We start from the raw sequence: 72,089 nt of genomic DNA, 5'->3' as shown, positions 1-72,089 counted from the left end.
GACTACCTCGCCATGGTGGGGATTGCACTACCACGTCATGGTCAGGCCAAAAGTCAACAATCAAATTAATTCACATGGGAAGCTTTATAGAATAATACCTAAAAATTCGGATGTTACAACTCTCTCTCTCTTTAGTCAGATTTTTTCCTCGAAATCTGCCGCTGCAAACAACTCAAGGTAATTCTCTTTTATTTTCTCCTCAGGTTCCCAAGTTCATTCAAAACTCTTGCGGTGTTGCCATTGTACCTTCATGAAACCCACCATATTGTTGCGTAAGGCATTCGTCTTCCTGTCGAGGATAACAACCGATCTCTCTGCATATTCAGACACCTATCGATCTGAATGTTGTCCAAGGGCACCACTGTGGAATCATTAGCTAAAAACATCTACAGATGGAAAACATGAAATGTATTATGGATCTGACTAAGCTCCTTAGGAAGATCCAACCGATAAGCAACCCTGCCCACCCGGATTACAACCCTCAAAGGATCGATGAATATGGGGACCAATTTACCCCACTTTCAAAATCGAATGACACCTTTCCAAGGTGACACTTTCAGAAGCACATAATTTCCAACTTAAAGCTCAAGATCAGAACAATGTCGATCAACATAACTTTACTGTCTGCTCGGCGCGGTTTGCAACCTACTATGTACCTGCTGAATCAACTCTATAGTCTTGAGCACCGCCTTAGTGCTCCCCATAACTCGCTGACTAACCTCACCCTAAAAAAATATGGGTCTGACACTTTCTCCCATACAACATCCTAAAGGGAGGTCGGTTAATACTGGCGTGATAACTATTGTTGTAGGAGAACTCATCCAAAGGAAGATATGTATCCCAACTCCCACCAAAATCCAACATGCAAGCTTTAAGCATGTCCTCAAGAGTCTGAATGATCTGCTCGCTTTGACCTTCTGCCTAATGGTGATAAGCTGTACTAAAATGCAACTGAGTATCTAATTCCTCATGAAATTTCTTCCAAAACCTAGAAGTGAAATGAATGTATCGATCAGAGACTACAAAAATGGGCACCCCATGATGCACAACTACCTCCCTAATGTAAATATCAACCAACTTCTTGGCGTAAATACTCTCCTGAATAGGGATGAAATGAGCACCCTTTGCTCCAATTTCCACATGGAAATGTCCAATGGTTGCAGCTTGCCATGAGGTCTTTGATGTTCAACCTTGACTTTTCGACAAGTCAAGCACCTCTCAACATACAAGATTTGTCCTGCTTCATGCAGGGCCACTAATAATCCAATATTAGGTCTATATACATCTTTGTCACGCCAGGATGAATCAATAACTTTGATTTATTAGCCTCCTCCATAAAAGTATGTCGAGTTCCACCCATATAAGGAACCCAATTCTTATTATGTAAGTTAATAGTCCTCGAATGTCATAATAAAACGAGGAACCCATATAACTTTGATTTAGAATGGGTATTTGAAGCTTCCCGACTATTATTTTGCAAAGAGGATTTGAAGACCAGTGTTACTTTGAGGGGGACTTGGTCTTGATCGCTTGGAGCTTGTTTGGAAATTAAATCCGGGACATCCAATCCTAACTTTGAGGGTGAGAATGTTAGGGTGTAAATGTCTCCTTGGATGTGACGTACCATTTTTGATTGTGTAATTGGCTTAACCTTTCCTATAAATAGGAAGTAAGTGGCTCCCGTGTGATGTAAGAATCCATTTGATGTGAGATTTGGTTTAGAGAGAGAAACCATTACAAGACCCACTTTGTAAACTATTTATATTCTAATGGAGCAGAACCATATTTATTTACATTGTGTATTCTTCCATTATGTTTGATTCACATTGATCATTACTATTTCCGCGTTGTCATCATAACTAGTGTAACGACCTAATTTTTCAAAAGAAAATTTTCATTTTTGATTAACCAAACACATCTCCATAAATCATGAAATCCAAATATAATTGTTTTCAAAACTCATATTAATTACAACTTTTATTTCAAAACATCAGAGTGTCCCAATAAACGCCTGAGAGAGTGCACACCGCCCCATCAAGACTTGCCCTTACCATTGGGCTCAGATGTACCTAAAACAAATCCACAAACTGTAAGCTAATGCTTAGTGAGTCCCCCAGAGCATACCCCATACACAATCCATATAACGCATATCATATTAGCTATAAAAGCTACATATACTACATAAGCCGTGCATATAGACATATAAGGATGCTGTGGAAACCTTCCAAGGTCTTACACCAAGCGCCACGGGAAACCCCCACGTGGTCTTTACTAGCCACCACTGGAACCCCCACGTGGTCTTGGCTAATTACCGCGGGAACACCCGTACGGACTACACATGTCATGAAAATATCATACAAGCTAAATAAGTAAACATACTAAGAATCCAAGGAAACCCTCCAAGGAATTATACTAGATGCCATGGGAACCTCCTCATGGTCTTAATATACTGCCACAGTAACCTCCCGGGGTCTTTCATACAAATGTCCTAGCGATATATCACATAACCAACTATCAATCTGTATAGCATTAAATGGGTCGGCCTTGGTGCCTTAGACCCATTGGTATGGTGAGAAGACTCACCTCTATCTGAAGAATCCGAAAGCTACTCTCCTAACTATCCGTAACCACCCGTACTGAACAATAATATCATTACTTAATGTTAGGATCAAACCCCGTCTAAGTGGAGAACCCCAAATCCCTAAGTCCTTTCATAATGGCCCAAAAAGTCTTCCTTAGTTAATGAGACCAAAGTCCACATCCAAAATCATTAATCGGCCCCATGGCCCAATAAAGCCTAATCATAAAATACATGGCCCAAAACAGATAAATTGGCCTACTAACCCCAAAATGTGACCAGGCCTAATGACTAACTAAGGCCCAAAATCTCAAAGGCCGAAAACAAGTCCAAGTCCATCTGTTGTGCGTACGCCTGGCGTACCACTCTGGTATGCGCAACGTACTGAGTCCCTGGGCAGTACGCGCGGCGTACACTAACTTATGCCCAACGTACAAACAGATTAAGGACTTTCTTCCATGAAGTGCTTAATACTCGATGTTCTAACGCCCAAAACTAGATCTGAGCTCATTAAGACATCCTAGGGCATAAAGTTGGCAACGTTATACCCTTGCATGCTCTATGGGACTTAAAACTTCATTCTTCACATTAGGACTTCATTTAAGGCTCCAAACTCTTGCATGGAGTCTAGATACTTACCAAGATAGCACCTTTATGCATCTAGCATGCTCACAAGGTTCAGATCTAACCATTTCAGCCTCTGGAGTTGCTCAACTCTCAAGAGAAGGTCCAAAACCAACAAAAGGGACCATAAAGAAAACCCTAACTAGATCTAAAGAAAAATAAGGCAAGATCAAAGCTTTATACCTCCAGAAGCTCCTCAAGGTGAACTAGATACAGATTCTTGAAGCCTAACTGTCACAACTAGCCTTTTTGGCTAGGAAATTCCGTCCTCAAGTGAGCAAGGACTATTGTGAGACTTGTTCTAACACATCTAAGTGTACAATATGACTTTCTAATGAGCCATGTAGTGTTAGAATGCGAAATCTCTCCAAGTATGTGAAATCTCTCCCAAATCGCTCTAAGTATGCGAAATCTCTCCAAGTATGTGGAATCTCTCCCAAATCTAATCTCTCTAAGTATGCGAAATCTCTCAAAGTATGTGGAATCTCTCCCAAATCTCTCCAAGTATGTGAAATCTCTCCCAAATCTCTCCAAGTATGTGAAATCTCTCCAAAATCTCTCTAAGTATGCAAAATCTCTCCATATATAGTGAATCTCACCCAAATCTCTCCAAGTATGTGAAATCTCTCCCAAATCTCTCTAAGTATGTGAAATCTCTCCCAAATCTCTCTAAGTACCTTCCTTAGTCGAAAACAACTCAAGACCGGAAGAGGAAACCCCAAAAGGAGCTTCTTGGTCCGGAACCCTCTTTGTCCTAAACCTTCTTAGTCCGGGATGCCTCCTAAGGAGCCAAGAGAAGACACATCTTCGGAACTTTCCCCCTTGCTTTGGACCTCGCAACTTCGGAAATTTTGAGGATGGCTTCGGAAGCGAGAAGCTTCGGAATAGGCCTCCTATCTGGACGATTTTGCATGAGCCCGGAAGATCTCGCTTCGCCCCACTTCGGAAACCCCTGGCCAGACCGGACTTCGCCTTCAGACTTCGCATCTGACTCCGGAATTGTAGGGAGAGCTTCGGAAATTGATTATTGACTCCGGAAGTTGAGAATGGCCTTCGGAACTCCTAAAATGGCTCCGTAACTCACTTCTTGACTTCGGATTTTAGACCATTTCGCACCATTTTATCATTTTACAGCATTTTGACGCCGAGAATCACACCAAACTCGTATTTTTCTTATCCTAAACCCCTTAAACCCCTATTTTATGATAAATTAATTATTTTAAGCATATTTACATAAAAATAAATGTTTGGGATTTAGGAAGATCTTATCCTAAATCAAGATAAGGACAAAGAGGTTGACTTTGTGATTTGATGAAATTCTCATTTCCCATGCAAATCACAGTATCCCATGCGTTACCCACCAAATAACAAAGCTTGGACCATCAGATCCCCATGCACCAAAGATCCCTCCCTTTTTCTTACTCTTAAGCACGACAGTAGAATGAAATTTGGGCTATCCATTTCCTCTCACTCCTCTCATCTTCTCTCAAATACTCATCCCAAGAGAAAAGTTAAGGATCTTGCTGGAAGCAAAATTCTCAAATCTTCCCTGGATTTTCTAAAGTAAGTCCTCCACTCATCTAAGATTTTATATAATCTGAAAGATAAATCCATATTATTTTACTCATAATAATATGTGATAATCAACCTTAGGATAATATTCTTCCTAGAGGAGTTCCTCATCTCAGCCAAGAGTTTAAGCTTGAGATCTTCACTCCATAACTCCAAACAGCTCCTCAGCCAACTCCAGGTGAGCTTCATAACCCACCTTTCTTCAACGTTTTAATGTTTTTAGGGGAGAGTACAAGTCAAATCTTGTCTAAATACTTGAATAATTGCATGTATACGTATGTTTGTATGTGTGTGTGAAATATTATTAAATTATTATTTTAGTAATATACATGAACGTAAGATTTCACAACTTCATGAAGAACCGAGGATACTTTGTGTACAAAAGAGCCTCCCAACTATTGGGTGTGTCCTACTTAATCCCTTTATCTATGCTTTCATGTCTAGAGATAAAAGTTATAAAAAGGGACCTTGACAAGTGGACACCATTTCTAGTAATTTTCGAAAATGGAAACTTTGTGACTATTTGCAAACTATCAGGAAGTATTTTATAAATATTCGATATAAAAGTTTGCATCAAGAAAATATACAAATAGCGCCTTTATGACAGAAATATTTGCATGTCCTAAACTGTTGTCATAAAACCTCCAAGAACATAAGTAATGTTCTATATGTTATAAAACAGAAAATGCGTGTCATAATCGACAGTTATAAATTTATACAAATTATAACTTGACACTTTGTCTCTTGACTAAAATGACTTATTTTTCAATAAACGAAAAGGAACGAACACGAGCACCCAGTTAACGAGCACAATCAACGATATGGAACGAGAACGATATTTCTATTCAATGAGTACAAATGTCATTATTTATCTAACAAATAATGGATCTCTAACGATTGCTCAAAAGGTTGTTAATATTCTAGTCAGACAAATATCAAAAGTACCTAAATATAAAAATATTAGTGTACGTCTAAAGTCCTGTAAAGAGTTATAGCCAGAGTCTCCTGGAGGGAGAGCGGGAATTTGTGTATAGATCTATACGGGGTTGACACCCTGCACCTTCGTTGTTCGCTACATCTAGACAAGCCAGTCTAGGGTGACAAATGTCTTTTCCAAACCGAGGGCGTCTGAGAAATGCCAAAACAGGATCCCGTCATATTAGTATGGTTATAACGACTCACTAGAATATGCTATATTAACTAGAAATTTATGCAAGGAAAAACTCATAAATAAATCTTGGCACGTTGTGTTGACTGTCCTACACATGATAGGTGATGGTCCGCATTTGTTGTGTTGACTGTCCTTTTTCATTGCGTAGAATGTCCACAATTTCCATGTTGATTTTTTCTCCTAACAAGTATAGAGTCGTAATACTTCTATTTTACAAATTAAAAAGCATAGGACTCTATGGAAAACGTTTGTAAACGATAAACTAACCCACACATATACATAGTTGGAACTAGAACCTACGAATATTTTATAGCAGAAAATATAGGATATTATGGAGAAAACGATTTTCTACAATTTCGACAACGATAAACTAGAACGCATACTCAATTTTACTCGATAAGAGGAACAAGGTTTTCAACCATATTCTCTTTTTGAAAATAAGGGATTTTTCTTGAAAAGGTTGACTATTACTATTCAAAAGAACTATTCTCGTACATAGCTCGCTTTTACAAATCACATTACTTTTCAAAATCACACCTTATAAGGATGAACAAAAGTAATGACATGCACCCATATATCCATGATTTTCAAGGCAAGACTTCAAATGATTTCATAGAAAATATCGGTTTTCTGAAAGTACAATGAGAACGATTCTAAACAAGTGTAAACGATTTTAAACAAAAATGTTTATGAACTCACCAACTTTTTAGTTGACGCTTTTCAAAACGACTTGTATTCTCAGGGATCTAGTAAGTAGGTAATAAGGGACGCTGATCCAAGACCATTTAGCGGTAGTTTGGATTCTTTTCTATTTATGTATCTTTTGTGTAACTCGAAGAACGAATACAATATGTAAACCATGTAAGTTTGTTATCTAAATGTATGATGTTTGGAACTTTGGATTGCACTGTTTCATTTATATTCAATTGTTATGATACTGCACAATGAAATCACCCGCCTCCGGACGTTTTTGCCGTCTGGTCCGGGGGTGTGACAAATTGGTATCAGAGCATTGTTTATAGTGAAGTGGTATACCTAGCCATACGAGATATACAACTATAAATACAATGGGAATAAAACAAACTCTGCCTAGAAGTATACTTTAAGAAGATAAGTATTTTATAAAAGTATACAAAATTACTAACCCAGTATCATAACGAGAAGAAACCAAAACTAACTAAAGGTTGAACACTACAGTCAAACCTGGGCAGTTATGTAATCATATTTGGGATAAATATAGCCTGGTCAGCTATATTTATTCGATATATGACCAACATGTGCTTGGGAGTGATGGTGGTGTTGCAACAAACCTAACATCTACCCTAGGCTTTAGGGGGTTGGGGGGGGGGGGGGGGTAGAGAGAGACAGTTTAGAGAGAAAGGTGAAAGGGTCTAGGGTAACTCCCCCAACTCGTCGAGTCAGGGGCTTCCGCCTCGTGCTAAGGAGTTACCCTAGGCTTTGGGGAGGGGGTAGAGAGAGAGAGAGAGAGAGAGAGAGAGAGAGAGAGAGAGAGAGAGTTTAGAGAGAGAAAGTAGAAGTGGGAGGTGTGAGAAATGAGCTTCACCCGACACTTCTATTTCTAGGCTGGGAAACAGCCTAACTCGTTGAGTAGGAGGACCTACTCGTCGAGTCCATGCCACATGTCACCATCTGGTGGCTAGCCTTGGGGAGGAAGCAACGGCCAGGATTTTACCACGTCACCCGATTTCGCACAACTCATTCCCAACTTAGAAAAATCATAACTCTCACATAAGAGCTCCATTTTTTATGTTCTTTATATCCACGCGTAGGTAAAGACAAGATCTACAACTTTCCTTTTGACTCCGTCGACTAATTCTCGACCAATTTTAAATTTAACAGTAAGAGAAAATTATATTGTTAAATGACCACGTAAAAGTCATAACTTCTACATACAGACTCCGTTTTCGTCTGTTTTTTTTTTTATCATTGTGATCCTATTAGAGATCTTTGATTCTCATTTAGGTCGCTTTGGCCAAAAACCACTCGATCTAAAATTCGAATTTCGGGTTGTGCACTACTATGCCAAATCTTAGAAAAACCATAACTTCCTCATACGAAGTCAGATTTGAACATTCTTTTTACGCACGCTCTTGGGTTAATGTATACTACAACTTTTGTTTAGATCACTAAGGGAAAAAATTCCTCTATTGTGAATTTGCTATTTACGTTGCTATTTACGTCGCGCAGTGTCGTGCCGGTTTTGCCGTAAAACTTCGACGGACCATAACTTCTTCCGTATAACTCGGATTTCGGCGTTCTTTATATGTACGGAACCCTTATGACATATACTATGACTTGGATAAGATTTTTTTATTGTAAATAATCTTCTATTAAAAAGTCATTTTTTACGCTTATTGTCTCTAAATTGACTAGCCCGAATCTGCGTGCGTTACACTGTCCCTCCGCGATCATTCTGTTGGGTTTTGCGCATTCTAACACTCCTATGGTGTACATGCAACCCTATAAACCTTGGATCTATGTTTTCTCTATTATACATGCAACTAAGAACTTTCCAAGGCTTTAATCCTAACTAGCATATTATGATGTTCTTAATCTACAAAGTACTAGTTAGAGGACATACCTTTTGATGTAGCTTGATGTCTTCAAGCTTCAAGAGCTTAGCCCCAATAGTGTGGAAGCCTCAAGTGGAATCACAAATCACCAAGACACCTTAGAAGACTTTAGAGAATATGAATACTTGGTTCTCTCTTAGTAAAATCGGCTAGCCCTCTTAGTGTATCCACACTAGCGCCAATTTCACCAACCAAAGACATCTTTATATAGTATGGAGGATTAGGGTTAAACCCTAATACCCATGACCTTTCATTTCCTAGGATCCATGGGTTAAACACTCCATGGACTATCCATGAAAGCTTAGCCCAACCTAAATGAACTTGGCCCATTCCATATATATAAGAGTCCATATTTAATTAGTTCCTTTTGATCACTTAATTAATTATAAATTAATTCTTGATCAATACTAATTAAATAATATGATTCCATATTAATATAGTAGAACTTATAATATATTAATATTAATCATAAAAATACTATTCTCAAAAGATTATCCATATAAATTGTGTCGGTGAAGTGCAACCCAAATGGACCATGCCGGGTCGGGTCAAGTACATACCAAATATAGTTATGGACTTAGACATTAATCCAACAGTCTCCCACTTGGATAAGTCTATAACTATTATTGCGTATGACTTCAAACCTAACTGGAAATCGTAGCTCTTAAAGCTGCTGTCGAACTCTGATCTTGTCAACGAACTTGTCCATTAGATAAGGGATCATATATTCCTCCATTCTAGATATCATATGGACTGAGACATGGATTATAATCATTCTCTCTGTCCATTTGTTGTTTCCCGATTTGCGATTTATGACGACTGACTAATTGAACGAATCAAATCAGTCCTGGCCCGGCCGAGCACTTCCATTTGTCATCATCAAATCATCGAGGGGCCCACAGATATCGCTTTTATCCCGAAAGTAAAAGGAACGGATAAACTTCGACTCATATGGCTTGTTCTACTACTTGTTGAATCATACACAAAGGCACGTTTTATAGCACCGAGTTACCAAATGCGTTTTCGTGCAATCAATGTACTATCAACTCATAGTAACAACTCATATCTCTAGGTTTGAAGAATATAAGATATTATCGTCTCACGATCACTCGTGATAAAATCCATGAAGTGATTCCAATGAGCGCGGGTTGAATCCAATACTCAGAACTTATGAGCACTCATGAGTGTTGTAGCCCTTTGTCCAACACCTTAGACCTCTACAAGCCAACCCATGACAGTCTTAATTCATATCTACTTCCAACATATGACCGACTGTGGATGTTTGAATAACTTAGTCATTCAGGAAGAATAACCCAGTTTATTCAGGAAGTCAAAACATGCAAAATAAAACACAATAATAATTGAATCCAATATGGTATCAACCCTTTGAACATAAATAAAACACCTTTTATTTATCACCATATGATTACACATTATTCATTGTATACTGTTTCAGCTATCAACTTTATTCTTGAATTTAAAACAATAGTTGTCCCATGCTCCAAGCATGTACACTATGCTTTCTTAAACACTAGTCATGCCACACACCAAGTATGCATACTATGTTTGTCTATGATCTTTACTTTGTGAACTAGATCAATTGAACATAACTTCAATGATTCTCTTTTCACACTCCCAAATCCTTACTGCAAATGCAAGAATTCCAAATTCATGCCATTTACAGAAATCTGTTAGATTCTAAACTTATATGCATTGATCCTCTTGTAACGATTATGCACAAAGTCACAAAGACTTGGCAACAATCATTACAGAGTATTCTAAAGGAGATCAACTCCTTGGAAATATCCTTCTTGCATTAAGTTTCCTTAATCTTACACAGATTGAAAATTCTAACTTTGAAACATTTCCAGATTCCATTTTGACTATCACTTCTGAACAAGAGTTGCCTCCTTACAGATTATGTCAATATGGTCCTTCCAGAATTATCACTATACTTCCAATTGTCCTTGAGTAACCAATCTTTGGTAAACCTTAGATTGTCCTCGACAATTGTTTAATCCTTTTAGTCATATCCAGTTCTAAACCTTTTCCCTTCTTAATGCCCCAGGCATTTGGAAAATTTTAGAACGGATGAATATAGCACATGTAATCGATCCTATATCCGAAGCATATGGGACACGATTCATGATGTCTTACATAAAGACTAAACCAGTCTTTTGCTATAATATTTCCATTTCAATTTGCCAAGTTCTCATAATTCAGATTATGAAAAGGGATGCCGTAATCATAATCGAATTTTAGAATGCAAATAATGGACCCATATACAGAATTTCCTTATGTTGAGCCATTCCAACATGAAATTCATATATATCCTTGACTAAATGATTAAAACCTCACGATCTAAGCTTATAGATTTGAGATGAAGCATAATTTCCTCTCCCTTAATTATAGCAAAACAACTTTTTCCCAATTGAAACTTTTGTTTTCTATAATTAACATTGCTAACTTGCAATACTTATCATAATTATCATGCTCCCACTAACATGATGATTATTAGCATAACACTTATGCTCCCACTAGCTTTGACATGTACTCAGAAATCAGCTGGACAGTCTGAAATTTAGATTCATACACCCTTTCCGTAGATAGCTCACCTGTGTGTCTAAGCAATTTCAAGAACCATGAAAAGGGATACCGTAATCATGGTCTCAATTGCTTAGGCATTTGCCATTTCTCACAAGTCCATGTTAGTGTGCCGGTTAACCACACGCGCTCCACTAACGACTTTTGAAAATGCAAATAACACAATTGATATCTTCGTAAAATCTACTTAGTGAAAGCGTTTCCTCACCATCATTTTCATGAATCGGAGAGAAACCTTATGACACTTAGATTTATATGGTGTATGAGTTCCTACCCATATGAATTTGTCAAACCATAATCACAAGACAAAGATAATGACAAATCCAAAACCATATGGATTGAACTCAATCTTAACTTCTTGCCACCTGGCAGCTCAAGGGCCTGCCATTGCTTCCAAGTTGTTATGCAACAAACTGAGAACTCTAAGAACTCATATGCAAAGCCAACTTTAACTGGAATGGGCACAGATATGTCAACACGATAGGTTATAAACCTCAAGTCGTGTGCTAGTGAAGAACTTCAGGTTTTATTCTTGATTATTTCTTGAGACTTTCAAGACCTTTAAGACTCCCACTGTCCTCTTGACATATAAGACTCCCTTGTCAAACATCCAAGAGATAGTGCGGATTCTAATCAAGAAAAACACTTTACCCAATTGGCCTAAGTTGGTCTTTGTTTTATCCAAAACATCACAACTTACCAATTTCAAATGTACAAGAGTAGAAAACTTTTACTCTTACATTTGACAAGTGTTTTAAACCTTCTTTAAGACATGTCACTCAAATGACAATCTTGGAGTATGACTCTAAGACTTGTATTGGACCGAAGTATGACTCATCTTCTTGATTTAACCATTTCAACAATTCAAGTTCCTCTTCTTAGTCATAAGAATGCACTAAGATTTCCTTAGAGAACTAATTTTGATATGGTTTCTTAATCATTAAGATGATCACAAAACTGATACTAAAGTACTCTCCCATCTTTTCAGATATGAGAAACTTTTATCCTTCTGCCTAATTTGATTCTTCTTATTCGCCCTGCCATACATTGGAACCTTTTCCAATGTCTCAGAGTTACACTTAAGCTTGTAAGTATAATCATATTTACTGAGCTTTAGTAAACTATGACGAATAGTCTTATCAATCTTTTGTGGTGGACTTAATCAGTGCACAAGAATGTGTACTCGATCCCTTAGTCCTTTACTTGAGTCACACATCCATGTGGCCGAGTAATTAGTCTTAATTTTCCAAAACTTGAAAGTTCTCATTCATCATGCTATACAACTTGCATGATTCCAAGTTCCGGTCCAATTGAAACTTGGGTGATGAAAATCTTTCCTTATTTGGTAAATCTAGACATTACCACAAATGAAAGAATCAATTTCATATTTCCACTCTTGCTCTTAATGGAATCATATAAGCAACAATTTTTCCTCAAAAGCCATTGTAAGGATATTTTAAAATAAATAAAATCAAAAAAATTTTCTTTTATTTTAAAACTTTGCGGAAAAACTTATCCTTACAATCCATATGAAAACTTGTTGTTATCTATTCCTAAGCAATATCTCATAACTCCTAAGAAGTTGCTCAAGAATCCGATCTTTAAACTATGCGATAGAAATCCATCTACGCCATCAGATTCAGCATATTCTTTCTTTAAGTTTCTTCACTTTTCTTTGATTCTTAAAACATCACCATGTGACCCAGTCACATCATGTATCAGGAATCTCAGAATAGAAACTTAACAGAGTTAGATAGTGGTCTTTACTTGAAGTAGAGTCAAACTTATTGACTTTAACATCCTTAGGTAAATTTGGCAGCTTCGCAACCAATGCCCCTTCCCTTGGCAATATAAACGTATGGACCCTTTGATAATGGTACACGAGACTATCACAGACTTAGCTTTTCTCTTTACCATTTGGTCAACCGAGTTGACTATGGCCGATACCTTTCCATTGGGAAGAGAATGCTTTACTGGATATCCAATGTCATCATTGTCAATGTCCATAAAGTTTTAGGAAGTTGATCTTAGCAAATAGATAAGATCATTAAGGGTCTTTTCATAGTCTGTTTCATAGGTGTCCCAAAGGAACTCACTATGTGACTTAGAAAGTGATTGAACCACCAACTTTCTCAAGACGTTGACACCCAACTCTCCCGGCTTGTCAATATGTGACTACATCTCCAAGATGTGTTCACACCTAGACCTTGCCTTGCCAATAGGGCTTGAGTGACCTTAAACTTTTCAAGAACTTGTGGGTTGGGGAGAATAATTGGAGGAGGTGAAAGAAGTATGATTTCCAAAGGACATCATCTTCATTTAGGAAACCTTGTTCCACTAGATTTGGGAAGATCATAGGTGTCTATTACAGACATCTTTTGGGAGATATTCAAGATAGTTGATTTAAAGTGCTTAATATGACACCCAATATGAAATATTAAGGCTAGGACCCAACAAACTATTTTATAACTTAGAAGAGGTATGCCGTAATCCAAGCTATAAAATATTTGAAGGTAGGTGAATGACGATTCACCAATTTCCACCAAGATAAACGAAATGAATTATTAGGTTTTAATTGGTTTTGAAACTCCTAGATCTTTGAGATTCATTGAACTTTTCAAAGGCATGTTTCAATCTCGAGTGTGCCCTTCAGGTTTTGTGACTGGGATGCCGAGGATCACAAAACAAGGTGTGAAGTAACCATGCAAATTACTTGGTACCCTTAAGTGTTTACCCCTCAATCGATGTGCCGGTTAACCACACACGCTCCACCGATACTATGATAAACATTAAGTTACCCTTTGCCTACCTTGTTAAATACAAGTTAGTGTGCCGGTTAACCACACACGCTCCACTAACCGACTTAAACAAAGTGCAAAGTGTAATTTCATGGATTAGCACCTTATTCACATTTTTCCTAAGTAACTAAGATTGGGTATTATTAAGAGTTTAGTTACTTAGTATTATCATTAATACTTTTAATGAAGGGAGAATTCTAGTCCTGTCAAACCTGTTCGGCTAACGACCCTCCACCAGTCAAGCAAGCGGTGGGTGAGAGTGGACACCCATTAAGTTGCCATTTTATAGGCAACAACCTTATACCCACCTTATAGACCGGCTTCGTGAATGAGGCGTACTAGCGGTAAGACTGACTTTACTCTTATACATATATATATTATTAACTTATAATATTATAAAGTATAAGGGTTGAATTTTAACTTTTATAAAGTATGGAATCCTTTAAAACATTAACACCAAATTTTGTAACTCCAAAAAAACTTTGAATCAATTTTTTTTTTAAAACCTTTTCAAATCCATAACTTATGGAGGTTTCAAAAAAATAAAACTTTTTAGATCAATCTTTTAAAACTAATAAAATAATCATATTATTTTATCTTTTATTAAATTTGACCTAATTCAACTCATAAAGCAAATTATTCAAATTTTACAAATAATTAGTTTTTCACAAGAACAAGTAATTATTTTAAAATTTGACAAACTTCATGTTTTTTTTTCCTTTTTTTTTCAACTTTGAAAATAAAATATTTGCATCAATATAACAGAAAACAACCCGTGGCTCTGATACCACTGTTGGGTTTTGCGCATTCTAACACTCCTATGGTGTACATGCAACCCTATAAACCTTGGATCTATGTTTTCTCTATTATACATGCAACTAAGAACTTTCCAAGGCTTTAATCCTAACTAGCATATTATGATGTTCTTAATCTACAAAGTACTAGTTAGAGGACATACCTTTTGATGTAGCTTGATGTCTTCAAGCTTCAAGAGCTTAGCCCCAATAGTGTGGAAGCCTCAAGTGGAATCACAAATCACCAAGACACCTTGGAAGACTTTAGAGAATATGAATACTTGGTTCTCTCTTAGTAAAATCGGCTAGCCCTCTTAGTGTATCCACACTAGCGCCAATTTCACCAACCAAAGACATCTTTATATAGTATGGAGGATTAGGGTTAAACCCTAATACCCATGACCTTTCATTTCCTAGGATCCATGGGTTAAACACTCCATGGACTATCCATGAAAGCTTAGCCCAACCTAAATGAACTTGGCCCATTCCATATATATAAGAGTCCATATTTAATTAGTTCCTTTTGATCACTTAATTAATTATAAATTAATTCTTGATCAATACTAATTAAATAATATGATTCCATATTAATATAGTAGAACTTATAATATATTAATATTAATCATAAACATACTATTCTCAAAAGATTATCCATATAAATTGTGTCGGTGAAGTGCAACCCAAATGGACCATGCCGGGTCGGGTCAAGTACATACCAAATATAGTTATGGACTTAGACATTAATCCAACACATTCTTGCAAAGTACACTAAGCATACCCATGAGTATGCCCAACGTACTTAAAGGACTTATTATGCAACATTTAAAATTTTCAAGGGCTTCAAAGGTAATACTTGATTCAAAGTGTTACAACTGGGTCACCACAATTGGTATCAGAGCGAATATTCTTGAAGTGTGCTTGAAGTTTTCAAAAATTTGATCCATGATGACAACATGATTTGGTGAATCACAAATTGTTGTAAGCTCTTCGTTTTTAGAGTGTTTTTGATGCTAGAAATCGAATTGTTCTTTGATCTTGATTTAAATTTGATTTTCCTTCTGTATAATTCATGTGATTTTTGCTTTCTCTTTCTAGAATTCATATCGAAATCACTTTCTCTCTCTATAATTTTGATCAGTTTTGCTTTCTTTCTCTAGAATTCATTCGAATTTTGCTTTCTCACTCTAGAGATTTCTTTCAAATTCACTTTCTCTCTCTCTAGAAATATCCAAGTTCTTGTGATCTTTTTGTTAATTGATCAAAGATGGTGTGTTTGGATTATGATTCTTGGATCGTGATAATTGAAGATGTTAAGTACAAAGTCAATGAGATGCAATTTTATGGATTATTGTTGAAAGGAGGGTTTATTACATGGAATTCTTTAATTTCTTATGGAAATAAGAAAGTTTGGTTGAAATATCTTGGTGTGGTAACAAAAAGGAAGGAAAAGAAAGAGAATTGTGCAAAAATGAATATGTTTATCTTATTGAAGACCCAAGTGATCTTCGTGCTCTTGGATTTGTTAAGGGTATTCTTGAAAAATTTCATTATGTTCATGATGTTCTTGAAGTTCAAGACAAGGGAATTCAATGTGATTTTCATGAAGTTGTGAAAGTCTTTTGTTCAATTGGAGTTCAAACCGATGATTGTGTGTACTCTTGTGATTCGTTTGAAGGAGTGGTGCCATATAAAAAGCCTTCAATCCAAGATGTTCAAATGTATCAAACTCCAAAAGATTTGATTCAAAGTTGCAAAGTTTAAGTTGTGAAGAGTGAAGTTGTTCTTGAATTCAAATCTTCAAGATCCAAAAAGATGAAGACGAAGAAGAAGAATAAGAAGATAAAAAACAAGAAAATTTGGGTTTTTAAACAAAATTCTTCAAATGTCATTTTGAAGCCATAATCAATGAAGAAAATTTATGTTCCTAAGCAACAATAATCAAATGTTACAATGATTTCAAATTCCAAAACCAAAATTATTGAAGATTCTCCAATTCGTTATGAAGATGAAGTTAGATCTTGGAGAAATGAGAAGAAGTTCCATAGATTGTACAATGTGCATCATGGTGGTACAATGTGAAATTTGGAGATTTCCTTATTCCAACCAAATAACTTAGATCCTCCAAGTTTCATTCATGTATTGAAATTGGAAAGGGGATTTTCAAGGAGGTTTCACAAATTCTCAAATAGATTCCAAAAAATTATTGTTGAATTCAATACTTCGTTTATTGAATAATCGATGATAAAATGAAGACGATGATAAAAAATTGTCCAAATGTCGAAATACTGTTCATTGATCCAAATTCAAAATGTTATTGTTCATCAATCTATCCAAATTCGAGTCCATCGATCCATTACTATTCACAGATTAGTTCTTTTGGCCCAAAATCTCAATTTCTAGAACCATTACTGTTCTTGATCTTATACATACCATTCTTTAGTCGAAACTATTCACTTATTCATTATCATCGAATTTCAATTTTCATATCATAAAATCAAAATGAGAAATTGTGTATATGTTCGAAAATTGATTGAGAATCAGAGTTTAAAAGAAGAATTAAAGGTAAAAAAAGAGAAGATTGGAGTTCGTTGGTTTGATATTTTGCAATCGTTGGGTTACTCGAATAGAATGGTTAAAAATTGATTGAATGAAGACTCACCAGTTGATATCGAATGGGAAGGATATTGTTAGAATCGAATGGCTAAGTATTAAATGGTGAAAGATAGTAAAGTCTAGATTCAAGGATAGAAATTTCCTGAGAATCGAAAGTGTTGGTAAAGAACTTGGAATCGAAAACAAATGTGTATGAATCGATTGTATATGAAAAGTCAACTAAAAGTCAAAATCGACTTTTTCTTGTGATTTAGTGACAGTTGTCGAAATTGGTAGTTAAAGAAAGTTTGACTTAAAACGAAAGTGAACAGGGGTATTCGATTTTAAGCCCTGAATGTTGAATTCTTTTTATGGTGTTCGATCGATTGAGAAGTCGATGAGAACCGAAAGATTTCGACTGTGTGATTGAAGGATTTCAAAGTAAAGTTCTAAGAAATAGATTATGAAATTAAAGGATGTTGCTCTAATTGATTACTGATTCGAAAGTAAATGAGTTAGGAATCGAACGATAGAATTAGATTCGACATTGCAAGCACTTGGAGTCGAAACACAAAGCTTGGAGTCGAATTTAATTTCGACGATGTTGATTGTAGTCATTCGAGTTGAACACAATTTCGACTATTGTACCTATGTTTTCGTTTTCGCATCAGGGATTTATTGGAATCGAAAACATGTTCATTTGGTGTTGATTAGAGTCGAATGTGATAGATTTGAATTTTGATTTTGGGATGAAGAGTCATAAGTCATTAGCTTGGATTCCAAATGAATTGGAAACGAGTTGGGAACGAAAGAAACTTCCTTGGTATCAAATGCGTTTCCATGGAGTCGAACGTATTTTCTTGGTGTCAAAATTTTGGGGAAGAAATCACATTTCGCATTCGATTCCTTATAGTTTCAGTAATTTGACAGTTTATACCCAATTTCGACGTGGGGGTATTTTTCTATGAAGTGGAAAAAATTCCAGATTCAGTCCCTGCAGTTGATGCGAATGACACTTTATACCCAGTTTCGCATTTGGGGTAAAGTTTCACATTTGAAGCTGATTTGTCACAATGGTCCCTACAGTATTTACGAAAATGAAAATTTTTACCTAGTTTTTGAATTTCTTGCAACTCTCACCCAAAAGTCGAAACCTTCAAAACTTTAAAAGATTTTTCCTTGACTTTTCGTGATTGTTTTTCGGCAAGATTTTCGTGGTTTCATTTTTGTCACACATCGAGGGGGTTTCGTATGGTGTATTCGTCGAGTGCTTCTCATAACCTTGTGGGTTTTATAATCATTTATTGATTATAAAAAGGGGGAGAATGTTGAAATGGGTATTCGAACCTTCTCAGATATTGTTATTCAAAGAGGATTTGAAGATCGGTGTTACTTCGAGGGGAGCTGGTCTTGATCGCTTGGAGCTCATTTGGATATTGAAGTCGGGACATTCAATCCTAACTTTGAGGGGGATAATGTTAGGATGCAAAGTTATCCTTGGATGTGGCTTACCCTTTTGTGATGTGTAATGGGTTTAGCATTTGCTATAAATAGGAAGTGAGTGGCTCCCATTTTATGGAAGAACCATTTGTGAGAGATTAGTCTAGTGAGAGAATTATTACATAACTCACTTTTTAATAGCTTACTAGATCTAATGAGAGCTTAAACGAGATTATTTACATTATGTGTTGTTCAATATTGCTTTAGATTCACTTAATCATTACAATTCCGCATTCGTCAACATAATCGGGTCACTGCAACTATCAAAGTAAGATGCACCAAACCAAGAAACGAGTCACTAAAGCTTCATCTGATCAAGAAGAAAAATGATTATGAGTACACTGACGTTGTATTTGCCCATGAGTTAGTCAAATTTGGCTATAGTTAGTGGATGCAAATTCAAGAAATTATCTACAAACAAAAAGGTATTCATGCTCAGGAAATGAAGTTGGCAATTCAGCAGCTAATCAACAAAGTCAAGAAGCCAAACCTTGTACCATCAGCTGGTCTATATAGAACATCATCCTCTAGAAGAACAGGTGCTCCCAGACAATCCAAAAATACAAAGTTTCTTCTTCCTTATGGTACTAGGTGTATCAACAATAAATTTTCGGTGGGTGTTGAACTAGTCCAATAAATATTCATTCTAGAACCAGAGCATGGGATATTTTATCTTGATAGTCATAATCAAATGTGCTTTCAACACAATGATGATCTTCCTTCTGCTCCCACTAAATATTTGTTTCATACTCGCTTGGAAGGACTTGGTCGCTATGAAGTGGAAAGAGGATATCTCGTGTTGATATCTCTGGAGCTTAGTAGAAGGCTGGATAAACTTAAACTTGATCAATTCAGATGAGTCAAGCCTGAGATCTTGAAAGAAGTTTAAAAGTTATACAATGGCTCTTCTGATGACTTTGAAGAAGATTAGTTTTGACATTATCAGTTAGGGGGAGATTGTAAGGTCACACCTTATGATCTGATGAGTCAAACACTTTACATTATCTGCCAGCGTCAATGTATTCTCTACTACCAGCACCAATGTATCAATCTTGTTAGCATTTGCGCATAGTATAGTTATTCTATGTAATCATTTGTATATTAGGTAATGATATAGATAAGTATAGAATAGATAGTAGATCCGTTATCTTTGTTATGACGATCAGTTATAATCCCTTAAATCATGGGATTCACATGTATAGATTAGTATATAATCTACATTAGAGTAAACCCTAATGCAGAGAGTTTAGCTTTGTGTCAATCGTATTTATGACAACACGTCTTCTTGGTGAATACAAAAACCCTTTCCTAGTGAAAGAACAATTTGGACAGCTCTTTATGTTATTTACTTATGTTCTTTATTTTCTTAAATTAAGTTTTACTTTCATCTTTATACTTGAAGTGTATCCGATTAATACAAACCTTCACTGGGTATTCTGCTTGGAGGATTATCAGTCTATTCGATTTCATGAGTTTAGTGTAATGAGTTGAGAAAATATACAATTCAAGTGTGTGACGTTTTTAGTTCATGGTTATTGTTGCATGCAAGAATGAAGGTAGGTTATCATTGAAGTGCTTGTGGTTAGGAAGTTTTCTAATTACATTTCTCGAGGGTCCGTTGGAATCCTTCCTAGTCATGAAGAATTTAAGGATTGGTCAGATTGTAAGTGTGTAACAGGCTGTTGTCAGGTTTATGTCTTTAAGGATTCATGTGACGTTTTCACATTAGAAGGTTGTTAGGCAAGGAACTTGTTATGGTTAGTAGTACCTTTCATAAGCGTCATGGATCTTGTAAGGGGAGCATTTTAGACATATATTTTGTGTACTAGATTTAGAGAACATGGTTAGCTCATGGTATGGGTCGGTTATTTATGGTCAAGAATGGGCAGTCGTTGTTATGTCGATCGACTTCAAAGTTCGGCAATAGTATTTTTGTGTAGACTTTGTTTAATATGTGTAGGATCATCAAATTTAGTTTTAGACCAATTTTCAATCTTTGGTTATTTCGTTCATCATCAACATCTATGGTTATTCAAAGACTTCATGTTGCATCAATTGAATGTGAAATTGAAGCATCAACCCTTTGTCAAGTCTTGTGAGGTTTATTTCTTGATCTCTATGTATGTATACTCTCGGCTGTTTGGTGGTGGAATAATTGTTCCTAGTAAGTTTGATATGGTAGTTGTCCTTGGTTATTGGGAGTTCATATGTTAGAGTGACGTTGTCCAGTTTTTCAGGTGTGCATGTGGCCTACGTAGAGTCCAGTTTTGTCATGTCGTTTCGGTTGGGTTGGTATTTGGATTGATTTGACTAGGGTGTTAGCAACATTTCTGGATAATTTTGGAATTCTTCTCATAATTTGGAAGTTTTATTGGTATATTTGTGCATTGGTGGGATCTGTTCAGCTTCATTTAAGGTGAATGATCTTATTTTGGTTGTTATGAAAATGTTTCTATTAGCAGTTGAGGTTCGTCGTTTCGTATGGTCTGCTGGTAATTCACCCTTGGGTAAGATTATGTTAAGAATGAACACAATTGTTCTGAGGAATGTTGTGTTTTCTCCTAGGGGTATGAAATGTCGTGTTTTCAAGTTACAACAAGCGTTCAATTGTCTATCTTATTTTCTAGTTGTGTGTGGCCATGTTTTCGGCTAATGATGCATCGGTGGCAACATTGTAACATCCTGATGATGAGGTATTTTCAATTTTAACCCTATGTATGAAGGAATATTGCATTTTGACCCTTGTGCATGAGAAAGATTACTTAATTGGTACCCATAGTGGCATTTTGGTGATTTTGGCCAAATACTTAGTATGTAGGTCATACGTTGTGTATGTTGGGCGTACTGGGGCGGAACTTAGTACGTTGGGCGTACACCGCGTGCACAGGGCATACGAGATGGATCCTCAAACCCTAAAATTTAGGGTTTGGTCAATATATAATCATCATTTCTCATTTCCCCATCAGTCTCCACTTGATAAAACGTCCCTCTAGCTAACCCTAAGTGAGAAAAGTGCATATTGAGCTCATCTTTGTGTTTTGGTGGTATTCTAGAAGAAGAAGAAGGTGGTGGGAAGACTTCGAAGCTTGGAAGCAACTTGGATATGAGATTCTCTCCTTGCTAGCAACCTCCAGGAGGTAAAAAGCTCATAGCTTGATCATCTTATCTTATAAATCTAGCCATTTCTTCATTTAGGGCATTTTTGGTCCCAACTATGATGATTCTTGAGCAGGTCATGCTCTTAGTCGAATAAGTCGTCCTTTCAGATCTAAATGAGGGGTATTGAGTCATAAAAATGTGGTCTTGATGCTTAGTTTTTCCCCATGCATGCTCTAGAAGATCTTAAGGTGTTAATGGAGTTTTAGGACTGGGCTACGTATGCTGGGCATACTCTCTTGGTACGTGGGGCGTACTCTGATGGGAAGAAAGTTTGACTTTTGGATATTAACCGTTGACTTTGACTTTGACCAGGGTTGACCAAGTTTGATATGGATCGGTAACAATTTTGGCATCTAATAAAATCATATTCTTAATAAAAATGATCTCCAAAACATCTAATTCCATATAATTGAGCATATAGCCTTTTGTTATATATAGATATCTCAAAATCCATTTGGCTACTTTCTTATGATCCAAACGTGGGTTGCGTAGATATATGCCCAAAACCAAAAAAATAAATTTATTCCCACTTAATCTGTGATACACAAAATCATTTACTGTATTTACCTCAAAACCAAAAGAGATAATAAACTGATGAAAATGTGGTACCACGTATAGGATATCCAAAGTTGAGGTTGTTGAGTTTATGTATTCAGAATAGGAGATCGAATAACATTGTCGATCATTCATTCATAATTTGCATACTATCGAAAGCAATGATAGGAATCAAGATTGATTCCTCCTTAAGGACAATGTTTTAACCTTATTTCTCCCTTGAACTCAACATCCTCAAAGAATGTTTCTCTATCCAAATGCAAGGTCAATATCCATGCAATTGAGAACAAACATAATGCCCCTATTCGATTCCTTAAAGTTAATCTCATTGAGTACATGAATCATAAATGTGATCAATGTTAGCAGATATAATACCATAATTCAAATTTGTTGCTTTGAGAACATTAGCAAAAATATTTTTATGCACATTAATCCATAAATCGTAACCAATAAATTCAATTTATGACATTTTTACAAGATATCAACACAACATTAATATCAAGTCTTTGGACAATAATACTAACTTGCAAGAGATATCTTTGTATTGGTGATAAACATTGGCAATAAATCATATCAATTAACAAACCATGTTTGGATTGACTTATTGATCATATGGAACCAAAAAATCGTCATATGTTTATCACCACATATGTGTTTATCCGGCCAAGTATCATCCTACCTTTGGTCGACCAATTAACAAACACATAAACTATAAAATTTAATAATAAGAATTGACAATAAATCATGTCCATTAATAAGCCCTTCTTTGGATTGACTTATTAATGACATGTAACCTAAAAATTGTCTCATATTTATCATCAAAAATGTGTTATCCCGTCAAATATTAACCTACATTTGGGTCGATTAATATCCGCATTAATAAACACAAAAAAATACCCGAACATTTAAGTTCTCTAATTAATTTTCACAAAAAAAAAATCACTTTTGTGACGTATTGTGTCAATTAATATACTTTAAAAATAAATAGCATGTCATATCTTTAAGTTATTGATAACCAAAAATAAAAAACAATTGTACATGAAATGGTGTCAAATTAATATAACAAAAGATGTTATCAAATAATTTCCTTAAATGCCCGAAAACACTTGAGGCCAATTAGATTATGAAGATAATGACATGAACATAGTTTTATTCAAAAAAGACAACAATAAAATAAAATCAAAATATATCATAATGTAATCCCCATATAATTGTATGTGCTAAAAAAAACTGATCCTTATGAAAAATAAATGAAACAAAATTTGCTAATGCCATAAAAACATATATGGCTAATCAGCAAGAAATATATGATTAATTAATTCATTTAGTTTAACCACAATGAGAATCTCATATAGCCTGATTTCATATCTGTACTTATAACAAGAAATAATAAAAATAAATAAAAATAAAAACTTATCAGTACTTTATTAAAGAAGGAAAATGGCACATATAGTTTGATAGTTACATCAAATATGCACAACATATACAAATCGTCTGCTGTACTGGAATTTTAAGAAAAATAAAACAAACATGCCGATTTATAATTGAGGGAAAATGACTTGTAAGGGTAACAAAGTATTAGACTTATATAAAAAATATCATTGAGCTTTTTTTTGTACACATATCACCAATCAATTATAGCTTTTGTACACATATGACCATTAAACTTCACCTTTGTTCAAAAAATACCATTATATTACCGATAATAATAGGTCATTAGCCATGTAGCATGCCACGTGGCATGTCATGTGGCTGCTGACGTGGATTTTACTGTTTATTATGTACACATTATACCATTAAACTATTTTTTTTGTACACAATATACCATTAAACTTTTTTTTGTACATATTTTACCATTAATGTTATATAATTTATTGAAAAAAATATCATTTCAAAAAATACATATCATTACATAAAAGTAGGTTTCCCATCACCTGATGTGGATTTTACTGATTTTCTAAATTTTAGTAAACTTATCATTATAAGTCATTTTCCTATCGGTAAACAACGACATAATTTCAATGCACCTTTTTAATCATCAACCATAATCAAGAAGAGGGGGATTATAATAAGGTAACATGTACAAAATGTTTCATGAGTTTATAAGTGTGTCTCAAACGTAGTTTCCTAAGAAAATGACTTATAAGAATATGTTTACTAGACATTAGCTAAAATAATGTACAATTGAGTATTTCTTCGCCGCTCCAGATAAAAGTCTCAAGTTCAAACCTTGTGGGTTTCAATTGATGTATGACCAACATAAATTCACAATGTAGTTGTAAAAGAAAGTCCTTAGTATCATTGTAAAAAACAAACCGTTTCCCCCAAACCTTACAAAATTAAGGAGTCACAATAGGTGATGGAAAACCTATTTTATGTAAAAATATGTATTTTTTGAAATGATATTTTTTGAATAAATTATATAAGATTAATGGTAAAATGTGTACAAAAAGTTTAATGGTAAAATGTACAAAAAAAAAGTTTAATGGTATAATGTATACAAAAAATAGTTTAATGGTATAATGTGTATATAATATACAATAAAATCCACGTCAGCAGCCACATGACATGCTACGTTGCTGATGACCTACTATTACCGGTAACATACTGATATTTTTTGAACAAAGGTGAAGTTTAATGGTCATATGTGTACAAAAGCTATAGTTGATTGGTGATATGTGTAAAAAAAAGTTCAATGGTATTTTTTATACAACTCTAATACTTCGTTACCCTTACAAGTCATTTTCCCTATAGTTGACAACTCAAACGAAAAGTTGCTAAATAGTACAAGCAAATTGAAGATTTAAGTAAAATAATGATTCACTAGTACAAACAAAAGCTGATATACATATGCTTGCTTTGAGTTTTCAAATGGCATTAACCAAAATTGACTTTTTTTTAAACAAACAAATACGACATATATTTGTATATTTTAAATTCACAAGTAACAATTCACATTAAACCATAGAGGTTGAATAACGAAAACCCTATTAAAATGTACTCTTGCTATTTTTCTCCCCTCATCCATGATTTAGAAACATCATGAAAACCAAGAAAAGAGTCATATTAACGTAATGAGGAACGAACACGTATGTGAAATTCGCAAACTAAATTATGAGATTGAAACCAACTAAAAATATTTTAGAGATCTTAAACCAACAAAAAAGTTTCTACTGACAGATTCAAGCTAGCTCTGATACCAATTATTGAATTTTGATAACCAAAACATAAATACGAAAGCATAAACTTTGGATCTTTAATCTCGAATCTGATTAAAAGAAAAACTTAAACATGAAAGAGCGATTACATACCTCGTTTTATTATGGTCTTTGGATCTGAAAAACTAGGGTTGGGTTTTCTAGTTGATCTCAATACGTACTTATATAGATGGAATTTCTTGTATGTATTTCCGTATATTGTAAATTTGCTTTTCATCGCGTACTTATATAGATGGAGATATAACCAAATTTGAGAGATATTAGGGGTTTAGGAGATCTTAAGTCAAACTGAGAACTCAACCCACAAGATAAACATGACAAGTGTATATCTTTATTTATTAATAAAAATCGGTCCATCAACAATTTTATATAATGTCCATAATAATATAAAATTAATGATAATATTATTTATATGCATTTATTAAGGGTCCCAAAATATCCAACAATACACGCTTTACCTACACTATAAAATATCAATTTTTATTATTGTATAGATTACTTTACTAATGGTGTAATATTCATAGATGGAATGACATCATTTTGTGTATTTCAGGTTTTTTTGGTTTCTAGATATAGAAAAACCAAACCGAACCTAAAAAATCAGTTTTTCAAATGGTTCGGTTTTTTCGGTTATTTTTTTTTATTTTTTTTTATTTTTTGGTTTGGTTTCGGTTTTTTTGCACACCGTTGTAAAGTGACTCTAATTTCAAATAGTAAATAGAAAATTAACTTAGTGATAGGAAATCGTCTCTAATTATAAAATATCATATCAAATCAAATGAAAGAATTTTCATAAATATTGACTTGAAAAATTAGAAAGAGAATAAGATTAGATAGCTTAGCATTCATATGGAATACAGATAGATCAGCATTCATATTTATGAGCCCCCTATAAAATGACAATGACAGTAACTTCATGAATTATGTCACTGGTAATAAATAAATCTAATTCCTTGAATAACATGCAAGTAAAAATTCTTATTGGAAACAAATAATACAATATAATAGCAGAATACATCATTCTGTAATCAAAATTTTGATAAACACATGTGCAATGGTAAAATATGAACTAAAGTTGTTGAAATGTAAGCTAACATTTTTTTTAAAATATACATATGCACAAAAAAAAATTGAATATGCATCAAAAATGCATTTTTTTATAGAAAATTTCTTTTTTTAAATATTAATTTCAAAATATATACAAAATATTTGTAGAACTAAAAAAAATAATTTATTTTGAATTCAACGAAAATATTGTATATGTTTCAAAATTAATATATAAAAAAATAATTTTTCAGAAATATATTTTTTATGTATATTAATATTTTTTTGTGTGCATATACCCATGCATTTTAAAAAATAATGTGCATATGCATATGAACAAAATATTTTTTTTCATTTTTTTTTTAAATGTTAAAGATTTCGCAAATGGTGATTTTTGTATGTTTTTTTGAAAAATATTATATAGAAAAAAAAATTTATCAAGTTCCTAGTGTTTTGTGTGTGTATTCTATATTTATGTGTAACTTTTTTTTAATATCATGACTCTTACGAGTTAAGTTACGAGTAGAGAACTTGTTTTTCTTGAGTGACGAGCTGACAAATGGTTTTATGGTCTTCTAGATCTACGAGATCATTTTTGTTTAATGTCAGATGTCGGTTAGAAGTATGTTGTCTAGTTGTTCGCCCCATTTGTCACCTAGGCTTGTGGGCTCGTGGTTCGAGTGATTTTAGGATAATGTAATTGGTTTTATGGTCTTCTAGATCTACAAGTCTATGAGTCCTAAAATTGTATACTTTTGTAGCTTTTGTGACTATCTGAATTTGAAGAATGGTAGAATTTAAAAAAGCACAACTTACACTCACCGTTTTCTCCATATAGCTGTTTTATTCTTTTTTGTAGTAACTGCACAATTATACTATTTTATTGTTTAAAATGTCAATTTTTCTATTTACCCAGTTTTAACAAAAGAGAAAAAAAAGAATAATTTTCCTTCCCAATTTAATTAATTTAATGAATTAACTATTTTTTAGTATGTATGTATATATATATATATATATATATATATATATATATATATATATATATATATATATCCGGTAAGAAATTTTTTTCGACTTATTTATTTGGCGAAAAAAACAAATGAATCAATAATAACATGACTCACCAAAAAAAAATCCCGAAAAAACATTTTGATGATTCATTTTTATAATGATTTTGTTGATATTCACTAAAATTGTCATAAAAGTGAATTTTTTTTCTTGATTTACCTGAAAATGAATCAGGAAGTTGTTTTTTTTTAGAATTTTTTCTTATGAATCATCTTACTTTTGAATCATCTAATGATTCATTTTATTTTTTGCTAAGAAAATATGTATATAAAAAAATTTCTGACCTTCCTACCAAAAACTTTCTTCTTATTTGATCTTGACTATATATATATATATATATATATATATATATATATATATATATATATATATATATATATATATATATATATATATATATATATATATATATATAACGGTTGAGAATGTGGGAATCATCCTCAACCACTCATTTATTTTTGCCGCAAAAGTCTCCATCGTACCAACGGAAATGTGAAAGGAATAGACATTGTTTTCCAACAAAACATTTTCCTTAAACTATGCTAAGCATTTCCTTAATATATACAAAAACATAGTTTTTTCGTTTTTTTTAATTTTTAAGAAGCTATTTTTATCAAAAAATGATTTTAAATATACCAAAATTCATGATTTTTCATTCTCTACAAATAAACATCCATATTGATATAGTTTTAAGATAAAAAAAAAATTATATTTTCAGCTATCGTTATTCATAAGTGAATAAAAATGAATCAGGTTTTTACTACAGTACATTCATTATTCACTTATGAATAAAAACTATGATTAATTTTTTTTACAATTTAAGTATCATTCATATATGAATATAGCATATACTAAACATAGTACATTCATTATTCACTTATGAATAAAAACTATGATTAATTTTTTTTACAATTTAAGTATAATTCATATATGAATATAACATATACTAAACATAGTATATTCATATTTAAATATTAGACGATACATTCACTTGTGAATATTACATAGTATATTCACTTGTGAATATTAGATGATATATTCACTTATAAATATTAGATAATTTTTTCATATCTGAATATTACATGGTATATCACATGCGAATATTACATAGTATATTCACTTGTGAATATTAGATGATATATTCACTTATGAATATTACACAGTATATTTACATATGAATATTACAATGTGTTTTCACAAATATATATAATTTTTATATGTTATTCACTTGCATATTTGTTTTTTTTTTTGTTTTAATAATCATATACGGATTCAGGTGAGAAAATATATTCATATATGAATATAACGTGGTAATTTAGTTTGTGTATTTCATCAAACAGTGGGAGTGCATACAATTTAACTTTTTTAAAAATGTTAAAAACATGATACTTTGGCTATTTAAATCTTACAAAATAGTAGATAGATAGAGAATTATATGAAATTTTTCAAAAAAAAAATGATTTGATCTTTTTCTAACCACAATTTTGAAGTTTTATTTGAGAATCGATGTTGAATGAATGATATGAAGTGGATATTTTGTTGATTATCGATGATGTTGATCTAATAATGCTAGAAGTATAATTAATCGTAGATGTTGAAGATCTGATCGTATTCAAGCAGAATTGAAGGCTTGATTAAAAGAACCAAAAACGAATTTTTGTTGTTAACTGTTGAATTGTGTTGATAAACATGTTATTGACGAAGATCGATGATTAATTAACACCGAATGATGTTGATGATGGTTTAACCGAAGAAATCTGGATGATTGTTGAAGGTTAGAGGAGAAATTTGGATGATGAACGATCAAAATTTCTATACAGTTACGTATTTGAGATTAAAGGTTATTATCATATTTACAAGTTTGTCACCGTGTCTTTTTATGCTTAGATTAAATGAGTGGCTGAGAATGATTCCCCCATTCTCAACCTTTTTTATTTTTTCAATTGAACCCACCTCTCTCTCTCTCTCTCTCTCTCTCTCTCTCTCTCTATATATATATATATATATATATATATATATATATATATATATATATATATATATATATATATATATATATATATACGGCTAGGTTATTTTGTTTATTACATTTATTGTGTGCTAGAATGCACCAATAGGATTTTAGTAAATTAAATAATTATTTAATTAAATAAATATAGATATTAAATGATTTCCAAAATTATATGTATATTAAATAATATCCATAATTATAATTCTCTTTTTATGGAAACTTATTAAATCCGTCATTAATGTCAGCAATAACATTCTTTCCGAATGAATTCGCATCTAGGTTTTTATATATGAGTTCGTATTTTGTTACATGACTCACTCACTTAAAATACAATAAAGTTGCATGGAATATGATCAACGAGAGTGTATTCTACTAGAATACACCCTCATTCTGCTGGAATACACTCTAATTTTTTTAGATATTAATTCATTCTGAAAGAATATTATTGTTGACATTAATGACAAATTTAATTAGTTTCCATAAAAATACATTTAATATACATATAATTAATACTAAATTTCTATTGGTGCATTCTAACACACAATAGATGTGAGAAACATTTGAACCTAAGGGTGCATCTCACAAGCATAATGTACCGGCCTCTTTTTTGTAATTCCAAATTTAACCCTTCAACTGTATATGATCAATCAGTTACAACCCTCTTTTTTGTAAAATCATACTCATTACTTTTTTAAACTATTACTTTCACCTCTTCTACCTTCAATTTTGTAAAACTATCACTTTTACCCTTTGATTTTCTTAACTTTCGTGTTTATCTTTAGTTCCCCGTAGTGTGTGTGTGTGTGTGTGTATATATATATATATATATATATATAATATGATTTTCTCTTATCTACTTTATATAATACATTTTCCACCCTATATTTTTTTAAATATTACTTTCACCCATCAACTTAAAACTTTGTAAAATGTCGCTAGTTTAACTAATTATAATTTTTAATATGCAACAAAAACATGTAAAAGCTCGTGACAAAGCACGGGCTCAATTACCGGTAAAACTAAAAACCACTTTAGTTTCATCGGTATTGAAAAAAGGCAATATACATAATACTATGAGCATACTTTCAAAATTTTACAGATTTCACATGCACTTAATAAAATACATAGCCGTTTTCGGCAAATTCATGGTTAAAAATTAAAAACGTAAAATTTTAAAAGAGATTGTCAACATTAATCAAAATACTAAAGAAGCTTTCCTTCCTAAGATTATGGTTTGCCCGCATTATACAAATCTATAAAAAGACCGGAGCATGATGTCAGTGATATGAGAGGATGTATGAGTCGATGAATGTTGCCGTGAAAAGGATAGTGAATAGTGATACGGAGCATGATGTCAGTGATATGCAGCATAATCTAACGCATAAAGAGATTATCAATCATATTGTGTCTGATCAACACCCTAACATTGTTAGGGATTTTGCTATAATATGTAATCAAGATTTCACTTATATTCTTTTTTGTTTTTTTTTTAAGATGCAACTGTAATTTACAGTATTTTGTAAGTCCAACCAATAATTTACGTGACTACGGCTAAAGAAGGGTTTTAAGGGTGTGGATTTGAAATCGACACATAACTAGCCTTCATCAGTTTTTTTGAAAATAATGAGGTTAGACCGTGTTTTTTATTTTATTAAGTTGTATTGTCCGGATACGTGATGTTTAACGGATATTGAGAAATTCATAAGACATAGGGGTTAAAAGCAATGTACTTTAATTAATTTGTGTATTATAGCATCATTTAGATGTATCCACTTTGTCTGGTGTAGGAAGCACAACACCAACTTTAGCCATTGTAGAAGAATGGAATATTGTGAGACGGTGAACAGAACGAAGACGTTTAACTCTCAACACTTCAAGTTAAGAACTTGTAAAATGCATATAAGATAGTAGCATGTCAGACATATATTTAATAACTAGTTTATAACCCGTAAAAACCACGGTTACAAAATTAATTAAATATTCATAGTAAAAAATTCAAAATTATTAATCAATTATTTATATAAAATTTTAAATACATTATTAATTAAGAGATTTTTTTATTAGTTATGTAAAATTATAATTATTGATTCAAATAAATATGCGGAATTAATTTATCATATATATTAGACTCTTTTTATTTGTGAAGTAATGAAAACAATAATATAAAATTTAAAATTTAAATTTAAAATAAAGAATAAATAGATTGACAAATAACATCACATTAATTAGGAAGTTTAATGAATTTAAAATAGAGAATTAATAGAATGACAAGTGGCATCATATTAATTAGGAGTTCTAATACTATGACACTTGGCAAAAAGACTACTCTTTTATTAGTATAGAGATGTAGCTAAGCGAATAACTGAATGGATGAATGTTAGAAACGATTTTTGTACTTACATGCACAAGAATTTTAAAGGCTAAAAGGTTTCATGTACAAAATTTAGAAAGAAATGTAAGTGAAAGTTCAAACAAGTAAGCACAATTCACACATAAGGGACTCTTACAAGCCGGCGTGTATCAGATTTTAATAAGAATTACAGCAATGTTCTTGACTAGCCAAATGAATGTAAATTGAATAGGACACTATATAACGACTATCAAATAAAGAGATGAACACCAAACAAAACAAGTTAAAAGTAAAATAAACCTATTGAAGTTTCAAGGTCAAAATGTAGGTCTGGTTTTTAACAAATAGATCAGATGATGAACCTAAGAACAATATGTACTGACCTCAAGAACATGTTTGTTGATGGGTGCTTGAAATAGATCGACGAAGTCGCAAGAGATCCACTTCCGAATGAGTAACAATAGGATCTGTAATATGAATGAAAAAGAGAAATGTACGGATTCAAATGGAAAATTCCTTTCTTTCTATTACTGTAAATGAAGAGGGAAGTAACAGATGAAAAAAAAAATCGAGAACAGAACAGGTTATTGAATCTTACCAAGTAAAAAAAACGAGAACTACATATTATAGAACATAACAGGAATAGGTTAATCGGTATTGTGACCGCATGAAGATTGAGGGGGTGTTTGGGGTATCTTTTCAGAGGGCAAAAGATCTTTTGGCAAAAGTTCCAAAAAGCTAGGTTTCCCTGACTTTTCCAAAAAGTCAGTTTTCCTTCTTTAAAAAATCCAAAAGGAGCTTTTAAGAAGCTTTTCTCAAACATCTTTTGTTTGTTATCTTTTCCCAAAAGTTCTTTTATCCACTCAAAAGATATCTCAAACACCCCTGAAGCTTCGATTGAACAGATTGAAGCTTCGACTTTGACGAGAGTGACAACGAGAAGAAAAGAGAGTAGTGTAGGGTGGCGGCGTTTTTTTTTTTTTGTTTAAATGTAAGAATGAATCACTAACCCTAAAAACCACTAAGGTCAGCAACGAGGTATAAGTTTTTTTTCCTATTTTTTAAAAAATAAAATCATCAAAATATAAAAAGTTAAATATATTTTTATTTAAAAGGGCGGATACCCGTCGGTATCGGTTCCGGTTAACCGTCGGTTCCGGGCACCCGGTATTGGAACCGAAACCGACGGGTATCCAGCCGGTAACGGTTTTGTAAAAATGAGAATTGGAACCGGAACCGCTTAAAGCGGTTCTGAAACTTCCGAAACCGAAACCGCTTAAGGTAGTTCCATTTTCAAAACCAGTAGTTCTGGTTCTTAAAGTAGGTATCTGCTTCCGATGTACATCCCTATTTTCAATCAACAATAAAAACTTACCAACATGCCTTCGGTTGTAGAGAACTACAATGTAAGTTGTACAATCTTGATCCAATGCTAAACGTTTGAAAATTTAGTCGTTTCTTCACAACACGATTCTAATAATCAAACAGTCATTTTCGATTCTAATAATCAAACTGTCACTTTTCTTGGATGACCATTTACTCTCTCCAAAACATAGTACATCACGCAATAAAAGTTGTACATTTACATGAATTTGTTGTTTTTATCAATTACATAATTGTTATCAAAACAAACTCAAGAAACAAGTTCCATGAAGTATCACATAAACCGTCGATCGATTATTAGACAAATGGATTACAACATTCCAACAATAAAAAAGAAAAAAAAAATCAAATGACAATGACTTCCTGGTGAAAATAAACCCTATCAAGAGTTGAAAAAACCCTATATTTCTACCTAAAATCGTCAAGCACAAAATTCCTATTTACCTTGAAAGAAGAAAGTGAAGGGTGATAGGAAGGTATGGTTTTTTTTAATTCTGCTTGTTTGCTAGGGGTTTTTTGTACCGTTGGGGTTTAAAATAATGAACTATGAAGCATTGTGTTCTAGAGTTTAAATTTTAAAGAGGGGGGAGGAAATGGTGGGGAGGGGAAAGAAAAAGAAGAAGATGGAATGAGAACGAGGAGATAGATGCATTTTCAAGTTGAAGGGAAAGGAAAGAAAGTTCAATGTCAAATGACGTTTTTACCTATGTTTAGGGTTCATCAGCTTCAATGCTTCATTAAAGGAAGAAGAGGGAGAAGAGGAAGGAGAGAAGACAATAAACAGTAGGGTGTTTGGATTCCTTTAAAATGAATTTTTGAATTTTTGATTTTTTTAAAAAGCTAAAAATCAAAAAAGATGTTTTAAGAAGTCGTTTTAGATCAATTTTTGGTAAGAATAAAAATAAGCTTTCAAAAGTAATGAATTAGTGATTTTTTTGTGACTTTTGAGTTTTAGCTTTTAGCTCTTTAAAAGATAACTCAAAACACATTTTAAAATCTTTTTTTGTAAAAACTCATTTTGTCAAAAATGACTTTTTAGCCTAAAAAGCAATCCCAAACACTCTGCAAAATCAAACTTTTTCTTTTTTCCTTCCTAATCCCGTCCAAATATGAGCGGAAAGGCAACAGCCCTTTTTTCTTATTCCCTCCTCCTCACAATCCTCTTTTCTCCTTTGTATTTTTCTCCTTAAAAAACTTACTCTCTCCTTCTAAATCCTCTCCTTTCCTTCCCCCTCTATCCTAAGAAAAACTCGAGAATGAGATAAGGCTTTTTTTACTTTCAATATTATCTAATTTCAAATCCATAATCATTTTTTATTTTCACAAGTTCTATTTGTTTTGGAAAATCTTTAGAAAATTCCTAAAATACCTTAATTTACAAAAAAAAAGTCTCAAACTAAAATTTGTTTACGAAAAAACATGAATTACCGGTAAAAATGACGATTTGATCCCTTTTTCCCGGTTTACCGGTTTCATTATTTACTTGTTTCATTAAAGTTCCGTTATTTTACCCTAATTTACGAGTAAGTCTCAAACTAAAATTTAGTGATGATTTAGCCATTTTCTCCATTTAACATACGTTTTATCGCTTTCATGGTTGATTTAGACACCTAGTCATTAAATTTGCTAATAAGATGAATAAGATGGGTTATAAAATACTACATTTACTGTAAAATTTGATATCTATGTCATCGACTCATTTATGACTATGTATCTAAGTCAGCAATGAAACCAATAAAATGTGCATTTCCAGGAAAACTGATGTCTGATGAGATGGATATATTGGGTTACATAAGGTTAGATATACAATATGAAATTTCTTATAAACGTAAAAAAAATGTGACAGTTGTTACTAGTTTTTGTAATTATTGCAGTCTTCGTTGGATGCATTTTATATTCCAAAAATATATACAGTATATCAAGATATTATGTTTTATGGTAAACATAACATTTTATAACCCAATATATTCATCTCATCAGCTCATTTAATGACTAAGCGTTCAGGTCAGCAGTGAAACCGGTAAAATATATGTTACATGGAGAAAATGGCTAAATCATCACTAAATTTTAGTTTGATATTTATTCGTAAATTCGGGTGAAGTGTTGAGACTTTAATTAAACAAGTAAGCAATAAAACCGGTAAACCGGAAAAAATGGGTTAAATCGTCATTTTTACTGGTAATTCATGTTTTTTCGTAAACAAATATTAGTTTGAGACCAAAATATAAGAATTTTACTGAAGTTTTCACTTAATTATATTATTTTTTATTAATATATAGATCATTTTTAAAATATTTGGGATAAATATATTTAAAATATTTTGGAACTCATCAAAGTGACACGTTCCTCTTCTACGTATGAAGACTTGACCTCTTCAATATATTACCAACCGAACCAATAAAATTGATAGCCAACTTTTTTGGTAACAAATATATTTGGGCGGTAATATCATACCAATTAAGTAAGTCTTTGTATGGTAACGGTATGAAATTTTGGATACTACGGTTGTATATATATATATATATATATATATATATATATATATATATATATATAGAGAGAGAGAGAGAGGGGGGGGGAGCTAGGTTCAAATGCGGATTGACATCTATTCTGCGTACGTGTGGACAATGTTATTCTGTGAGAATGACAAAGAAAATTTGTTGTTTAATAATATGAATACGTTCAATTTTACATTGTCATTATCACATATTCTCACTGATTAAATCGTCTATAAGATTATTATAGACTTATTATTATTATTCTCATTTTGTCGGAATGTTTATTGAATCATATTCTGTAAGAATAAAAATGAGTGAAAAACGATGTGTGAGAACAAAAATGAATAAAAATTAGTGAGAATGAATGAATATGACGATAGTTGTGCAAGGTTGAACGTATTCAAATTATTAAACAACCTATTCTCTTAGTAATTCTTATAGAATAATATTGTCCATATATATATATATATATATATATATATATATATATATATATATATATATATATATATATATATATATGTTGAAGACGACTCTTTATATGGGAAACAACAAGACTTTTATTAAGACACTTAAGAAGAACTTACACTTTGTGAGACTACTATACACTTTGCTTTCTTTGAGGCTTTCTTGGATGGTTTGGAGCAAATGAGCTCCACACCTATTTATAGGCCTCATAGGAAGGTTCTAGATACTAGTATATACTAACTAATTACTAGATAACTCTAGAACTATCTAACATACTCTATAAGCTTCCATATGTTTCTAGAATGTTCTACCATGTTCTGGAGAGGTCTAGGTTGTTCCAGTGTCTTCTAGAATGATGCATAACCTTCTAGGGTCTTCCATGTCATTCTAGACTCTTTCGATATATTCCGAAGTTTTCTATAGTCTTCCACAATGTTCTAGAATCTTCTAGAGCATTATAGAACAAGCTAAAGTCTTCTAGATAATATTTGTTCTATTGGGCTAGTAATGATCTTTATATATATATATATATATATATATATATATATATATATATATATATATAGAGAGAGAGAGAGAGAGAGGGTTATGTTCAAATGTTTTCACTATCTATTGTGTGCATGTATGATTGATTCTGGACCAATCATTTTAGTTATTTTAAGAAAGTAATTAATGCATATTAAATGTTGAAGATGTAATTAATATCCATTATATCTTCAACATGTAATATGTATTAATTAGTTTCTTAAAATAACTAAAATGATTGGTCCAGAATCAATCATACATGTACATAATAGATAGTGAAAACAAAATAACCTAACCATATATATATATATATATATATATATATATATATATATATATATATATTGATTCCGGACCAATCATTTTAGTTATTTTAAGAAAGTAATTAATGCATATTAAATGTTGAAGATGTAATTAATATCCATTATATCTTCAACATGTAATATGTATTAATTAGTTTCTTAAAATAACTAAAATAATTGGTCCAGAATCAATCATATATGTACATAATAGATAGTGAAAACAAAATAACCTAACCATATATATATATATATATATATATATATATTATTTTCATGTTTTAATTAGAATAACAACTAACATTCTTGGAATTACTAACATAATTGAGTGATCAGCAATTCTTTTTATACTTTATTATTTTTTGAGCACTTGATGAGTAATACCAAACGAATTATATTACACTAAAAGCAAAAGTAATACCAAAAGAAATAACGACCATAGTCCACAACTTCATCTCAAATTCGAGTTTAAGATGTTTTTGCCTTACTTTCTTATTCTCATAATTCTTCCATAATCGGCAATTTCAAGTTGTATTAATTAAAAAATTTGGTATATATTTGTACCAACCAAATATGTTGGTAGCCAAATTAGTTGGTACCAAATATACTTGGTACGGTATCGATAACTAAATTACTCTGTCAACTATAGTTTGTACAGTACACGATTTGGAGGAAAAAAGATCAATACCATACCAATTCCACCCCTAGCTTCTACCTCCCATACCAACTATAAATGGATTATTTGAGTTTGTCGTTGTTGAATATATTAAAAGATTACTTTATTAAAAAATTATAAAGTATAAAATGACACAGCACAAATACAATTTAGTTTTGTTAGTTTGCTGCTTGGCGTGTGTTGGCTTGGGTTTGTACACGTTTAAAACAGCAAAGCACAGCAGTCAGTTAGAATATAATAATCTATACACCTTTGTTATACATAGGAAGCATGCTAGGGTACAGATTACACAAGATGAAATCAAACACAAACCAAACCAAAACACGAGAACGTGATTCCAACAAACAAAAAATCAAAATAAATAATTACATCCCATGACACACCAAAAATTATATATTTACACGTGAAAAGTCAAACAGACTCAAGACCGAATCAAATGAATCATAAAACAGTATTGATATGAAGTGCTTTAAGCAGTGAGGTGGCCATTTGCTTCACCAGAACTTGACCACCAGAGCTTTGCCCATCTCTTCGTTCTTCAATTAAGTTTTGTAACTTTTGAGGCAAATCATTCTCTACAATCAGCTGCTTTGGACGTGGATGATGTTCATATACAGCCTGACACAACAAAATAAATAAATAAAAATGACTTAATGTAGAATGAAAAAAAAAAGCAACATTTTTCCAAATTACAACCTTAATTAATTTTAGCAGAGTGAGACGTGCTATAGCATCCTGGTGGTTAAGTCTCGATATGAGTAACGGTGTCAACCCGTTAACAGCCAGTGTTTTATTTATCTCAATTGATTTCCTGCGGGGCCACATAAGGAAAGGATTGATTATACACGTATTGTTATGATTGAAAAAAAAAAAAAAAAAAAGGTTAATGAATTAAAGAATAAAAACGTACGTGATGATTTTCAAAAATGGCTCTAAGATGTGAAGGAAAAATTGTTCCGGACAGCACTGAAAGAATCTGACCAACTTCTGAACAGATTCCTTTCTCAACAAAGCTTGTTCCACTTTCTTGTTGTCATTGTCATGTGCCAAACACACAGCAATTGAATCCAAAGCTGTTACAGACCAAAGCTGGTCTTCAAGTAAGCTTAAGTAGACGTCCATTCCACCATGCGCTCTCAACTGTTCCCTTGAATTACGTGACGCGTGGGCCATATCACATAACAAAGGCAATGCGTATTGTCTTAATGGAGAATCCGACATTATGAAACGCATTAAATGTGGAATTATTCCGTTTTCTGCTGCCTGTTCCTGTCTCCGTTTATTAATTTTGCATAGATTGAATAGTGCGTTCAAGACCTTCAAACAACAAACAAAAATAATAATAAACATTATTATTATTATTATTCAAAGAAGGTCAAATAATCATAATTAATGAGATATAATTTCACTTACCTCATGATGAATTTGGGAAACGAGAGGGCCATCTTTGAGGTCAAGATTTGGGATAAGATGTTTAATGGCATCAGCTCTTTGTAGATGTTCCAAACAGTGTGGATCGGTGGACAAAAGATTGATGCATTTTAAGAGCTTTAATAGAATAGGGGGTTCGATTTTATTGAACATTTGGAATAACCGGCTGAGTAAACTTTGGCTACACATGTACGACTTCACTGTTGAGTCAGCACCCGCGAATTCAAGTAAAAGATCCGCCACTTTTTCAAGATATTCCCTCGCCACGTCAGCATTCCATGGGGACACCATGTGGGACAAAAGTCCAGATGACGTGGCACTCCCTGGTCTAGCATTAAGAACACCGGAACCCGAGAGTACACCTGATGCTGTTTGAGATGCAATTCCTGATGTGGACGCCCCACCCCCGCCCCCCTCATTGGACCCCACCACCCCCGTCTTTTTGTTATTAACTAATTTATGTGGAGTTTTAGGCATCGACTCATTGTTATTAGCATTTTCCCTTCCACGACTAGAAGCCTCTGTTGAATTCAACAAACAAAATGAAAATTACACTTTGGTCCCTAAGTAAGTATAGCTGGTATTGTAACATTTTTTGTCCTTATTCCAGATAAAAATGAGACTATTTTTGGGACCAAAATTGCAAAAAATAGCTAAAGTCAAGGACCAAAAAGATTAAGAAGCTCAAATAAGGAACAAAACTGAAAAATGGGACCAAAAATGTGATTTACTCAAAAGAAAGGAAGCCAAAAATTACCAGCAAATTCAGCCATTAAGAAATCAAGCCCATTGTTCTTCTTTTCAATAGAAGTATGCAAAAGTGGGAGTATACTTTCATGTTTTTCTAATCCGGTCAAATGGCGAACATATTCAAGTTGACCAGAAAAGTGTCGTGAAGGGGGTTCTTTTTCCAAAAGACTTAACAGAGGGCGGACATTTTCTTGCCCATTTGATACAACATCCATAGATTTCCTAGGCCTATCAGTGGACAGCCTTCCAAAATTAGAAAGTCTCTGTTTATGTTCAACATCGTGTGAACCATCTCCTCTCTCCTCCTTCACTGTATTCGAATCTGGTGATCTGGAATTAAATGGAGCTTCAGCACTAGTGTTGCTTGATTGATGATGATGATGATGATGATGATGTTTATCAATGTCTAAAGTGAAGAATCTTGAATCAGGTGAATGAGAAGATGATTGATCTGTTGTTACACCGTGTTTGACTTTGACATGGTCAACATAATCCATCCCATTGGCTGCACTTTCAGTTTGCATGAAAGTGTTGCTACTTGAATCTAATGGACCGGATCTTGATCGGGTGGCTAAACCTAAACCTAAACCATCCATTGAAAAGCCACCTCCACCAGATATGGAAGCCAGCCTGGTTGCTTCATTTAAGCTATAAAGGGTGTTTATGAGCCTCAGTAATATTCCGTTTTTTGCAGCTATTCGACAAAAATCATTCCTAAGTGTTGATCTTTGAAGCTTAAATACCTGCCACATTCCATCAATAGCTAGATGGACCATTTCCCTGGAATTTGGAAAAAGGTTCATTAGAACATTCACATTCTAGAATGTAATCATAATTGCTTCAGTTCTGTATGAAATTATACAAGTTAAAAGAACTAAAAACCTGTATTTTGCATAATCAGCCTCCAGAAATCCCACAAGAACAGGTATCCCACGGCATGCTATAAACATTTGTAATGTCAATGAGCTGTAACAAAAAGATTCCACCTCAATACAATCATCTTTTTATAGTATAAACACAAAGAAATTAGAAATTTTAGAGAAAATGAGAAAAATTTATACCTTGACTGACAAAGTTGCTGCAAAAAGTAAGCTGCTTCCATACGAACCTCTCTTGTTCTATCAGGCACTGCAAACCCCATAACAACGGGTACCTGGGGAGGTTTTTCGTAAATAAAATGAGACTAAATGACCATTTTACCCTTAAGTAAAAAGAAACAACCCCTAAGTACTTACAAGTCCAACAAGACAAGCATTCTCCTGAAAGTCAGTGTTATCCTTGATAATTTGATTCAAGACATGAAGCACGGAACATATAACCTGCACCTAAAGAATAGCATTAAAATATATTACTAAAATATTTAATATAATAATAGAAGAAGAACAAGATTTAGTAAGTAGTAAGCCACTTTGAATTGAACATACCCGTGTCCTAGGAACCTCAAGCAATTCCAGAAGAGGGAGTAATCCATGTTGGGTCATAAAAACAAGTTTCTGTTCAGGGCGATGTTGAAAGAAAACAGTTAACTTATGACACGATGACACAATCACATCTTCTGATTCCTCTGGTCTCAATGAAGAAACTAATTTCCCAAATTCAACAGCTTGCAGGTGAAAAAGATTGTCTGCAGGTAGTTTATCATCAAACCCTAGACCATCAATACCAATCACATCTTCTTTTAAAACACCCATCATAAGATGAAGTATATCTCCTCCATTAGACTGTCCACCTGGTTCATTCTCCAACTGTTTTTGAGCAATTGTAGCCCTTAAATGTGTTGCCAAATCAGCTCTTCCAGTATCTGTGTTCCCTTGATTATTATTATTATTATTATTATTCATGTGTGATGAAGAAGCAGATGTTGAAGCTTCAGCGGACCGATCTTCAAAGGTTTTATCCATTGGTTGAAATAAATCGTCCAATGAAGCATCGCCAGGTGTATCACTGAATTTACTCAGTTCGTTGTTTCCTCCAACTGTTCTTGATGCTTTCGTAGACTTTTGAGAAGTGTTGTCATGGCCTTTGTGGCTAGAAGTAGTTGAACTGGTTTCAGTAGTAACAGAACTTCCGTTTTCTTTGACTTTTGTGGTTTTTGATTTTGACTCCGAGTCACCATTTGTTATCGTTACCTCAGTGGCACCTAATTCTGATAGTAGCTTCGCATGGGCATGTTCTTGATTAGTTTCATTGTTTACAGATGAAGGTTCTAATGGTAATTTCTCATGAATAGCTAAAGTGGCAACTGCAACATCGTCTTCTGATACATCTGCTTTTTCATTACTTGAATCATTTTCCTCATATGACTTGCCAGCAAGAGTAGCTTCAGCCAATAGCAACTCTGTTTTAACTTCCTGAAATTCGGAACATCAATAAGTAAAAACAAATTATATACTGTAATACCAGTGTGTTTGAAACTTTGTACTTATTAGTTTTAATTACAAGGAAATAAATACTTTGACTTTCTCCACAGAGAGATTCTCAACAGTGGTTAGATCATCTGCATTTGAAGTTTTTGCAGCACCCACTGAGCCATCATCTTCTATGTTTCTGAAAAAAGAGATGCTCTTCGAATATAAAAACATGATTTTTATATAAAAATATATAATTTTTATCCTTGCAGCAATTACCTGAGTGTACCACTATGGCGAAGTGAAGACTGCAATACAACACGCCTTGAATTTTGTATCCAAGGGTGAGAAAGAAGTGTTTTTGCATCAGGTCTCAGTCTAGCATCCTGAAATATGAAAATTAATGTTAAAACAGAGAATAGATAACTTCAAGAAAAGTAAAAAAAGGAAGCATAAAACCAGACAGTCATTTTACACTTTACCTTTTTAAAGCACTGGCGTAAAAAATCTGTGATACCAGGTGACAAGCTATCTGGAATTGGAGGATTTTCATCCTGAAGGGCAATTTAGGAAATTCAGTAACAATGATTTCATGACATGGTAAATTAACAATGATAGAATACCTGAACAATCCTAAAGAGAGCTGGCATGGGTTGAAGATCATAGTAAGGAGGCACACAAGTAAGCAGTTCGATTACAGTACAACCAACACTCCATATATCAGATGCAGCACAAACTCCTGACATTTCAATCACCTAAAGAAGAAAAAATTAGACAGGCAAGATCAAGTTTTTATTAAAAAGAATAAGAATCTATAAATATAAATACCTCAGGAGCCATCCAGTAAGGTGTGCCAACAACTGAATGTGTATTAACATCCGCCTCAGTTAGCTTTGTTGCAACCCCAAAATCTGCTAACTTAACAAGACCCTGGAAAGAAAAGCCAAAAGAGGTAAAAAGGTAAAATAAATTTTGGAGCTAAAAGGGCAAAGACAAAAAAAATACTCTTATACTTACCTCTTTAGTAGTCAAAATATTGGCACCCTTAATATCTCGATGAATAACCCCCTGTTCATGCAAATAAACCAAGCCTTCCAAAACCTGCTCATGCATTAAAGTCAGAAATATTTATATCAAAAATTTGAACCAGGTACATAAGGTCAATGTTAGAAACCAACCTGAGCTATATAAACAGCCACCAATGATTCAGGAAATGGCCCAAATTTGTTTGGCTTGATAATGTTTGCAAGTGAACCATTCTCCACATACCTTAGATTAAAAAGATTATCACCAGTTAAACACACTTTCAACACTAATACAAGTGATAAATGTATTTAAGGTTAATAAATTTTAACACACTTACTCAAGAATTATATGAAGATGGGTCTTTGTCTTTAAGGATCCAAGATACTTTACTATATTTTTGTGGTTCAAATTCTGCATCAAAAGAAATGCATCATATGATTTATAAATCATCTAGAATATTCCTGCAATGTTACAAAAATAACTATAAAGTAAGACCAAAAGTAGTACCTTAAGCAAGTCAATTTCTTGCTGAGAAGTTACCATGTCCAATTGGTTCACAATTTATCCATATAGAAAGCAACAAATGTGTTAATACAGAATATAAGTGGTTGAGTATCATATGCTAATCAACCATATATAAAATACAGCATGTTTGAAATATTAAAAGGAAAAAGAAGGGAGATAAATTGTACCATGATAATGTTGAGGTCCTCCTGAGCAATATTCTCCAAAGAAACTTGTTTTATTGCAACAAAATCTCCATTCTCCAAGTCTAAACCCTTGTAAACTCGACCATATGCTCCTTTCCCAATCTCATCTCCAAGCATCTTCCAAAACATAAAAGAAATAGCACACTCAAATCCAGTATGAAGATACAGCATGCCAAAGTAAATCATAACAAAAATAGCATTCCACTAGGGGGATAAATCCCACAACTGATTTGGTATTTTACTAATAGTTTCCAACATCATTACAAGAATAGAAATGATAGTACCAACCAATCTAGCTATGAGATCTCAAGCTACATCTGGTTGACTTCCAACTACACAAATTATTTCACAAAGCTACATTGCTACGATCATGAAACAAGTCTAGAGAAGTGCTACTGTTTGCCAAAAGATGGACTAAAATTCAAAAAACTTCTAGCTATAGGAAAGAGAAATAACGACAATAAGCAACCTCATAACTTCTTTCAAAAATAAAAAAAATAAAAAAATAAAAATAAAAATAAAAATAAAAACCTCATAACTTCTTTGTAATCTCAAACATCGTTACATGTCTAGAACATGAACTCAACTGGATTCCCATGGAAGAGCCGTCTTTTGAGTACTGATGTCAAACCTCGTACTCTTTTAATGCAATAGTTATGGAGTGTGATGCAAATATAACATCACCATTATTGCATCAAATTACTTCAGAAATTTAGAGTAGTTAACCGAAATTTTCCAAAAACTTCAAAACCACATTAATTCATATTCATAGAGTGCGAGATTTCACATCCAAAGTCAAAAAGATAGCTCCAATTTTTGAAACGAAGGGGATAAGACTACGAAATACCCTATAGAAATTAGGCGAAATCAAGAACATTTCTTACATATTTGTTGTCCAGGGTCTTCGACTTATGAAAGGCGGTCGTCGTCGCTTGCCGAGACATCTCTCTCCCCTCCCTGTGTCTTTGAATTCAGTAAGGGGGAGGGTTTCCAGTAACCCTAGAAGAAGAATTCTGCCATTATTGTATATTCAAGTGGAATAAAGCGCTAATCCTTCGATTTTGAAGAAGATAAAAAAGAAGATGTGGGACAACACAATGGCCCGCCGGAAAGTGATCGGCTGCAAAATCTCCGACGAATTGTCAAAAATCGAAGAGGGGCAAAATACTGTTGTTAGGTTGCTCCAATTGGTCGTCCTTTCTGTCAAGATGTCTGTTGTAAAGCCTAATATTATTGTTTTTCAGTGGATTACATAAACCGTCCCTTATCTATTTACAAGTGACACTTTTTATCCATCGGAGACAAAATTACTTGTTTGCATGCCTTACAACAACTTAACTTTACCTTTGTCTTTCTTTTCGTTAATCTCATTGGATATTCGTGTTATTTATCAGAGTGAAAGACATATGAAGAAAGAGAGGGAAGCTTATCGTTTGTCCAAACTGTTTGGAATCTTTCTCGCAGGATTTTGAAAGACATACTATACAAATACAAACCTATGTTTAACATATTTACGAGTTAATGCATTAAAATACATTTAATCTCATTTAAACATACGACTCACTTAATAAAATCATCATCATGTATTAAGGACACCGCCCACCTAAATCCCAAAAAGCATAGGCGTGTGCCCTTTTTAGAAAAATCGTCAAATATATATGGAAGTTGACTTCGATATGACTGTTAGACAGAAAGCAGTCTTTAAGTGTCTTCGGGCGCCTCATGCTCAGGATTTTCTACTAACTATCCCTATTGATGGCATTGGCCAGCATATGTCTCCTGTGGAGTACTGAACTATCCTTCGTTACCGCCTCATGATTCCTCTATTCCCAATTGACGAGATATGTCCAGTTTGCCGCAAGGCATGTTTAGATACCTTTGGGAAACATGCGGTTCATTGTAGAGCGCTCTCTGGCTTCAAGTACAAACATGATGTGGTTAGGGATGTTATGTTTGATGCTTGTCGACATGCTGTTATTTCTGCGAGGAAAGAAGCACCAGTGAACTTTTTGACAGACCCGCAGAATGGAAGATCCACACTTAGACCGACAGGCATTTTGGTCTTTAGATGTGTAGGAGGGAAGCACATGTGTGTGAATCTTACTGGAGTCTCTCCTCTCGTCGGTTTGAGGGGCGGGGGTTTCACAACTGGGCATGTCGCTTTGAAAGCCGTTGCGTGCAAAGTAGCCAAACATGAGAATGCATGTATAGAAAATCAACATGTGTTTATACCTTTTGCATTCGATACATTTGGTTTTCCCACACCATAGGCAATGGAGCTCCTCAACAGAGCCCAATGGGTCATGCATTCTAATGTCATATCTCCTAGATCCACAGATGGTGTTTTCAAAAGAATTAGTTTTGTCATCCAGAAAAGGCTAGCGGCGCAGCTTATTGTCTGTTTGTCTTCCATCGATATGTATTGAACTATATTAGTCTGGCGGTTGATATGGTTGATATATATCTTTCCATTAGAGTTATTTTTTGTATCGTCTACTCTGGTTGTTGTCCGGACCCGTTGATTTTAATGTTTTGTACGAAAAAAGTAAAAATAGACCCTTAAGTAATAATTGTTATAAAATTAATCAAAGTAAAATTTGTCACCAATATGTTACTATTATGTCAAATGTCAGTAATCCGTTATTAATCCATCACTAATCTGTTACTAATACTAGTGTAACTAAAAATATTTTGGCCCCCTAAATTACACGAGCTTTATGTTGTTGGACATATCACATATGTCTTGGGCCCTACCATAAGCATTAATTTTGATCGTGATTGATTCCGAAAACCCTACCATCACCATTTAATCATGATTGTGAATTGTATAAGTAAAACATGATTTTTTTGCTTACTTTCTATTGATTAAGATTATAATATGATTCAAATTGCTACTAATAAATTTAAATTTGTTAGATTTTATGTAACACTCTAAAAATTCCAACCAATTTAAACTTTTCAAAAACAACCAAATTTCATAAAGTTATTACAAAAGATTTTCAATACATTTATTATCAGAGTATTTCCCAGAAACCACATCGTAAACGCATAAAAACTCAAGGAGCGGTACGATCATGCATTTGCCTTGCCACGGTCTCCTGAAGTATTTGAAACATTTAAACCACAGCTGTAAGCCCGAAAGCTTAGTGAGATACCCTCAAAATACCAACGTCATACAAACATAACCATATCATATAATCGATACAGAACAACCATGCACTTCGGGTCTACTGTGTGACTGGTCCGCCGCACCGGCCTACAGTCCACCTGGTCCACCCTTTGAGTCTAGCCATATACATCGAGTCTACAGTGTGATTGGTCCGCCCACACCGAGCCTTCAATCCACCTGGTCCGCTCTCTGAGTCTACAGTATGACTGGTCCGCCCGCACCGGGCCTTCAGTCGGCCTGGTCCACTCTCCGAGCCTCGGCACGTCTGGTCCGCCCTCGTGGGGCCTACAGCCTATCCAGACCGCTCGCTGGGCCTACGGGATAACCGGTCCGCCCTGGGTATGTTGGCCTACAGCACAAAGCAGGACCCACCTCAACCCAACTCCAGCCCAACAACCATGTCCACGTAAATATACAATCATATAACAATACGCATCCAACCAAACCGATCTATCAAATCACTTAACATAACATCATTTTAACCAGGATACCGACCTAACCGGTCACTAGCATATACCATCCTATATAACAGGATACCGACCTTAACCAGGTCTCTAACATATACCATCCTAACTACCAGGATGTAAACATAGCAAAGCAATAACATGACAACAACACTCGGATTACAATCCGATAAAGGGCCGGCCTTGGTGCCTTAGACCCTGTGGATATAGTGAGGATAACTCACCTCGCAACTGCTGACTGAAAAGGATAAGATCACGCTGCTCAAACCTCCGACACGAACTCCACCACTGATCAATACCAAAAGACTGAACTCAATAAATACCCATAATTACCAAAATATCCCTGGAAGTCAACTCTTGGTCAAAGTCAAAGTCCTCAGTCAAAGTCAACCCTCCTGACTTACTCTACCCGCCGAGTCAACCCGCTGACTCGTCGAGTCCCCATGCTCTAAAACTCCCATAACACGACTCAACTCGCCGAGTCGCCCCAAGACTCGCCGAGTCCCACAACTCTGAGTCTAACTGTACTCAACTCACTGAGTCATCCCTTGACTCACCGATTCACAGCTTAACCAGAAAAGGTTAGGACCTCTCGACCAGACTCGCCGAGTCCAAGAATAGACTCGCCGAGTCCAAGGCTATCTTCAACCAACTCGCCGAGTTGTTCTTCCAACTCGTCGAGTTGTTGCCCATCTTCATGCAACTCGCCGAGTACACCCATGTGACTCGCCGAGTACCACTAGTTCTTAGCTCATACAGAGGCTTTCCAAGCCATGCAGGGTCTCAAATCCATAGATCTACTCTTATACAAGCCATCCATCACGTAAAGTAGCAAACTTTACGTGAATCCAAGGAGATCTAAGCATAATACACTCTTGGCTAAGGTTTGGGACTAAAAGGCTTCATCAACAGCTCTTGAACAGGGACTTTATGCTCTTTTGGATCATCACTACTCTAGATCTGAGGTAGCAACCTCAGATCTAACCTCCAAACTCAAGATAGCACTAGATAAATTCCCAAAAATCCCACAAATGATAGATCTAGATGGATAACAGCTCAAGCAACGAATCCTTACCTCCAAAGAAGACTCCAACAGAAGAATAAGCCAAAACCTTGCAAAGCCCCTTGCTCCAAACCTCTTAATCTTCAAAGATTTCTTCAACCAACACTCCTTCAAGACTCAAATGCTCTCTAATTCTCTCACACACAAAAAAATAGGGTTTTTGGACTTCAAGGGGGAGCAAAGAGGCTGGGAAGAGGGTATTATGTTCTTTATATAGGGCTCAATCCCTGGGATTAGGGTTTTCTCCACACAACACCAACTCCCCGAGTCCAGCCACCGACTCGCCGAGTTGGCCACTCAACACGCGACCAGAATCGCGACCCTACTCGCCGAGTCTACCCATGGACTCGCCGAGTTGACCATCCACATTTTCACTTTGAACCCTGAACTTACACTCCTGAACTCGGGATGTTACAGTTTATTTTAGTTTCAAGTAGTTGATTTGTTTATATAGATTAGTGATTGGATAGTGACAATTTCTTAATTTTTAAGAGGTTTCATTTTTGTGAGAGTGCAAGGAACAAAGTTTTTCCATATAGTGGTTCCATTGTCGTTTGGTTTTGATTGTAGTTAATTCAAAACGATCAAGTTTTATGACTTAAAATTTATTGGTAAATTAGTGATGTTAGATTTGGCTTGATTTTGGGGGTGAAAAATGAAAAATTATACGGTGTTGGTGAATGAAAATGGAATTGATAAAAGCTAGAGGATTAAGATCACATACCATCATTGTGGTTAATAATGGAAGCAGTTGAGAGATGGTTGCATTTGATCTCGAACATAAAATAGCCATCGATGCGGCTTGCCATGACAGGTTAGCATGTTATCTCTTAATCTCCTTGATGTTAAATATCTGCAAAAAAAATGTTTGATGTTGCCATATGTGTGGCTTCAACTAGATAGTTAAGAAATGAGAATGATAGAAATATAGGTGGAAGCAACAAAAATAAGTTATATATAAATATGAAAAAGGTATGTTGCTTTATATAAAAAATGTAAGCTCGTATGTTGAAAGTTGGATTAAAATATGTTCTTACCAATAAAATTTCAGTACCAATAAAATGGAATAGAAGTAAATTGTTATTTCATATATTTTGCATTTTTGTACTAATAAAAACTGTGTACACATCTTTAAGAACACTTAAACTCATAATTTTGACAATATTAACTATTTAAAATGTTTTAAATGGTTATCAGTTTAAAATATTTAAATCGGGCATTTTAGTATGATCATTAGTTCCAAGCAAGAACCTACTTGTGACATTTGAATCAAACTACATACATTGATAATGTATAAATAAGTAATATATGATTAGATTTTAGTAGTTATAGTTTTGTTGTTAGCTGAAAGAATGTTAAAATCTTTTGTCATTTTTTATTTTGTTCATTTTATATAATTTACATGTTTGTATTGGGTTTCAGACAACACCATGAAATCAAAATTATTTTTGTTGTATCATCGAACTAAAGTAGTATGACTATTAGTGACAAAAATACTTGAACCATATGGGAAAAATTGAACCCGAACTTTTTCGGTTGGGTAAATCATTGGACCGGCTATGTGATTTTTTCTATAAAAGTTACAAATTTGATATGATTACGATATTAGGGTTACACCAATCCAATGACTCTATCACTTTTACCCTATCCTAGCCGTTTTTATTATAATACTTATAATTTTATTATTAATATATATATATATATATATATATATATATATATATATATATATATATATATATATATATATATATGATCTTAAAATTATATATTAGTATTATGTGTCATATTATTAATACAAAGTTTGTTGTGTAATTACTACTAACATAGCAATTCATAATATTAACCTAAAATATCTAATAATGAGAATTAATTATATTGTTTTTATTATTTATGTTATAATTTAAATTAGTTTATCATGAACTTCGGATACTAAAACTTTATATATCTATATAAAATTTGTTACATATTAAACTCGTCGTTGGTGATGTTATTAGAAACTATAATTATTAAAAAAAATCAAATCATTTTTTGTTGAGATTTTGATCGGTAATAAATATTTAAATTATAAAATATTAATATCATAATTACAATACCCAATACCCAAAACTCATTAGTTAGTTATTATAGACCGGTTAATCTCATTGGGTGTATGTACAAAATTCTCTCCAAAGTACTTGCTCTTAGATTAAAGAAGTTTATATGGAAAGTTATTGGTTTGGAGCAATGGGCTTATGTGGAAGGTAAGAGTATTCTAGATGGCCCACTTGTAGTAAATAAGCTCTGATCTTGGGCAAAGATGATTAAAAAGCAAGTGCTTATTTGCAAAGTGGACTTTGACAAAGCATTTGACTTGTTAAATTGGAGCTATTTGGATTCTATTTTGGAGCAAATGAAATTTGGCATTAAATGGAGAACTTGGATTAAGGATGTCTTACTTCGGGAAAGGCTTCCATTTTAGTGAATGGTTCCCCATTAAATAGTTTGTCATAAAGAGAGGTGTGAGGCAAGGCGATCTTTTATCACCTTTCTTATTCATCATTGTCATGGAAGGGCTTAGTGTTTCTATGAAAGAAGTTTGTGAACGTCATATTGTAACGTCCCAAAATTCAAGACTAATTTTTTTTTTAATAAAACATTACTTAAAGTAAAATCATCCATTCCAAACATAATCAGGGTATTAATTTCCAAAATACATATACGTTATCAGAGTGAAACATTCCCAGACTGACTAATATATGGTGTGTGTCATGCGATCATCCCGAGCTCCTTCATCCGCTACCGGAAGTACCTGAAACCAAAACTGAAAACCGTAAGCACGAAGCTTAGTGAGTTCCCCCATCATACCTCATACCATACAATCACATAACATACATATATTGTCAGACATATATGGGTGCCCGACCTACCCCTTCGGTCCTCTCGACCGGATACTGACCAATATATCTGGGAGCTTGCCTCCCCTTCGGTCCTCTCGACCGGATACTGACCAATATATCTGGGAGCTTGCCTCCCCTTCGTTCCTCTCGACCGGATACTGACTAGCATATCTGGGTGCTTGACTCCCCTTCGGTCCTCTCGACCGGATACTGACTAGCATATCTGGGTGCTTGCCTCCCCTTCGGTCCTCTCGACCGGATACTGACTATCATTTCTGGGAGCTTGCCTCCCCTTCGGCCCTCTCAATCGGGTATTGGGGACTATTTCACCCCTACTACTACCACATAACACATATATCACATAATCTATCTAGCATGGCTGGGCATGACCGCCCCTTCGGCCCTATCGACCGGTAGCTTGGGGGGCTATCTCCCCCTACTTCCCCTAACTCATATAACAGATCATGCTAGCAGGTAAACATAACATCACATACTGTCAGACGTATCTGGGATGTCTGACTACCCTTCGGTCCTAACAACCGAACTCTACTGATGAGTCATGGAACCCCGTCCATACTCCTACTGATAGTGAGATACGGGCCCAGCCCACACTCACTCTTTCCCTAACTTGGGCCTCGCCCCTGATCTGCTGCTAATGAAATGTGAACCACCATCCACACCATGTTATTGGTGAGATACGGGACCTCGCCCACACTCACCTCCCTACCAGGCACATACAAGTATCATACAGACCATAAGTATACACTATCACATAAACCATTCCTTGGGCACCCGCCCGCTATCACTGGACCTCATCCTGAATATCATACTAGCATACTGTGCCTAGGGCTAACCCCCGGGTCTTCTACTCATAACTACATGGGCCAGCATTGTGGCCGTAGACCCATTCATACAAAGGGAAACTCACCTGCACTGGCTGAACTTGCTGATGATCCCACTAGCTGCTGACCGGCAACTCTCTGAACTCCTGCTCCACTAGCTCCCCGAGCTACCAATATCAAAGCAACACTTAGTCTAATTGACCCCCGAAAGACAACCAAGTCAGCTCTAGTCAAAGTCAAAGTCCTGGTCAAAGTCAACCTTCCAGGTCAACCCTACTTGTCGAGTCTACTTACTGACTCGCCGAGTTCATGTGCTCAAAGTCCTTCCAATCACGACTTGACTCGCCGAGTCAGTCCATGACTCGTCGAGTCTACCGATTTTCGAGTCCTGACCTGCTCCACTCACCGGGTCTCCACTCGACTCACTGATTCGAGTCTCAACTCGAAGGGTTTGGGGTTTTGCGACCTGACTCGCCGAGTCCAAAGCAATCTTCAACCAACTCGTCGAGTTGTTCTTCCAATTCGCCGAGTTCATGCCCAACTTCATCTGACTCGACGAGTTGTTCATCCCACTCGTCGAGTTCCTCCTCATCTTCTTGCTACTCGCCGAGTCCATTTAGGTCTACATACATGTAGAGGACTTTTGAGTCATGCATGGACTCCAAACTGTAGATCTACCCTTCCCAAGCCTATTCCTCACGTAAAGTAACAAACTTTACATGTAGAGAAGGAGATCTAGGCAAAATACACCATAAACTATGGTTTAAGGCAAAGAGGCTCCATAATCAACTCAGGGGCAGATACTTTATGCTTCTCAAGACCATAATATGCTTAGATCTGGAGTAGCAACTCCAGATCCAACTCCTAACTCAAATGGGCAACTAATCATGGCTAAAAAGCCCCAAAACTCACAACCAAAATAGATCTAAAGGAAGGGAAACGACTTAATACCTTCAAATACCTCAGAAAGGCTCCACAAACTCCAGATCTAAAGCCAATTCTTGAAGCTTCACTAATTCCCCTCTTTCTTCTTCCTTCAAATCACCCAAAATGGCTTGGAAGCTTGAATGCACAACAATGGAGGCTTAGGGTTCGTATTCTGGGTGAGAGAGGCAGTAAAGGAACCCTAGGGGAGAGAATGATACGTTTAAATAGGCTCCAAGTCCCGAATTTAGGGTTTTCCTCGCACAGACCAGACTCGCCGAGTCCACTTGGCCGACTCACCGAGTTGGTCACTTACTCCTCGACCCGGATCCTGCTCGGACTCGCCGAGTCGCCCCTAAAAATTAGGGTTTTCTTTCCTTTCTTGGCCTTCCAGATTTTGGGTGTTACACATATCTTTCAAGGTATTTCTTTACCTCATGGTGGGCATATCTTGTCTCATCTTATGTATGCAGACGATGTTATGTTTGTGAGAGAGTGGTCCAAAATTAATTTCTTGAATTTAAATTGAATCCTTAGATGCTTTTTTTTTTGCTTCGGATTTAAAGGTGAATCTTTGTAAAAGTAAGGTCTTTGGTAGGGGTGTCGAACGGGTAAAATTTTTGGGTTTCGGGTAGAACGGGTCAGGTAGAACGGGTATTTCCTTAAGAAAATAATACCCGATACCCGACCTATATTGTAATTCGGGTTTTCGGGTTTCAGGTATTCGGGTTTGAGGTCGGGTCAGGTTTTTATCGGGTAGGAAAATACTCAATACAATTAACAAGTATTATATAATAACAATACAAATCATTATAATATGTTATGTACTTTTTAAATTTCATTTCGTGCGATAGTGAGAAACTGGGAATTGTGATGACGGTTCAGGACTTCAGCTTCAGCGTTGTATTCTCTTTGCAAGTTTGCGTCGACTGTCGAGTTGTCGTTCATAAGAAGAAAACGAAGGGTTTTGCTGTTTTATTTAAAGTGTGCGTACGTGACTGCATTGTATATTTGGTATTATTTAAAAAACAAATTCGGGTATTCGGGTATACCCGAAAATAAATATTCATACCTAAAACCCGACCTATATTATTATCGGGTTAACCTATTACCCGAATGTTCATACCCGTTACCCGTTCTACCCAACCCATTCTACCCGAATTCGGAACGGGTCGGGTGGGTAGAACGGGTTTCGGGTTTTTTCGACAGGCCTAGTCTTTGGTATCGGGGTGGATGATATTGATATTGCTAGGCTTGCTAGTATTTTGCATTGTGAACCCGCTTTTTTCCCCTTTTCCTATATTTGTCTTCCTATTGGGGCTAATATGAAGCTTACTAGGAATTGGAATCCCATTGTGGAGAATTCAAAGCCAAGCTATCGTTATGGAGGCTAGATCTCTCTCGTTCGGAGGAAGACTCACTCTTGCGAAATTTGTTTTAAGTAGCTTGCCCTTGTACTATTTCTCAATTTTTAAAGCTCCAAAGAAGGTTATTAAGTTGCTAGAAGGTATTTAGAGGAGGTTTTTGTGGGGAGGTAATGCGAATAGAAGGAAAATTCATTGGGTGGCTTGGGATGTGGTTACTTAACCCAATAAATTAGGAGGTTTTGGAGTGGGGTGCCTTAGATCGATGAATCTTGCTCTTCTTGCGAAATGGTTGTGGAGGTTAAAAGTGGAATATAATACTCTTTGGTCCTCTTGTATTAGAGTTATTCACAACATCAATTGTATTGATGGAAAGCCTTTGGCTAAATGTGGTATTCCCGGGATGTGGCTTACGATATATCATAGCATTTGGGAGTTAGATGAGTGAAATATTTGTCTTGATGATCTTTTTTGCAGAAAACTAGAGGCTGGAAATCGAACTCATTTCTGGAAGGACAAATGGTGCAGAGATATAACGTTAAAAGATATTTTTCCGGAGTTATACAAAATTGATTCAAATAAAAATTGCAAGGTTTCAGACAGGTTGGAAGGTAGAGACGGATCTGTTTTGCTTACAGATTGGAAGAGGCTACCAAGGAAGGGTAAAGAGATGGCTGAGCTTGAGGGTTTAGAAGCTGTTGTGGTAGGTACAAATCTGCCCATTTCTAATGATACGCGGGTGTGGAAGGGTAATTCTTCGCGGCTGTTCTTGGTTTCTTCTCTTAGAGGTTTGATGGCGTTAAATCTCGATGCAAATAGGCAACATGGCTGACTTTCAATGGGTGAGTTGGGTCCCTATCAAAGTTAATTGTTTCGTTTGGAGGTTACTTTGTAACAAGATCCCAATTGCTTATAATGTATCACTTAGAGGGGTTGTGATTAATGAGCTGTCTTGCAAATGGTGTGGCAGTGAGATGGAGTCCATGGAGCATGTATTTTTTTAATTGCTCTTTTTCTGTGCATATTTGGATTTGGTTTGGAGCCTAGAGTGGCCTTTTTGTTACTGCTCCAGACTGTATTGAGGACCTGATCTCTATATTGAAGATTCCGGTGGGAAGTAAAAAGAGGAAAAAACCTGAAGTTGACGCTTTTATACTTGGTGATGTGGGTTATTTGGAAAACTTATAATGCTTTGGTCTTCAACAATAAGAGAAATTCCTCTCTTAAGGCGGCAGATGAAATCCAGTTGTCATCATTTAATTGGTTTAAGAATAGATCGGTGTTTAGAAACAGATGTTGGTCAGATTGGTCTATTTCTCCGTTTTTTGTTTGTACTTTGTAATTTGTGCTAGCTTCTTGCTAGTTCTGTTTTTAATATATATCGTTAAAAAAAGGTTATTTACTAACTAGGTACCAGCGGAACATGGTTGGCACATGAGAATGAGCAATACTCATCACATTGACATGTGTAAATTAAACCATTTTTACTTTCAATTATATAACCTATATTAATCAAACTAAATCCAACTCCGTTTTGTCATGTTTATAAATAGTTAATTAGTACCATTAGATCAGATTTAAATATTCACAAATAGTTAATTAATACTATTAGATCAGATCATGTGTGTTATGTAATTTTTCGTCGTTTTAAAAGAAATCACATGGAATGATGAAATTGAAAGTTGACCAAAGTGGAGGGTTTAAACAAACGTCATTTTTTCTTAGGGTCCAAAAGTGTCACAACCGAAAAACGAATAATATAATACTATAACATGCAGCAAATATAATACTATAACATACAGCAAATAAAATTATAATTTAAGTTAAAGCTAAGAAACAAACGGCATAAGTGATTTTGCTAAATTAATACGAGAAAACAAAAATCACAAGAAGAAACATTTTAGGACTGAAATTTAACAAAATAATCATATTTTTAGTTCTTTGTTCATTATGACAATTTCATAATGGAGTTTTGTGATTGCTAAATGACATTTTGAATAGGTCCCGTTGTAAAAAAAATCTTTAACTTATACTTTAAAAAATAAAGAAATTTGTTATAGAGAAATACATATTCATATATCACGTAATTAATTCAATCTATTACAAAATCCATAATTTCTAATGGGGAACTTTCTTTTTGAAGCTCTCTGTCTCTGAGATGTGAGAACCATTCAAAACGCCATTACTTAAAAAGTTTGTTAATTTGTTAAATGTCATCTCATAGTAAAAAAGAGAATGAATATCAAAGAAATTATAAATTTTGAAAAAGCCCAATAAAGAATGACATACATTCTATAATAATGGAACTAAACCCCTTCTTGAAAAAACTTGTAGGTTGAACATACATGACGCTTTGTTCCTGTTTTATAACATTGTCCCTACATTATTATTATTTATTACACATAACTAGCCTGAAGATTGCAATACAACACGTCTCTTCCAACTTTGTAACCAAGGGTGAGAAAGCAGTGTCTTTGCATCAGGTCTCAGCCTAGCATCCTTTGAATATGAAAATTATTGTGTTAAAAGAGACCATATATAACTTCTTACTTTTACATAGATCATTTTTTTAAAAGAATGTAAAAATGGAAAGTTGTTTTTAACTTTTTATGTTTTATTTACACCCTACGTACCTTGTTAAAGCACTGGCGCAAAAAATCCGTGACACCAGGTGACAAGCTATCTGGTATTGGAGGAATTTCATCCTGAAGGACAATTTAGGGAATTCAGCTTTCTTTATGACAAATAAAATGTCATTATAAAATATGTTAAAAAAAAAATCAGAAAACAGGAGACCTGAACGATCCTAAAAAGAGCTTGCATAGGATGAAGATCGTTGTAAGGAGGCACCCCAGTAAATAGCTCAATCACAGTACAACCAACACTCCATATATCAGATGCACCACAAACACCTGACATTTCTATCACCTGAAAAAAATTAAAAAATTAAAAACCCATTAAAAAATTATATGACATGAAAAAATAAGAATATTAAAAAAAAAAAAAAAAACCTCGGGAGCCATCCAGTAAGGTGAGCCAACAACAAAATGCATATCAACATCTGCCTCTGTTAGCTTCATGGCAACCCCAAAATCCACCAATTTAACAACACCCTGGAAAAAGGAATGAAATCATAAATTTCATTCATACTTCAGGATGCCCAAAAGGAAATGTAATACTAATAATACTTAACCTCTTTAGTAGTCAAAATATTTGCACCCTTAATATCCCGATGAATAATCCCTTGTTCATGTAAATAAACCAAGCCTTCCAACACCTGTTTCACATTTTCAATGCTCAATATTGTCAGTATACCAAATTTGGTGAAGGTCAAGAAATTTAGTTAATGTCAGTTACAAAATACAAACCCACCTGTGCTACATAAAACGCCACCAATGGTTCAGGTAATGGCCCAAAATTATTTGGGTTGATGATGTTTGCAAGTGACTCATTATCCACATACCTAATAGCTTAACAAACTAATTAGAAACTGGTTTCTAAATTGATACTTTTGATAAACATGTTATATAGATTATTAAACCTAGCATATACTTACTCAAGAACTATGTGAAGATGGGTCTCTGTCATAAAGAATCCAAGATATTTTATTATATTTTTCTGGTTCAAATCCTACATCAAAAACATATTATTATAAGATTCAAAAATCATTTAAAAAAAAAAAAAAACGGAAATCTATACGTACAAACTTTTATAAGTAATAATGAATGGTGCGTTGATTTTAAAGATCAAATGTTAAAATAATTTATTCTCTTACCATACAGTTTGAAAATATGACATCTAATGTTTTTAGTGTCCTTGTTATCATTTGTTGTACTATATATAACTAGTTGATTTTTATATATTAAAGTTCATTAAGTCAAAATAAATAATATATGCTCACAAATGTTATGTTACAGTGAGTAATACTTTATAGTTTATTTATAGAAACTAAAAGTTTACATTGAGAGAAATAAAAATAGAAAAATCAACAATATTAAAATATCAAAATATTCTTAAACATATTCCACGCTTTACAATATGTGAACTTTTGAATTTTCGATATAAATTTTGTTGCATTAGAATAAGTATGTATAAACAACATAGTATATAAATGGTATCTATATAGTTTTAAATAGAAAATGTGATGTTTGATTTTAATTAAATAGTTATATACTTATATGTATAATTGTCGACTATATCTTTTTTGACTTGATCTTTATCTTTGGTTTAAGACAAATCTATAATAAAAAATAACAAATTTTATGAGTTCAACGAATAACAATCGTACAACTTAAACGGTTTATAGATTGAGAACTAGTGGAATCCAACTGATGGTAAATGTGTGCACATAATTTAATTTCCACTAATAAATATAAAGATGATTACAGAGTTGGAACAAGAGATTGACCTTATGTAAATTGATTTGTCGCTGAAAACACGTTCCACAGGTTCAAAATTGTTCATACAGAAAGCAACAAACGTGTAAATATGAAATAAAGTAGCCATTTAAATATATAAGCCCATGGAAATAAAGTAATCATGTTTCTTGCTTAAGGATTATAGACAGATAATAGACAATAGAAATGATGAAACGGAATGAACAAGATTAAATAGAGCAAGAATTATCTTCTTCAGAATCAGAGGTAATAACACCTGGTGGGGGAAGGGAAGATTGTTAACCTCAAAAAAAAAAAAAAAAAAAAATTAAATTTGTACCATGATGATGTTAAGATCCTCCTGTGCACTACTCTGCAAAGGAACTTGTTCTATTGCAACAAAATCGCCATTCTCCAAATCCAAACCTTTGCATACTCGACCATATGCTCCTTTCCTGATCTCATGTCCAAGCATCTTCCAAAGTATAACAAGAAAAATCAACCTCAAAATTCAATATACATATATATATCCCATACTACACAGACCAAAATTCAAATAACTTACACAGCCACAATGCTACAGGGATTACAAAGAGAAACTAACTCCATTTAGCACTTTACTTTTTTGTATCAAACCTCCTTACATTTCATAAGCATCAACTGCCTTGGATTCCCAAAATTGAGTCATGTTTTGATTATTGATGTCAAACCTAATACTCTTCAAATGCAAGACTGTTATGAAATGTATTGCAATTGGTCGCCAATATTATCCTATCAAACCACTAGATGAAGTTTAACGTAGTTGATCATTTTTCCTCAAAATTGTTGTAAAACATATCAATGTTGTATTTATAGAATGCGAAGATTTTACATGGAATGTGAAGCGTATAGTTCCTAATTTTTTGGCACGAAGAGAGTAGTACTAAAAACGCTATGGAAATTCGGCATAATCGTGAAATATCTTACATACTTATTCTCCAGGGCCATGGAATTATGAAATGCGATCGTCGTTGCTTGCCGAGACGCCCCACTCGGCCACTCCCCACCACGCTCTTTGGATTTTAGTACGGCGTGAGAGTTTTCAGTAAGAAGAATTCTTCTATTGAGGAAATGGGAGACAACACAATGGCTGGGGGAAAGTAGTCGACTGCCGAATCTCCGACTGAGTTATCGCTAAAAAAAAGGAGGGGAAAACTTATACAGTTGTCAGAGCATTGATTCGTTGTGGCTTTTGAACCAATTTCACGACGAGTGTGAATGGATGGATACACATACTAGAGAGTGTTCGGAAAACCCATCGACGCGCTCTTCGTTCTTGATTTTAGATTCTTTTTTTTAGACTTTTATTGCTTTTTTTTTATATAATTAACATTTTCTTTTTTCCTAGCTTCTAGTTCCTAATGTTTTATACAATTTATAGGAATATAGATATGCATTACTATATATGGTATTTGTATTTATATTTCAAGTTGATGTGTACCCATATATACGAATATAGATATACATTACTATATGGTATTTGCATTTATATTTCAAGTTGATGGTGTACCTATACATAGGCATGCATTATGTTTTAGAATACATGGTTTGATTCCAGCTTCTTTTTGTCTTCGTTTTAATACAACCTTCGAGTCTTGAACTTAAAACCACATGATTTTCTATTTAAACAAACTTTGGGCATGTTTGATATGTCTTTTATTGGATCGTAAGAGGCTAGGCCTGACAATCGTGTCGTGTTCGGGTTGGCATGTCGCGGGTTGGCGGGTCAAAATATGTCAACCCAAACACGACCCATTTAAATATACAGGTCACGGGTTGGCGGGTTTGGAACATAAACCCATATATGACCCACCAACCCATTTATTTATACGAATTCACAGGTTGGCGGGTTCATGGGTCAGATTTGGGTTCGTGGGTCTAAATTTTAGACATTTAAGTCTTAAACATCCAAATGAAAATTAAAAACATTCATAGAAACATGTTACAGACTTAGCCTTATAGGTTACGACTTACAACCTTAGACCATCCACCACAAGTCAAAATGTCAAAACAGTCAAATGGTCTATGAATCAATGGTATATATTATACAATACTTATTAAATATTAATACTTGATACATAAATATATTTAAAAATAAAATAAATTTTTTATTAAGAATATAAACGGGTTGGCGGATCAACCCGTTTATTTTTTGATAAACCCACATATGACCCATTTAATAAACGGGTTGGCGGGTTGAAAAACTCAACCCAAACCCATTTATTTCGTGTCGTGTCGCGGGTCGTGTCGCGTGTCGTGTCGAGAATTGTCAGCCCTATAAGAGGTCACATCTAACTCGGTCCGAATCAATGTATTTGATGTCATAACTTATGCCTCTTATTCGGTCCTTATGCCTATAATCCTGTAATATTTCAAATGTTGCAGACCGGAACAATTTCCAAGCCTTGCCCTAAACACGTTATCGTTCACCTTCACTTTTCCTTAACAACGCTTCCCCTTAATGAGGTTCGCAACATACATTGACGCCCTTTTCTCACTTTCAGCTCTCAATTCGGACGGTTTCGACTCCAATTTGTATTCTAATTGCCTAATCGCAACCACTCTCACTCTCATCTCTCCCGGTCGTGATCCCACAACTACTATCATACATCGTTTGTTTTAGGTAGGTTTTGAAATTCATATGGCTCGTTGGTTTCCATCTCGCCACAAATCTTATTGATTTCCTGTTATTTGGTACGATTTATGATGTTTATATGATTCACATAACCAACCCTATGATCCTTTGCTAATAAATGTAGATGAAATGTCTTGAGTGAAATATTCTGGGTAGAATCAATTAATAACCATATATCAGGTTTATTATATAACTTTTGACTTTACATGTCAAGAATCGAGATGAGAGTTTTTTGTAATTATTTATGTTTAATTTGGATTTCGTATGATATTTTTGTATAACAATAAATTAATTTTATTCAAATATTTTATCAAACATACATACTTTATTCGACACAAAATGAAACAGAATGGTAAAATTGTCATTTTCAGTAATCAACACAACTAGCAGATACATTAACAAACAACATAATTTCAGTCAAAGGCAGACCTGCATATGCAGACCTAATCAGATCGTTACTCAGTCAAATATGATTCAGTAAACAGTTATCAAATAGTCCCTTATAGAAAATGACAACACAAAGATGGACTTTAAAAATCTTGATATATATATATATATATACACACACACACAACACACACATTGCATAAAACATTAAGATAGTTCAATTCATATATTTAAGGTAGTTCATAATATTTATTTATACATAATCTATTAGAAAAGAAAAAAAAATAGAGAAAAAAAAGAGGTGGGTCAAATGACCAACCTTTGAGATATATTGCATCGCTACTGATTATCCATACCGGTTTTAGTTTCTTTGTACAGGTTGAAATATGCCAAAAAATATATATAACCTAACTTTGAATGACAAAATTAGCGTTCAGCTAGAGTTCAACTAGATTAAATTAAAACTTTTAAGACTCCATAATAAAAATAAAAGTGGATTGATGCTTAAAGCTTGTTTGGGTGATAAAAAGATTATCAGCTTCCAAGTAACAATACAAAATATCGTTATCTCAATGGAACGTATTGTAACCAAATTTATTATCTTGAAGAAGGAGCTCAACTAGAGAAAACAATAACATGGAAGGGATGATTTCATTTGTAGCCTTACATCGACCAAATTGCTTGTCGTCATCTAAAGATAAACCATGCATATGATGTGGTGGCCCTGTGTGGGTTGAGATCTTAGCGACCAATAGTTATGTAACAACTTAGCCATGAATTAGTGTTTGTGATTTTAGTGCTACCATGTCATTTTATGTAATTGGAGCTAATATGTGAGCTAAGGGGCTTCATAATTTGTACTCTAATATGTGTATAGGTTTGTGTGGAGGGCACACATGTATAAGATCGAATTAGAAGTCGGTTCGACGACAAGTCAGGGGTCCGTGGGTAGTTGGGTCTGGGGTTTCCAAAGGGGTAACGCCCCTTTCATGGGGTTTAGGGGCAGTGCCCCTAGCCGGGTCCAAGGGGCAGAGCCCCTGGCTTAGGAATGGCAACGGCGGGTTAGGGGTGGGGCATGGTTTCCCAAACTCGCCCCAATATTTTTCGGTTATCTTATCGGGGCGCCCCATTGGGTTTCGGGTTTTCCCGTCAGGTTTTGGGTATCTTATCGGGTTTATAACAATTCATAACAAAATCTTTATTCTATTTTAGGGTACCCTGATGTCTTATAAAAATACATGTTCTAGCCTCCTTTTTAAATTAATAATATGATGCATCACTTTAATAAAATAAACTAGACGTTATATTAAAAATTATTTGATTTAAGTTTAGTATAATACGTCAAAACATAAATAATTGTTAATAACTAAAAATATTATTTGATTTAAGTTTAGTTTAATATGTTAAAACATAAAAAATGATCATTCACACCATATTTTTAAAAACTAAAAAGATTGTCTACAGTAAGTATTTTATCTTTGAATGCATGCAATTAACATCAAAAAGATTCGTGTGTGTGTGTGTATATATATATATATATATATATATATATATATATATATATATATATATATATATATATATATATATATATATATATATATATATATAATCGGGGTGAGGCGGGTCGGGGCGAGGAGAACCCACTCCTTGCCCCGAACCCGATAACGACCCGTTACCTGACCTGAAGTGATCGGGTTTCGGGTTTCCCCGTCGGGTTCGGGCTTTTTTGCCATCCCTACCCTGGCTGGGTGATTATGGTAAAACTCACAAATTCGTCAGTTTTGGAAACCCCCTTTATTTCCTCATTAAATTCGGGATTTCCTGACTTGCTTCCAAAGCAACCCATGACAACCAACCTTAAGAGGCAAACCCTAACCTCGTTTATTATATATAAACGGCTCTTCTCTTTGAGAAGACACACAAAAACAATTAGCTCTCTTTTCTTCAAACAAACATAGAATCCTTCTGGCAATTTGGATTACGATTTTTGTGCCTAGATTCGTAAGTATCCTATTGGATTATCCTAAGTCGAATTTCTTGCAACCCAGGCTTAGGATAGAAGTATTAGTTCGGAAAGTATTCACACGATCGAAGGGGTATCTAGATCTCCAACATAAACCCTAATTCTTCCAACAATTTGTAGACAACATTCAACTGGTCAACCTCTTATTTTAAGATGACGATCTCATACCTTAATGTTTCCACGGCGATGGACTCATGTTGGTTTAGGGATGTCAATGGGGGCAAACGGGACGGAGACTGCAACCCTCGCGCCCCGCCCTTGCCCCAAAATTTCCAACCTCCCTACCCCGCCCCCGATTGATTTTGGGATATTTTTTATTGGGCTAACAGATATTGTTTTTTGGACTTAAAAATAGTTATTTATAACATAATTTTACATGTTAAAACCAAAAATGTTATCGCATCTCAAAAACGTTATACTAACAACTTAAAAATATGATTGTTTGTTGAATTTTGGAAGCTCAAAATCATTGATATATATATATATATATATATATATATATATATATATATATATATATATATATATATCCCAATTGATTTTGGGATATTTTTTATTGGGCTAAAAGAAATTGTTTTTTGGACTTAAAAATAGTTATTTATAACATAATTTTACATGTTAAAACCAAAAATGTTATCGCATCTCAAAAACATTATACTAACAACTTAAAAACATGATTTTTTGTTGAATTTTGGAAGCTCAAAATCATTAATATATATATATATATATATATATATATATATATATATATATATATATATATATATATAAAGTAATGGGGACCCCATGGGGGATATGATAAAGGACTGTCCACCCCCATCCCCTCCCCCGAAATTAAGACGGGGGTTAACCATGCCCCCCCTGCCCCTAGTTTTTTAACAAATATCCCACATATGTGATCGAGGTCCCACGGGACTTTTTGACATCCCTATGTTGGTTCAAGAAATGATGGGGTACATACAAAAAATATCAAACTTACATAGATAGTGAAAGTTCGATAAATGTTATGTTTTAACATTGCTACCAATAACAACTTCTTGTATCTTGGAATATCTATTTTAGATGCTCAGTGGCATTTGATTAGTTTTTGTACCTCTCACATGCTTGACAAGGAAGGGCGTGGATTTTTGTTAGGGGCCTGAGCAGCAGATTGCGTTTAAGACGTTGTGGTTGAAATTATGTAAGGCCCCGGTGTTGACCCTCCCGGAGGGTGTGGAGGATTTTGTTGTTTATTGTGATGTTTCTATCACCAATTTGGGGGCAGTACTTATGTAGCGAAGAAAGGTTATTGCGTGTGCTTCTAGGCAGCTAAAGTCGCATGAGGTTCGGTATCCGACACATGATTTGGAGTTGGGGGTGGTAGTGTTTACCCTCAAGATTTAGCATCATTATCTTTATAGGGTCTGTTGTACCATCTGCACGGATCACAAGAGTTTGAGGTACTTCAAGGATCAACTAAATCTGAATATGAGACAACGTAGATGACTTGACGTGGTCAAGGATTATGACTGCGAGATTCTTTATCACCCGGGGAAAGTAAATGTAGTTGTTGATGCTTTGAGCCGCAAGTCGGCTAGTTCTTCTGTTAGGAGCTTATGTATGAGGTTTTCTATCAACTATTCGCTTCTAGATATGATTAGGGAGGCTCAGGTCGAAAGAGTCAAGAAGGAAAATTAGAAGCAAGAGAGAATCAGGGGTGAGATTGACATGATTTCTACTGATAGTCGCGGATTGTTGACTCGATGAGGTTGGGTTTGGGTACCGGATTTTAGCGGGGTCAGGCAGACTAGTTGGAAGAGGTACATAAGTACATATTTTTGATACACCCTAGAGGTACCCAAGATGTACTAGGATTAGAGACTTAGTTATTGGTGGTCGTGAATGAAGGGGGAGATAGCCTGGTACGTTTAGAGATGCTTGACCTGTCGGATGGTCAAGACCGAGCACCAGATGTCGTACAACAAGCTACAACCTTTAGAGGTTCCTATATGGAAATTGGAACAGATCACCATGGATTTCATCACCAAGATACATCAGACGGCTAAGGGATTTGATGCAATATGGGTTATTGTGGACCGTTTGACAAAGAGTGCCCACTTTCTAGCTATCTGGGAGAACTCCCTGGCCGAGAAATCGGTTGATGTGTATGTGTGCGAGATTGTCACTCGACATGGTGTTCCAGTTTCCATTTTATCTGATCAGGATGTTCGGTTCACTTCTAGATTTTGGTAGAGATTCCACAAGGAACTGGGTACAAGATTGCACTTTAGCATTGCTTTTCATCTGCAGACTGACGGTCGGAGAAAAAGAGCCAACGAGCATCGTCGGTTCTCCCATTTTCCTTATTTGTTTCGACACACAAGCAACTCCTTCATTACCTTCTACTTCATTCAACAAGTTACAGGTGAGAACCTCTCCTCTCTCTCTCTCTCTTCGAATTCAGCCTAGCTATAAAGACCACCATGCAATCCGCCACGCGCCACCATGGTCGACGGCGTGCACAGCTCCGACAAGGTGGTTCCAGGCGATGGTTTTCGGTCCTAACCAGTTCATGTAGTGTTTTGTTCAACCTCCTTTATATTTTGATGATGTTTAGATCAAACTCAAGAACTCCCATTGCAAAAACTCATTTCGTGCTCAAGTTCGTGAAAATCCCGACTCACGCGCATCTAGGGTGAGCTTCTATGGCCCATCTTTACGATTTTTACACCTTTGGAGGAGAATGCATTTATGTTTGATGTTGAATTTATAAATTTGAAGTATGATTAAGTTATAAAGCATTTTTTTTTTAAACTTGTCACAACCTTTAAAAACTTATAGATTAGTTAAGTCAAGAAACTAACGTTTTCAATGGTAAGATAATAAGAAAAATGCAAGTTTTATAAACTATGCTCTGTGAAGTAATGTAAATGTTGTTGGTGATGAAAAAAGTACAAGATTATGTCTAACTAACTATAAGTAGAACTAGTAATATCTAGATTGTAACTCGAAAATCGTGTGTGTGTGTGTGTGTGTGTGTATATATATATATATATATATATTATTGTCACACCCCTAAACGCAAAGGTCTGAGGGTGGATGACTTCATGTACAGTATCATAACATAATGAATAATAGTGAGCAAAGCCATACAACCATCATATTGATAATTAAGAAATTTACATTGTATCCAAAACATTGTTTACTTGATACCAAATACATATTACAAAAGTAAATGACGTGACGCTTATTGGTGATGAAAAACTACAAGATTATGTCTAACTAAATATAAGTAGAACTAGTAGTATCTAGATTGTAACTCTAAAATTGATTTTATATATATATATATATATATATATATATGTATATATATATATATATATATATATATATATATATATATATATTGTCACACCCCGAAACTAGAACGGCGGAAACGTATGAGGGTGAATGACTTCATGTACAATATCATAACATAATGAATAATAGTGATCAAAGCCATACAACCATCATATTGATAACTAAGAAGTTTACGTTGTACCCAAAACATTGTTTATTTGATACCAAATACATATGACAAAAGTAAATGACATGACGCTGTGACGCCCCATCCTCAAAACCTTTTTGGTTACTTGTCTATTGATTTCTTGAGAATACAAGTGGTTTTGAAAAAGTGTCAACAATTAAGTTGGTGAGTTCATAAGAGTTTTGTATGAGAGAAATCAGTAACTTTTCCTTGTAAAAATGATAGAGTGCGCTTTCAGAAAATCCAATGCTTTCTTTAAATATGAGTTGTAAGTCTTAAACCCAAAGACCCAAAAATGTAAGTAGTGTTGTACTGGAAAATAGTATTATGAAGTTTTATCATTATATAAACTTAATTGAATGTATATTATCCCCGTAAACCAAATGTATTGTTAATATCCCATGTGAGTTATTATAACTGTGCTAGCGACTAGTGGCCTACTATGACGTTCTTCAGGCGTCGGAATTTTAGATATTTGTCACCCTAGACCTGTCGGTCTAACTGTAGCTAACAGCTTGGGTGCGGGGTTGTCAGTCCCGTATAGATCTATACATAAGTGTTTGTAACATCCCAAAAATATAGTCTAATTTTTTTTTTTTAATTTAATAATAAAACCATAGTCATCGAACATCATATAAAAATCATAAACAGTGTATCTCAAAATATCGTAACAATTGTCAAAATATTAGAGTATAAACATCCCAGGCTGAACAGATGGTGTGTGCACTATAATCTTCCCGAGCTCCTCTTTCGAAAACTGAGTTCCTGAAACCAAAACTGAAACTGTAAGCACGAAACTTAGTGAGCTCCCCCAAACTACCACATACCATAAAATAACATATAAATCAAATACTGGGCCTTGCCCACTGCATCGGACCGAAGTCCGGAATAACTAGGGCCTCACCCACTGCATCAGACCAAAGTCTGAAATAACTAGGGCCTTGCCCGCTGCATCGGACCGAAGTCCGGACTTACTAGGGCCTCGCCCACTACATCGGACCGAAGTCCGGAATAACTAGGGCCTTGCTCACTACATCGGACCGAAATCCGGACTAACTAAGCCCTCGCCCACTACATCGGACCGAAGTACGGAATAACTAGGGTCTTGCCCGCTGCATCGAACCGAAGTCCAGAATAAACTGAACATAACATAAACATGATCGTAAACATATAACATAATCACATATACATGCATGAATCACAAAGACATCAAGCATACAAAACTACTTCTCGGAACTACCCCAGCATTGGACCACAGTCTGGAACTACTATCATCTAAACGGGTCGGCATTGTGGTCGTAGAACCGCTCCTACTGGAAGGAAACTCACCTCACACTGTTGTAGTCCTGCTGACAAAACCATAACTGTTGGATGACAAATTCCTGAATTTGTCAACATCAAAATAACACCCAATTAATAATTGGGTTCCACTACATAACTATAAATACATACTTTGGATAATTACTACATTACCCCAAGCTTGGCTTATTCAAGCCCAAGGCCCAATCCAAAGGCCCAAAAGTCCAACTATGGATTAAAGCACAACATATGGCCCAATTTTCCAAATTGGGCACATACCTCTACATGGCCTTCCCTTGAGGCCCAATTGTTCAGTCCAGCCCAACATGTCTCATTCTAAAGGCCCAATATCATACAACCATCTAGGCCCAAACTATGGCCCAATTTTCCAAATTGGGCCTAAACCCTCATATGGGCCTTACCCTAAATCCCATTAATTTGTTCTAGTCCATTTGCTTGTTCTTGGATGGTCCAACACAAAGCCCAAGTGAAATTAGGGTTTCACATACATTAATGATCAGGGTTAAGTGTTTTTTTTTAAAGAGAGGATTAAGTGTTTCTTACTTAACCAATTAAGGACTTAATCAATTAAGTCCTTTACTCTACTAGATAAATGATATGGAGTAATTTGGGCTTAATACACAATCCAATCCTAATAGCCCAAAGGTGGGTCCAATAAGTCTAAGGCCCAAATGCACATAATTAGGGTTTTCCAAACCCTAATTAGGATTTTCACTCAACCATGGCCCAATAGGCCCAAAAAATGAATCTTTAAGCCCATTAGGGTTTTGCTAGTAGGGCACCACCCACTACCACCTCGGGTAGTGGTGGTCAACGGCGGCACACGGCGGCGGCCACCACCTTACGGTGTTGTTTACTATTATTTTTATTATTATTGCTAATTACAATTACAGTTACAAGGCTTTAATCTAAAATTACACACACACACACACACACAACCTCCCTAGCGGTGGTTGACGGTGGCTCGTGGTGGCAGTGTTTGTTCTTGGGAATTCCGGCCAAACAACTACTCCGTTTCACTAAAATAAACACGCACAAACATCCGTAAATTTTACGTCAAATTTAAACTTTTCCAATCACAACTAAAAACCCAAATATTATTTGGTTACAAATTGTTTTCAAATAATTATTCATTAGAGTGTCCCAAAAACAGATCGTAAGGATGAGGAGCGATACGGTCACGTCTTCGTCTTGCCACGATCTCCTGAAGTACCTGAAACAATAACTGGAAACTGTAAGCCCAAGGCTTAAAGAGCTACCCCCAAAATACCAATACCACAATAATAATATCATATCAGTAATAATCAATCAATCAATATGCATACTAGGACATTGGCCCGACTGGACCGCCGTACAGGGCCTACAGTCTAACTGAATCTATACCGAGCCTTCGGCATGACTGGACTGCCAAGTGGGCCTACAGTCTCCCCGGCCCGCTCATAGGGTATGTTGGCCTTCAGCACAAAGCAGAACCGCCTCAACCCAACCAACAAACAAATAATCATGTGTGCATAACTAACATATACTGGCATGTACAAACATCAGACATATTTATCTTACGGATCATCAATCATAGCGATCTCTCATAACTAGAGCACAGGCCCACCAGGCCACTAACATACCAATCCCTAAGGATCATAAATCATAACATACTGTCTATCCTGATTTCAATCTATCAGATCATAATCGCATACATCATATCATAACCATAACAACTAAAGGGCTGGTCTTGGTGCCTTAGACCCTTTTGACACAGTGAGGATAACTCGCCTCGCAGATGTCGACTCGATAGATAAATCCCAACTCTCGGATCACTTGCTAAAGACTCCACCACCTATTACCATAGTACAAGTATACGCATAAATCCCTAACCTCACAGGTACTCCATAAACCAACCATTCAACCCCAGGTCAAAGTCAAAGTCCTTAGTCAAGGTCAACAGTCCCTGTTGATACTCACTAGGTACCCTCGGCTACTCGCCGAGTTCTTTGAAGTTCTTTCCCACTCGCCGAGTCACCGGGTGACTCGTCGAGTTCTTACGATTTTCGATCGAAACCCTAAGGCCACTCGTCGAGTTTCCTTCTTGCAACACGTCGGCTACACACGCAATCATAACTCGGGGAAAACTCGCCGAGTTGTTCATACAACTCGTTGAGTTCAATGGTCATCTTCATATGACTCATCGAGTCAACCTTGCGACTCGTCGAGTTCCTTCAATCCTTAGGCCATACAGACTTATTTAAGCCATGTAATGGCTCCAAATTATAGATCCAAGCTTCTAGGACATGCTTTTCACGTTTAGTTGCAAACTTTACGTGCATGCATGACTAAAAAGGTTCTTAATGTCAAATCTAAGCTCTTAATGGGGTTTCATGCACAAGGAGGGCCTCAACCACGACCAAAACAGAAACTTTATGATTCTAGAACTTGAGAAGGGTCCAGATCTGAAGTTACAACTTCAGATCCAACCCATAGTCCACCTTATCAACTCAAGGATCCATAAAAGCCCCAAAAATCAACCCAAAAAGAGATCTAGAAAGGAAAAGAAGAAAAGGTGGTGACTTGGTACCTCTAGAAGATGCTAACTAAGGTGGATTCTGATTCCCACACTTTCCTTGCTCCAATTCCCTTGCCTTCCAAGTTCCTTCTCTCCAAAGATCTTCATCCCAAGCTTAATACTCACGTAATAAGGCACCACACGAATTAAGGTTTCCCAAGAGCTCTCAAGAACTGTAAAGAGGCCAAGGGAG

General features: G+C 34.7%; 2 protein-coding genes across 6 annotated transcripts; both read right to left on the bottom strand.

Moving 5' to 3' along the window:
- Positions 1-38,308: 38,308 nt before the first annotated feature.
- LOC111884386 (MAP3K epsilon protein kinase 1-like) lies at positions 38,309-45,559 on the bottom strand. 2 transcript variants are annotated; one of them, XM_052769244.1, is made up of 20 exons: positions 45,231-45,559; positions 44,329-44,463; positions 44,144-44,164; positions 43,974-44,047; positions 43,789-43,879; positions 43,628-43,711; positions 43,439-43,540; positions 43,234-43,365; positions 43,093-43,164; positions 42,890-42,996; positions 42,716-42,809; positions 41,687-42,613; positions 41,498-41,587; positions 41,324-41,415; positions 41,145-41,228; positions 40,270-41,042; positions 39,495-40,033; positions 38,992-39,398; positions 38,778-38,892; positions 38,309-38,699 (listed from the first exon to the last, which is right to left on the bottom strand). In XM_052769244.1, the coding sequence occupies exons 1-20, from the start codon at positions 45,288-45,290 to the stop codon at positions 38,523-38,525; spliced, it is 4,176 nt and encodes a 1,391-aa protein (XP_052625204.1). In that variant the 5' UTR covers positions 45,291-45,559; the 3' UTR covers positions 38,309-38,522. The 2 variants fall into 2 exon arrangements, with proteins under 2 accessions (XP_052625204.1, XP_023736469.2); XM_023880701.3 differs by having other exon boundaries at positions 41,498-41,581.
- An 11,782-nt stretch (positions 45,560-57,341) lies between these two features.
- LOC111884470 (MAP3K epsilon protein kinase 1) lies at positions 57,342-60,737 on the bottom strand. Of its 4 annotated transcripts, none has more exons than XM_023880795.3 (10): positions 60,394-60,736; positions 59,768-59,902; positions 59,460-59,480; positions 58,608-58,681; positions 58,424-58,514; positions 58,245-58,328; positions 58,063-58,164; positions 57,848-57,979; positions 57,685-57,756; positions 57,342-57,550 (listed from the first exon to the last, which is right to left on the bottom strand). In XM_023880795.3, exons 1-10 carry the CDS (start codon positions 60,412-60,414, stop codon positions 57,458-57,460), a joined length of 825 nt encoding a protein of 274 aa, XP_023736563.1. In that variant the 5' UTR covers positions 60,415-60,736; the 3' UTR covers positions 57,342-57,457. The 4 variants fall into 4 exon arrangements, with proteins under 4 accessions (XP_023736563.1, XP_023736564.1, XP_023736565.1 ...); XM_023880796.3 differs by having other exon boundaries at positions 60,398-60,736; XM_023880797.3 differs by lacking the exon at positions 60,394-60,736 and adding an exon at positions 59,993-60,359.
- Between the last annotated feature and the right edge of the window lie 11,352 nt (positions 60,738-72,089).

This window comes from Lactuca sativa, chromosome 3 (assembly GCF_002870075.4).
Source record: "Lactuca sativa cultivar Salinas chromosome 3, Lsat_Salinas_v11, whole genome shotgun sequence".
Lineage (NCBI taxonomy): Eukaryota > Viridiplantae > Streptophyta > Magnoliopsida > Asterales > Asteraceae > Lactuca > Lactuca sativa.
This window is presented reverse-complemented; position numbering and strand designations above follow the sequence as displayed.

Excerpts from the sequence above, each read along its gene's own strand:
- LOC111884386 (XM_052769244.1), bottom strand. The coding sequence starts at position 45,290 with ATGTCTCGGCAAGCGACGACGACCGCCTTTCATAAGTCGAAGACCCTG. Across the intron at positions 42,810-42,889 it reads CGCCATAGTGGTACACTCAG|AAACATAGAAGATGATGGCT; the intron begins GTAATTGCTGCA and ends CTCTTTTTTCAG. Across the intron at positions 41,043-41,144 it reads GCTGATTATGCAAAATACAG|GGAAATGGTCCATCTAGCTA; the intron begins GTTTTTAGTTCT and ends TCCAAATTCCAG.
- LOC111884470 (XM_023880795.3), bottom strand. The coding sequence starts at position 60,414 with ATGGCCCTGGAGAATAAGTAT. Across the intron at positions 59,481-59,767 it reads AGGATCTTAACATCATCATG|CGACAAATCAATTTACATAA; the intron begins GTACAAATTTAA and ends ACGTGTTTTCAG. Across the intron at positions 58,682-59,459 it reads GACAAATCAATTTACATAAG|GATTTGAACCAGAAAAATAT; the intron begins GTCAATCTCTTG and ends TTTTTGATGTAG.